Source organism: Salvelinus fontinalis, chromosome 6 (assembly GCF_029448725.1).
Source record: "Salvelinus fontinalis isolate EN_2023a chromosome 6, ASM2944872v1, whole genome shotgun sequence".
Taxonomy (NCBI): domain Eukaryota; kingdom Metazoa; phylum Chordata; class Actinopteri; order Salmoniformes; family Salmonidae; genus Salvelinus; species Salvelinus fontinalis.
In genome coordinates, this window is record NC_074670.1 from 70,080,223 (window position 1) to 70,141,170 (window position 60,948).

A 60,948-nucleotide genomic window follows, 5' to 3' on the forward strand; every position below is an offset into this window, starting at 1 on the left:
GCATTTGAAAGGAAACACTGAAGTTTGTGTAAATGTGATTGGAATGTCACAGAGAGGTTAAAGAGTTTTAGTATAGCCAATTTGTCACGCCCTGGCCTTAGAGAGCCTTTCTATTTCTCTATGTGGTTAGGTCAGGGTGTGATTTGGGTGGGCAATCTAGTTTTCCTTTTTCTTTGTTTGGCCTAGTATCTCTGATTGGGGATCATACTTAGGCAGCCTTTTTCCCACCTTATTTGTGGGTAGTTGCTTTTCTGCACTGCATGTAGCTTTACGTTCGTTTTGTATTTTGTTGTTTTTTCGGTGTCATTTTAAAAAAAAAGGAAAAATGTACGCCTACCACGCTGCACCTTGGTCTTATTCCATCAACGTACGTGACACAATTGGAATTTGTGGTCTGTATATTTTAACATTTCATTGAGGATACCATCAACACCATAGGCCTTTTTGGGTTGGAGTGTTTGTATTTTGTCCTGTAGTTCATTCAATGTTAAAGGAGAATCCAGTGTGTTCTGGTCATCTTTAATAGTTAATTCTAAGATTTGTATCCCCGGAAATTGTAGAATGGGAGACCATCTACCTTGCTTTGAGCACAGGTAGAACAGACCGGAACAAAGGATCTCACATACTCAATCATGTTGGGTCACCAGAATTTCTGCCTCAGGAACTCCAGTGTCCGATTAACCCCTGGATGCCCAGTTAATTTAGAGAAGTGTCCTCATTGTAGTAGTCGGGAACGGGCTGATCGCGGAACGTAAAGTCTGTCAGTGTCTCCCCCGCTGGTGTCAGGTCTCAATACTTCATATCACAGGGGCCACAATGCGGGAGCTGGGGATGATGGACTCCCTCTCCTCTTTAGAAACATTGTGTTGGCGGGGAGGGGGTCTGCTTTCTGATTCTTGGATCCTCGGCGATAGGCTAGTGTTAAAAAACAGCCTTGCGAGCGTTCACCCTCTTGCCTTCTTCAATGAGACCAAGTTCTAATTGTCCGTCCAGATCACAAAAGGATGAGGTGCCCCCACCAACCAGTGTCTCCACCCTTAAAGGGCCCGCTTAACTGCCAAAAGCTCCCAGTTGCCTACATCGTAGTTGAGTTCCGCTGATGAGAATCGATTGGAGAGAAAGGCGCATGGGTGCAGTTTCTTGTCCTCCTCGTTCTGTGAAAGGACCGCCCCTGCTCCGTCGTCCGAGGTGTTCACTTGTACCAAAAACGATTAGGATCAGGATGAACGAGGATGGGTCCAGCGGGAAAACATTCCTTGAGCTCCATGAATGCCCTGTCAGACTCAGGAGTCCAGCAAAAGCGGGTCTGCGGGTTAGGACCGAGAGAGGCGCTGTCAAAGTTGTGTTTAAAACACCTGTAAAAAATTGTCAAACCCAAAGAATCGCTGGACCTGCATGAGTGAGGTTGGACATAGTCATTCGGCGACCACGTCAACCTTTATGGGGTCCATTTGGATTCCTGCGGTAGAGATAATGTGACCTAGGAATGAAACTTGGGTATGTGGAACTCACACTTCTCTATCTTGACATATAGTTGGTTCTGCAGGAGGCGTCTCAGGACTTGGCGGACATGCAGTATGTGTTCCGGAAGGGTGTCATTGACCAATGCTTGAAAGACTGCCGGTGAGTTCGAAAACCGAAGGGCATGACTAAATACTCATAGTGACCACTAGGGGTGTTAACGGCAGGTTTTCACTCATCTCCCTCCTTGATTCTCACCAGATTGTAAGCATGGTGGAGGTCCAGTTTGGTGAAGAATTGGACCCCTTGGGCCAACTCCAAGGCAACGGACATCAGGGGTAGGGGGTAACAATTCTTGATCGTAATCCGGGTTCAGCTCTCTGTAATCCATAAAAAGCATGCAGGCCTCAATCCTTCTTACCTATGAGAAAGAAGCCTGTACCCGCTGGCGATGTAGAGGGGCGAATGAAACCTGCCTCCAGCGACTCCCGGATCTAATTGTCCATGGCTGCTGCTTCAGGAGTCGAGAGGGAATAAAGACAGCCCCGGGGAGGTGTAGAGCTGAGGAGGAGCTCTATGGCACAGTCGTATGGACAATGGGGGTGGAAGGGTGGCAGCTTGTCTCTTACTGAAGGCCTCCTGGAGGTCGAAGTATTCGTGAGGGAGAGTGGAGAAGTCTTGATCTTCAATGGATGCAGGAGGACACTGCAAGGCTCTTGGTGGGGGTCTTAGACATTCAGTATGGCAGTACTTACCCCAGTCTAGTAGGTGTCCTGTGGACCAGGAGAATATTGGGTTATGTAACGCTAGCCAGGGGTACCCTAGGATAAGGGGGTTCTCGGGAGCAGTGATCAAAAGAAAACTAAGAGTCTCTGAGTGGTTCACCCCAACCTGCAGTAGAATGGGCTTGGTCTGATATTCCACCTGACAGGAGCCAATGGGCCGTCCATCGAGGGCTTGTATCTGCAGAGGGATGGGACACTTCATGCAGGGGATTTGTAATTATGTGGCGAAGTCAGAGAGTCCACGAAGGCTTGGATCTGGGGCTGACGGTTATCCCGCAACCCTGTAAAGGTGCCGTTCTTTCTTTTTCCCTTGTGTATTTATGTATTGTTTTAGTGATTCATCGTAGTGAAAGCGTAGTATCAGGTTTTCTGGGTCTCTATGTTTTTGGTTGGATAGGTTTCTCAATTTCTTTCTTACGTTTTTGCATTCTTCATCAAACCATTTTTCATTGTTGTTAATTTTCTTCGGTTTTCTGTTTGAAATGTTTTGATTTGATATGGAAGCTGAGAGGTCAAATATATTGTTTAGGTTTTCTACTGACAAGTTTACTCCTTCACAATTACAGTGAAACAAATTGTCCAGGAAGTTGTCTAAAATGGACTGAATTTGTTGTTGCCGAATTGTTATTTGGTAGGTTTCCACACTACTTTCCTTCCATCTATAGCATGTCTTAATATTATTAATTCCTTTGTATTGGACGCCTCATGATTGAGTATTGCTCTGTTCAAGTAGACTGTGATTTTGCTATTATCTGAGAGACTCTGGGTTGAGGTCAGTGATAAAGTAGCCTACAGTACTACTGCCAAGGGATGAGCTATTGGTGTACCTGCAGTAGGGTGTCCCCTCGAAGCCTACTCTTACTCTCTGTGTGTGTTTCTAATGCATCCTCTCTTCCTCCCCCCTCTATGTCTCTCCCTCCACCCCTTATCCCCTCTTTCTCTCCAAACACCAACATTTTCAGTCTCTCGCTCTCTCTTGAATAAAACCCCCCAGAATATATTCATATTCAGAAGGCAGCTTCTGAACCATCACACCGGTGGAATGTAAATTGATTGGTTGTCGCTGGGCGGAATGGCAGAGGAGGGTGAAGGGGAAGAGAGGGTTGGGGTGGTGTGGCGGGTTCCATTGTGTGGTGGTTTTTTAAAGTCATGGCATTTTTAGATGATTATACTAATCCACCCCACCCAGGACCTCTCAGCCCCTCAGACCCCTTATCGCTCCTCCAACACACTCTGTCACTCATTAAAAGGCAATCACAGGCCACCAACTCTAACAAACCTTCAAGCTAAAGGGAAGATGGGGGGAGAGAGAGAGAGAGAGAGAGAGAGAGAGAGAGAGAGAGAGAGAGAGAGAGAGAGAGAGAGAGAGAGAGAGAGAGAGAGAGAGAGAGAGAGAGAGAGAGAAAAATTACAGTTGGTCATCCAGCGTTCCCTCTCTTCTGAACGTGACACGAGGAACAGAAATGTTTTCTCTAATCACTTCTGTTGGAAAACATGTTTAAGAATCTCTTGGTGGTTTTCGTTGTTTTGTTAATCTGTGTTAACAGACTGTCCTTTAAATGAAGGAGAGGGATTATAGGAAACGTATGGTTGGGGTTTAAGGCAGCTGGTTGCATGTTGATTGTTTTTACTAGGCTTCTGAAACTCACTTGCATTGCACTTTTGAAGTCTCAGCGATTCAGACAATTTCTAATCTGACTCACCCCGAGCCAAACACCTGAGAGCCAACCAATACCTCTTGATCTTGAAATCACACACACACTGAAGTCCTGGCGCTAGACACACACGCACCTCTGTCCCCCCTACCACCAGTCTACTCCTCTGCCTCCTCTGACTAACTCAGACTCCCCCAAACAGCACACTATTCCCTATATAGTGTACTACTTTTGACCAGAGCCCATATGCACTATATAGAAAATAAGGTGCCATTTGGGACTCAACTACAGATCAGATCCCCAATCAATCAATCAAATGTATTGATAAAGACCTTTTTACATCAGCCGATGTCACAAAGTGCTATACAGAAACCCAGCCTAAAACCCCAACCAGCAAGCAATGCAAATGTAGAAGCACGGTGGATAGGAGAAACTCCCTAGAAAGGAAGGAACCGAGGAAGAAACCTGGAGAGGAACAAGGCTTGAGATTATAACAGTACATGGCCAAGATGTTCAAACGTTCATAGATGACCAGCAGGGTCAAATAATAATCACAGTGGTTGTAGAGGGTGCAACAGGTCAGCACCTCATGAGTAAATGTCAGTTGGCTTTTCATAGCCGAGCATTCAGAGTTAGAAACAGCAGGTGCGGTAGAGAGAGAGAGTCAAAAACAGCAGGTCCTGTACAAGGTCAGGGCTCCATAGCCGCAGGCAGAACAGTTGAAACTGGAGCAACAGCACGACCAGGGGTACAGGGGACAGCAAGGAGTCATTAGGCCAGGTAGTCCTGAGGCATGGTCCCAGGGCTCAGGTCCTCCAGGAGGGAGAGAGAGGGAGAGAGTGAGAGAGAGAATTAGAGGGAGCATACTTAAATTCACACAGGACACGGAATAAGACAGGATAAATACTACAGCTATTACAGACTGGCCCTAGCCTCCTGACACAAACTATTGCAGCATAAATACTGGAGGCTGAGACAGGCCCCGTCCGACTATACTGTGGCGCCGTCCGACTAAATCCCCGGAGAGGGTCAACCAGGCAGGATATAACCCCACCCACTTTGCCAAAGCACAGCCTCCACACCACTAGAGGGATATCAACAGACCACCAACTTACTACCCTGAGACAAGGCTGAGTATATCCCACAAAGATCTCCTACACGGCACAAACCCGATGGGGTCGCCAAACCCGGACAGGAAGATCACGTCAGTGACTAAACCCACTCAAGTGACGCACCCATCCTAGGATTGGGATGGAAGAGCATCAGTAAGCCAGTCTTAGCCCCCGTAATAGGGTTAGAGGCAGAGAATCCCAGTGGAGAGATGGGAACCGGCCAGAGACAGCAAGGGTGGTTTGTCGCTCCAGTGCCTTTCCATTCACCTTCACACCCCTGGGGCAGACTACACTCAATCATAGGACCTACTGAAGAGATGAGTCTTCAATAAAGACTTAAAGGTCGAGACAGAGTCTACGTCTTTCACATCGATAGGCAGACCATTCCATAAAAATGGAGCTCTGTAGGAGAAAGCCCTGCCTCCAGCTGTTTGCTTAGAAATTCTAGGGACAATAAGGAGGCATGTGTCTTGTGACCGTAGCGTACGTGTAGGCATGTACGGCAGGACAAAATTGGAGAGATAGATAGGAACAAGCCCATGTAATGCTTTGTTGGTTAACAGTAAAAGCTTGAAAGCAGCCCTAGCCTTAACAGTAAGCCAGTGTAGAGAGGCTAGCACTGGAGTAATGTGATAAATATTTTGGGTTCTAGTCAAGATTCTAGCAGCCGTGTTTAGCACTAACTGAAGTTTATTTAGTGCTTTATCTGGGTAGCCGGAAAGTAGAGCATTGCAGTTGTAACTGGCGTCTAGTTCTTCCTCCTCCTCGGACGAGGAGAGGAGAGAAGGATCGGAGGACCAAAATGCAGCGGGTTGTGAATACATAATGAATTTATTGAAAGACGAAGACGAACACGAAAAACACTTGGAAAATTACAAAACAACGTAGACTGACCTAAAACATGAGAACTTAGATATAACATGAAGAACGCACGAACAGGTACAGACTACAACTAACGAACGAACAAACCGAGAGAGTCCCGTGTGGTGCAACATACACAGACACGGAAGACAATCACCCACAAACAAACAGTGTGAACAGCCAACCTATATATGGTTCTCAATCAGAGGAAAACGTCAAACACCTGTCCCTGATTGAGAACCATATAAGGCTAATTACAAGTGACCTAAACATAGAAACACAAAACATAGAATGCCCACCCCAACTCACGCCCTGACCATCTAAACACATACAAAAATAACATAAAACAGGTCAGGAACGTGACAGCAGTAGTCTAATCTAGATGTGACAAAAGCATGGATTAACTTTTCAGCATAATTTTTGGACAGAAAGATTCAGATTTTTGTAATGTTACGAAGATAGATTTTTTTTTTAAATAGTCTTGATGTTTGTCAAATGAGAGATCAGGGTCCAGAGTAACGCCGAGGTCCAGTATTATTTGAGACGACTGTACAGTCGTGGCCAAAAGTTTTGAGAATGACACAAATATTAATTTTCACAAAGTTTGCTGCTTCAGTGTCTTTAGATATTTTTGTCAGATGTTACTATGGAATACTGAAGTATAATTACAAGCATTTCATACGTGTCAAAGGCTTTTATTGACAATTACATGAAGTTGATGAAAGGAGTCAATATTTGCAGTGTTGACCCTTCTTTTTCAAGACCTCTGCAATCCGCCCTGGCATGCTGTCAATTAACTTCTTGGCCACATCCTGACTTATGGCAGCCCATTCTTGCATAATCAATGCTTGGAGTTTATCAGAATTTGTAGGTTTTTGTTTGTCCACCCGCCTCTTGAGGATTGACCACAAGTTCTCAATGGGATTAAGGTCTGGGGAGTTTCCTGGCCATGGACCCAAAATATCAATGTTTTGTTCCCCGAACCAATTAGTTATCACTTTTGCCTTATGGCAAGGTGCCCCATCATGCTGAAAAAGGCATTGTTCGTCACCAAACTGTTCCTGGATGGTTGGGAGAAGTTGCTCTCGGAGGATGTGTTGGTACCATTCTTTATTCATGGAAGTTCTTAGGCAAAATTGTAAGTGAGCCCACTCCCTTGGCTGAGATGCAACCCCACACATGAATGGTCTCAGGATGCTTTCCTGTTGGCATGACACAAAACTGATGGTAGCGCTCACCTTGTCTTCTTCGGACAAGCTTTTTTCTGGATGCTACAAACAATCGGAAAGGGGATTCATCAGAGAAAATAACTTTACCCCAGTCTTCAGTAGTCCAATCCCTGTACCTTTTGCAGAATATCAGTCTGTCCCTGATGTTTTTCCTGGAGAGAAGTGGCTTCTTTGCTGCACTTCTTGACACCAGGCCATCCTCCAAAAGTCTTCGCCTCACTGTGCATGCAGATGCACTCACACCTGCCTGCTGCCATTCCTGAGCAAGCTCTGTACTGGTGGTGCCCCGATCCCGCAGCTGAATCAACTTTAGGAGACGGTCCTGATGCTTGCTGGACTATCTTGGGCGACCTGAAGCCTTCTTCACAACAATTGAACCGCTCTCCTTGAAGTTCTTGATGATCCGATAAATGGTTGATTTAGGTGCAATCTTACTGGCAGCAATATCCTTGCCTGTGAAGCCCTTTTTGTGCAAAGCAATGATGACGGCACGTGTTTCCTTGCAGGTAACCATGTTTGACAGAGGAAGAACAATGATTCCAAGCACCACCCTCCTTTTGAAGCTTCCAGTCTGTTATTCGAACTCAAACAGCATGACAGAGTGATCTCCAGCCTTGTCCTTGTCAACACTCATACCTGTGTTAACGAGAGAATTACTGACATGATGTCAGCTGGTCTTTTTGTGGCAGGGCTGAAATGCAGTGTAAATGTTTTTTGGGGATTCAGTTCATTTGCATGGCAAATAGGGACTTTGCAATTAATAGCAATCTGATCACTCTTCATAACATTCTGGAGTATATGCAAATTGCCATCATACAAACTGAGGCAGTAGACGTTGCGAAAATTAATATTTGTGTCATTCTCAAAACTTTTGACCACGACTGTACAACCATCAAGATTAATTGTCAGATCCAACAGAATATCTCTTTGTTTCTTGGGACCTAGAACTAGCCTCTCTGTTTTTTCCAAGTTTAAAAGTAAAACATTTTCCACCATCCACTTCCTCATGTCTGAAACACAGGCTTCCAGGGAGGTTAATTGGGGCTTCACCATTTTTCTTCGAAAAGTACAGCTGTGTGTCATCCGCATAGCAGTGAAAGTTAACATTATGTTTCCGAATGACATCACCAAGAGGTAAAATATATAGTGAAAACAATAGTGGTCCTAAAACGGAACCTTGAGGAATGCTGAAACGTACAATTGATTTGTCAGAGGACAAGCCATCCACAGACACAAACTGAAATCTTTCCGAAAGATAATATCTAAACCTAGGCCATAACTTGTCCGTGTAGACCAATTTGGGTTTCCAATCTCTCCAAAAGAATGTGGTTATCGATAGTGTCAAAAGCAGCACTAAGGTCTAGTAGCACGAGGACAGATGCAGAGCCTCGGTCTGACGCCATTAAAAGGTAATTTACCACCTTCACGAGTGCAGTCTCAGTGCTAGGATGGGGTCTAAAACCAGACTGAAGCATTTTGTATACATTGTTTGTCTTCAGGAAGGCAGGGAGTTGTTGTGCAAAAGCTTATAGGCCAAAAGTTTTTTATATTTTCTGGGTCAAGGTTTGGCTTTCTCAAGATAGGCTTTATTACTGCCACTTTTAGTGAGTTTGGTACACATCCGGTGGATAGGGAGCCATTTATTATGTTCAACATAGGAGGGCCAAGCACAGGAAGCAGCTCCTTCAGTAGTTTAGTTGGAAAAGGGTTTGTTATGCAGCTTGAAGGTTTAGAGGCCATTACTATTTTCATGAATGTGTCAAGAGATATAGTACTAAAACACTTGAGTGTCTCCCTTGATCGAAGGTCCTGGCAGTGTTGTGCAGACTCAGGACAACTGAGCTTTGGAGAAATACACAGATTTAAAGAGGAGTCCCTAATTTGCTTTCTAATGATCATGATCTTTTCGTCAAATAAGTTCATGAATTTATTACTGCTAAAGTGAAAGCCATCCTCCCTTGGCGAATGCTGCTTTTTAGTTAGCTTTGCGACAGTATCAAAAACACATTTTGGATTGTTCTTATTCTCCTCAATTAAGTTGGAAAAATAGGATCATGTTTGATTTAACCGATTAATGTACTGTACTCTTTGCCTCAGTCTTTCTGCCTGTCTGTCTGTCAAGCTTAGGAAACGGTACAGTAAATGTATGGAAATGAAATGCATTAAAAAGATGGAGTTAGAGAGCAGTTATCATAGAGTGTGATTCAGAGGTCTCTGAGACCTCTCTCTTTTTTTCTCCCTCTCTCCTTCCCCCTCTCTCAATGTGTGTGTGTGTGTGGTCTTCAAGCGCTCACACTCTCACGTCAGAATTAGACGTCCATGTTTTTCATGGACATCAAATTTCAAAGTGTTTACTGTCAAGTTTAGGCATTAACTATGAATTCTTAGGTTAGGCATTAACTCTGAATGATTAAGGTAAGGGTTACATTTTGGGATAGGCTTAAAACAAAAATAAAATAAAAAACTTATATGACTGGATTCGAATATGCAACCTTTGCAGACAGATGCTTACGCCCATCCACCATCCCCATCCACAAAGCCATAGCAAAACTGAAACCTACTTGAAGGTAACAGAGCTCACTGTTGCCCCTAGTGGCCAGTTTCTATTTCATCTCCCAACATCCTCAGACATGGATGGATGTCGAATACTGACTTGTATCACGGGTGACCTGGCTGGTATGGTAGGCAGGCTCAGCGCTCAATGTGCCCATGGATGACAGAAATACTTCCCTATGTTCCCCAAATCCCCCACAGGGAGGAAAACAGACTGGACAGATTGTGTGTGTATTGTGTTTCAGGCCAGGCTGTGCTTACTGGCTTTGGTGTGTGTGTATGGTTAATTCCAAGGATTTTGAGAGCGTGTATTCTTCTAGTTCTGAAGAGTTACAAAGTGTGTGTGCGTCACGTTCTCAGGCTTTGAAGAGATTGTGTTTTGTGCAGCTTGTTCCAGAGTTCAAGAGAGCGTACTAGATTTGACTGTTATCATATGCCTCCTCTAGTGTACTGCAATGCTGGTAAAGCACACACACACACTCACACCGCCAGCTCCATCTCCACGACAACAGCGAGACAAAACAATGCTCAAAGAGAAAGACCACAGAGCTATGTGATAATGAAAGTGTCCACTCTGATAACAGGCAGGAAGAGAGACAGACAATCAGATTCAGGTATATTCAGGTATATATCAGGTATATTCGTCCTACTGTGTATTAATTGGAAATGTTTGTTTTTTGGGCACGTCCCAACTCTCCCCGAGACACAATCGGAGAGTGGAATCAAGACCAGAGTCTGCAATTATTAACAGCGACCCTGAAGCAATTAGGGTTAAAGACACATTGACATATTTTTCACCTCGTCAGCTCAGGGATTCAAACTAGCAACCTTCTGGTTACTGGCCCAACACTCTAACCGCTAGGATATCTGCCTTTGGTTAGATACCAGCAGGAGAAAAGTAGCCAATCACATACCAGGTATGAGAAAGGTAGCCAATCAGATACCAGTTAGGAGAGAGAGAGCCAATCAGATACCAATAGAAGAGAGATACCTACTCTTACACAACTATCAGAAGTCCTATCCATTCATCCAGACTAGGCAGGGAGGCTCACTGGGTCCACCCAAACAACCATCACTCAAATCTCTTTTACTCAAACCAAACATAAGCAAACACATATCACAAACCCATAGCTTGTTAACAGAGTATTCCAAAGCTACCACAACAAGGGTGAAAGAGAAATGGGGGAGGGATCTTGGGACCCAGGTCACAGAAGATCAATGGTCTGAAATAAATTAGCAATCCCAAAGAGTTTACATTAATACAAGATACAAGCTCTGTCAGTACAAATGTATTTATAGATCTTATCTAACACCTTTAAAAATGACTCCTCTCCACACTGCCCTCACTGTAAAGCAGAGACAGGAACTCTATAATTCCTGAAATGAGTCAGCGCTAAACATTAACAGTGGTGGCTGAAGATTGAAAATATCCTTCACAGGCAAGTACATTTTAACTCCCATGAGGACAATCCTTGATGATCTGTCCAATCTATATCTCACTTCTCAGAGAATAAAGAATTTCTTTAGCCAGAGTCAATGTCTGCGGCCCGGCGGAAATCTAATTGGCATAATAAAAAAATCCCCATCAAAATCCATCTTTTTAAGCTAGAGATATTTTTTTCATAAACTTGTACCCGCATCTGGGTTGGAATGTGGCAGAGCCACAGCGGTGTTTGTCAGACCAGGAGACATCACGAAAACGTCTGTAGCGTCTGAATGGCTTGGCCAACAAACTAAAATGTAAAGATGAGACTCTCATGAACACGATGGTGAGCCATCCATTTTGCTCAACAAATCCCACAAGTGTCACAGGACTCGTCTGAAGGTAAGCCTGTACCGGTACCGCTGATGAGCCAACTTCTGTCTGGAGAGTCCGAACTGTTTGGGCTACACACTAATATGACCCCTCTATGGAAAGATGAGACTTCTGTCTGTAGAGTCCGAACTGTTTGGGCTACACACTAATATGACCCCTCTATGGAAAGATGAGACTTCTGTCTGTAGAGTCCGAACTGTTTGGGCTACACACTAATATGACCCCTCTATGGAAAGATGAGACTTCTGTCTGTAGAGTCTGAACTGTTTGGGCTACACACTAATATGACCCCTCTATGGAAAGATGAGACTTCTGTCTGTAGAGTCTGAACTGTTTGGGCTACACACTAATATGACCCCTCTATGGAAAGATGAGGCTCTCTTTTTTTCTGAGATTTCTTGTATCTCTCAGATATAGGATAGACTTCAAAACATATTTCCTTTTGATTTCTGTTTTTCCTTGTATGAATCTGTTATTCAATGCGTTTCTATGGGCTGATAGCCCAGTAAGGCCAAATGCAGTGTTTAAAGGGGCAATGTGCAGTTGCTACATCAATTTTTGGACTAATAAATTAATGATATGTACCCATTGATTCTTGAGAAATATAATTTAGAAATACATCAGCTTAATCCAACTGTTGTACCCCCATCAGAACACCCCAAAATGCTTGTTTTACTCCAATGTTTGTAAACAAAGTAAATGTAAACAAACACCATATAGACTCAAAACATGGTTAAACTATAATTGTGATGTCATTGATGGTCAGTCCTTGCATCCATAGCTCTGTCTTTGAATTTGAGACCAGGCTCATCCCTTTGTTATTGTTTCAACTGCTGATTATTATTTTTTATGTATACGTACAGTGGTCCTAGAATTGAAAATAAAATAGCTAAGTGGCCTTGGTATGACCATCTCAAAACAATTCCATATGTTAGCTCAGTAGAAACCCAGCCCAGGCCCTTAGACCTTAAAGGGGTGGAACCATAAGGATCCTCCTACTATCACTCAATGGATTCATGAGGTCAGTTTTTGCATGCCACAAGAAAAAAATGACATATGACATGCAAGGTAGTCCCCAGTCCTTTCACAAGACCTGAGATCCCCGGTTAGAATACAGAGTCATTATAGAGACTTACTAGTCGGTACGGTACATGTGTAGTATGTGATCTGATGTAGCATCTAGAATGGTGTGTTTGTATATGTATTCAGGCATTATTGTATAATATAATTGTGTGATGCATCTATATGCTGTGTGTTGTTTTGTCTCATTGATTGTTTCGATTGTTGTGCTGGTAATGTTAAAAACAATAAATACAAGTCTTATCAAGTCACACCCACATAAATAGAATGACCAATTATTGTCTTGAATGGGGACGCCTGTTCTATTCATTCTATTTAAAGGGTCACACCAATGTCTGATACCTTCGGGTTAGGGTTATGTTTAGGGTTGAAGTTGAACTGGGGTGTGGACATGAAACTAGGGTTACGTTTAACCATTTCCCTGCCCATAACCTTAACCTTGTGCCAAACCCTTTTGTCTGGTTACTTCATGATTCAGACAGAATAACTTCCAGAGGAAAACTGAAGTAGACTCTTTCTATTCTCCCTTTGTTATAGGGTTTATTGTAATAACCAAGCCAAAGGCTCAACTGGAAACATTATCTGGGGAACAGGTAGGGGGGAATAGAGAAAGAGAGAGGGAAAGAGAGAGGGAAAGAGAGAAGGAAAGAGAGAGAAGGAAGTGAAGTGAAGAGCACTAGCAGCCATCTGTCGCTCAGCAGGAGTTCACTCAGCCAATCAGTGAGCTGATCAGATGACATCACATCCCCCGCAACGACACAGCTTCCTGTGTCACCCATCCTCCGTCTCACCACGGGGCGGTCCAACTGGCATAAAGACATTCTCTTTCTTTCCCTTCCCCAGGGACAGGTGTGTGACGGAGCTGTGGAGCTCCACCAAACACAAAGGGGACCAAAGTTTGAAGAGTTTTCCACCTCAGTAGAGTTTAAATTCCCCCCAGGGAACAAGTCATAAATCTTAGCTGTTAAAAAAGACGTTTCAAGTTTGTCACCCAATGCACAGCGTTTCCTAAAGAAGTTGTCAGAGTTTGTCGCAGCTTTTTTTCACCTGTCTGTGGAGAGGGAGAGGAGAGGGAGATACAGGAGAGGGAGGGAGAGGAGAGGGAGATACAGGAGAGAGGGAAGGAGAGGAGAGGGAGAGAAAGGAGAGAGGGAGAGGAGAGGGAGAGAAAGGAGAGGGAGGGAGGGAGAGGAAAAATATCATTGAATTCCTCTCGGGTCTCTCTGAGTCTCTGTAGTTCCCTGATTGCCTCCATCAGTGTGTCTGATTACTCTGTTCCCTGAGCTGTAGCAGAACGTGGTGTTTGATATGTTTACCCTCGCTCTCAGAGACACATATAGAGACATAGGGAGGGTGGGTGCTGGGTACTCCAGGGTTTATCACAGAGACCGAGGGATGGTGGGTGCTGTGCACACCAGGGGGTTTATCACAGTGTTGTAGGGATTATACAGCAGAGAAACAAGCCAGCTTTATCAGTGCTTTACCCTCACATATGCAAACACACACACGCATGCACAGACACACACTCAGCATCCTGTCAAATCATTCTAATCCCTAGCGCCGCATAAAAAAGGGCAAAGAGCGCCACAGAAAACACACAGATTTGTCAAATTGAGCTCGAGCTCTCTCCCATGGTCTCTCTCTCCCTCGGTCTCTCTCTAACCCCTCCCTTCATTCAGACCTCCGTACACATATCTTCCTGTATTAGCTTAGTACAAATTGTCTCTCAAAACATTTCACACTTCAAGGACAAAGTTTGTTCATTTTCTAATTGATAATCCTGCTCTCCACTTTGAGTTTCTCTCACCTATCAGCTCTCTGTTCCTATAGCAACTAAGTGGCACTCAGTGTGTGTGTGTGTGTGTGTGTGTGTGTGTGTGTGTGTGTGTGTGTGTGTGTGTGTGTGTGTGTGTGTGTGTGTGTGTGTGTGTGTGTTCGTGCTTGACTGACTCTTTAGGTGAAGAACAGACAGTGTCATCCCTTTTTCTCATTTCTGATTGGCACCAAGGAAATGAAATTCGTTTTTTTTTGCTTCTGATGATTGGTGGAATTTTGACACTTGCTATAGTCCTGCTATAATCACATGGTAATAGTTCTCTCTCATCTCCATCAGACACACACACAGATAACTGTGTGTTGCTCAATGTTAATTTATATTTAACTAGGGAAGTCAGTTAAGAACAAATTCTTATTTACAAAGACGGCCTAGGCCGGTATACATACATGCTTCTGTCTCAAACACACAACCTAGTATTGTTTTAATCAGCTTGCCTTCAGTTGTCTGTGAGGTACCCTGGGCTGGTACACTTCATGTAAAATGCAATGCAAGTAGTTTGATTTGGCTTCATGTTGACTCTCTTGAATAGAGCTCGACAGTTTGTAGTCCCAAAGCGGAAATAAGTTACATCTGGTTCGTTCAGCTATTCCTATGGGGAAAAAATATCGTTTTGGAATAAACACACTGGCTTAGAGCTTGTACGTTTTATTCTGAGGTAATGTCAGTCAGTTAACATGACTTTTATTAATTACGAAGCCTTTATGTGCCCTCTGTGATTGTTATTACTACATAAATGGTTAAAAATTAACAAAAAATGTTAGCTGAGGAAGATTATATCATAGAACAAAAATGTATGTATAAGATCTCCTAATCCTGTGTCTACCACAGACTTCATATTCAGCGTTTATCCAAAAACCCTACAAAAACTCCATTCATTTTCCCATAGACTTTGTCCAACAAACCATGGCGGAGTTAATGCCTACAAAAAGACGCCATTACTACTGCTCTCTATTCAACAACTGTTTTCTTCAACAGGGTAATAAGTTCTACTTCCTGTTCCATAGAAGAACTCCAGCTGTCCATCCATAGCTACACACTGACCCCTGGTGGAGGCTTTGGTCATTACATCTGTATACATTTTAGAGAGATTCTAACATAATAATAAATAATAATATTAAATGCCATTTAGCAGACGCTTTTATCCAAAGCGGATTATAGGCATGCCTGCATACATACATATTAACATATGGGTGGTCCCGGGAAAAGAACACACTAACCTGGCAAGCGCCACGCTCTACCAACTGAGCTACAGAGGATATACACTGAGTATGCAAAACATTAGGAAAGACCTTCCTGATATTGAGATGCACCCCCTTTTGCCATCAGAACAGCCTCAATTCGTCAGGGGGATGGATTTTACAAGCTGTCGAAAGCATTCCACAGGGATGCTGGTCCATGTTGACGCCAATACTTCCCACTGTTGTGTCAAGTTGGCTGGATGTCCTTTGGGTGGTGGACCATTCCTGATACACACGAGAAACTGTTGAGCATGAAAAAAGATCTTGTGAAGAATATAATAACTCTACCCCACTTCCTGATAGACCAGTAAATGTATGATTGACTTGATTTAAGCCATTGGCTCCTATCAGGAGCAAAGGCAATTGACCAAGGTCCTCACTCAGATCAAGGCAAGATTTTCCAGGTTACACCAGTTGATGCCACTCAACTATCTCTGCCTGGACGTCTCTACTCCAATGGTTTCTGGGTAACATATGATTGCCAATCATCAAAATGTCATTCAAACAAACAATTAATCAGTCAAATATATTTAAAAAAACATAACATACAATTTCATTTAAATAACTTTATAATATTAACGTTTGAAACATCATCATCCAGGGATATTTGAAGCAAATAAATCCATCAGGTATTTTATGGTTCATCATAGGTTGCCAGGCGGCTCGTACACAGCAGAACAGGGGTATATCAATATCAACGGTTTAGACAGACAGTGGTGTAGTAGGCTAGAATGGCTTCCTGGCCAATACCTTTCTCTACCATTTAATGTATATATCACATTCGATTGAGAACTACACTGGCCAGAGAACACTAAATGAACTGTGAAGTCTATGGTGATGACTAGTGTCCTTATGTGTCATAAAATCATTCCCAATCATTGGTTCTGATCCAATATCCACACTAGTGTACTAGCTACTTAGGATGAAGCAATCTAATATGGAAGCAGTACAGCACACCTGTTTGTGTGTACCAAAACAACTGAACATTCCTGTCTGTGTGTACCAAAACAACTGAACATTCCTGTCTGTGTACCAAAACAACTGAACATTCTTGTCTGTGTGTACCAAAACAACTGAACATTCTTGTTTGTGTGTACCAGAAAAACTGAACATTCCTGTCTATGTGTACCAAAACAACTGAACATCCCTGTCTGTGTGTACCAAAACAACTGAACATTCCTGTCTGTGTACCAAAACAAATGAACATTCCTGTCTGTGTGTACTAAAACAACTGAACATTCCTGTCTGTGTGTACCAAAACAACTGAACATTCCTGTCTGTGTACCAAAACAAATGAACATTCCTGTCTATGTGTACCAAAACAACTGAACATTCCTGTCTGTGTGTACCAAAACAACTGAACATTCATGTCTGTGTGTACTAAAACAACTGAACATTCCTGTCTGTGTGTACTAAAACAACTGAACATTCCTGTCTGTGTGTACCAAAACAACTGAACATTCCTGTCTGTGTGTACCAAAACAACTGAACATTCCTGTCTGTGTGTACTAAAACAACTGAACATTCCTGTCTGTGTGTACCAAAACAACTGAACATTCCTGTCTATGTGTACCAAAACAACTGAACATTCCTGTCTGTGTGTACCAAAACAACTGAACATTCCTGTCTATGTGTACCAAAACAACTGAACATTCCTGTCTGTGTACCAAAACAACTGAACATTCCTGTCTGTGTGTACTAAAACAACTGAACATTCCTGTCTGTGTGTACCAAAACAACTGAACATTCCTGTCTGTGTGTACCAAAACAACTGAACATTCCTGTCTATGTGTACCAAAACAACTGAACATTCCTGTCTGTGTGTACCAAAACAACTGAACATTCCTGTCTGTGTGTACCAAAACAACTGAACATTCCTGTCTGTGTGTACCAAAACAACTGAACATTCCTGTCTGTGTGTACCAAAACAACTGAACATTCCTGTCTGTGTGTACCAAAACAACTGAACATGCCTGTCTGTGTGTACCAAAACAACTGAACATTCCTGTCTGTGTGTACCAAAACAACTGAACATTCCTGTCTGTGTGTACCAAAACAACTGAACATTCCTGTCTGTGTGTACCAAAACAACTGAACATTCCTGTCTGTGTGTACCAAAACAACTGAACATTCCTGTCTGTGTGTACCAAAACAACTGAACATTCCTGTCTGTGTGTACCAAAACAACTGAACATTCCTGTCTGTGTGTACCAAAACAACTGAACATTCCTGTCTGTGTGTACCAAAACAACTGAACATTCCTGTCTGTGTGTACCAAAACAACTGAACATTCCTGTCTATGTGTACCAAAACAACTGAACATTCCTGTCTGTGTGTACCAAAACAACTGAACATTACTGTCTGTGTATACCAAAACAACTGAACATTCCTGTCTGTGTGTACCAAAACAACTGAACATTCAAAAGAAAGAAAAATGGGAAAGGAGAAAATCTTTTTTTATTTTTATGATGCGTAGTTGGACAAAATAACATTGATGCCACTGCTGAACATTAGAGAAAACAGGTCTAGCATATCTATTATACTGTGCAAGAATAGAAGTCTTCTTCTCCAATAATCAATCATACAGGAGAGGGGAGGCACCTCAATCAAGGACAAGTCAACTGTAGTCAATTTCCACCCAGTTGTTCATTTTAACAGTCAAGTCTGGTTCCTGAATAGACTGCCTGGTCCTGATCAAAGTCCTTCTTGTGGAATTAGCCAGGGGAATTCAAGACGGCCGAGGTGTAAAGTGATCAATGTTTTTGATTGGACCTCAAGTTTTTTGGGGTTTCCATCGGCAAACAATCAGCTAAAGACTAATATACACTTCTGTACATGTCTGACAGCCAGTGATCTGTAGTGATCCAGTCAAAATCTGCACTTTAGAGTAGGCCACATTGGACCTCATGATCGTTGCTTTATTGCGTGTATTCAGAAAGCTGGTGTGTAGGTCAGTACCTGTGGGTTCTAAGGTTCTGTGTGGGTAGTGAACTGTACATAGCCGGTCAGACCAGTGTTTCCCCTAGATTGGTTTTACTTAGATGACCCGTCGAAATCAGCTCCTAAAGCGGTTTTCAGGAGTGTCAGAATCAACCAGGTCCAACTGAACCAACTGAAGCCAAACTAACTAAAGGCAGGCCTTCATCAGCGATGTTAGAGGGAAACATGGGTCACCAGGTTAAATGTTAGGGGAGAAGTCAGAATAACCAGGGGCCGAGGCCCGGCCTGCCCCTGTGCCCAACCATTTGTCTGTCTGTCCTTTGGAGGGGTATCGAAATATCAGGCCTTTAAACGTGCCCCTCCAAAAACTAGCACACACGTCAGTCCAATCACTGAGGGTTATTATCTATCTATTATAGCTACACTAGTATATCTACTGTAGACTATAAACAGGCGAGTTACAATGCTGAGTCACCGGTCTGTGACGGTCTGTTAAAAACAATATGTGGTCAATCTAATGTGTCAGGTCGAAGCTAGTCTTTCACTGTCCAGCAGATATAACACATGGGGAATTAATTACAACGCTTAAGTTGCAGTTTGGTTGTAATCTTAATAAATATTTCATGACTGAATCCAACTAAATCTCTAAATAAAAACACACAATAACAGTATCTATGGCACAAATATTATAGTAGAAAAACACAGCCTGTGTATATTTTCAGCCTGTCTGTCAGTAAATCATTTTAAGATTTGCCGTTTCAACATTCCACGGAATATGGCACTAATAAACCCCAAAAAGAAACCAACAACGTTTGTCTATTCCCTTCTGCTCAAACACAAACTTCTGCCTCCTAGTGGCCAGGCACTGTAGTCACCAACACTAGTGGTGAGAGGGCCACACAGGTAGGGGGCGCTACAGGGGGCAGAGGGTGGTGTGAGCCCGAAGGCTAGGGAGGCAACTCCTGTCTGTCCTGCCTGTGGGTGTGAAAGCTACCAGACCTGGGTTAAAAGGAAATATTATTTGATTTATTTCCAAATACTTTGAACGATTGATTGAGCCTGATGGACATGGTGTGCACTTTTGGGACTATTCTATTGGTGCCATTGCGTTAGGCAAACTCAATAAAGTGCAACTCAGGCATTTGAAAGAAAACCCACACTGTTTGAACTCAGGAGTGGTAGCTTTTATATTACACAGGTAGTCTCTTCAATATACACACACACACCTCTACTGTCCAACAAAGCATCAACTTGTTTGTGTTGTCAGGGGGAGGACTGCTATCCAAAGACTGTTTACATACAGGAAGCTGCTGAGGGGAGAACGGCTCATAATAATGTCTGGAACGGAGCAAATTAAATGGCTTCAAACACCTGGAAACCATGTTTACTGTATTTGACACCATTCCACTGATTCTGCTCCAGGTATTACCACGAGCACATTATCACCAATTAAGGTGCCACCAGCCTCCTGTGCATACATATGCATGTGTACAGAACAACACACCTGTTTACACATGTGTAGAACAGCTAAGCTGTACCTGTCTTTTTCCACCTTATTTAACAAAGACCTGGGTCTGAATCCCAAATAGCACCCTATTCCCTATATAGTGCACTAGTTTTCACCACAGTCCTATTGCGGCCCTGATCAAAGGTAGTGCCCTATGAAGGGAGTAGGGTGCCATTTGGGATGGAACCCTGTTCAATACATCTTCACCAACACTAAAGAGAAGTCAGGCTATAGCAGCTTTAATTCACATTACTCAGAAATATGACGATTTTCACCCAGGCGGAGCCTTTTTATGTTTCAATGTTTCATAATAGAATATTATTGCAATAACACACTAATATTACATCCTATTCAATATTGGTAACAAGTCAGTAAAGATACAGTAATGGCAATAGTAATTATACTGTAATTATACTGTAATTCAAAATGGCTGGTCACTGTGTTTGTCACAATATAGTAGCTCACCAAGGTTTTAAAGAACCCCCAAAAAAGACAATATGATTATTATAAACTATACATAACTTTAACCCAAGCCTTATAATAGCATATTGTGTGTTACCCAGGAAATCAAGTTCAGCTCTGTAAGACTGAGCTATCTGTGTCACTTTTTTTGAATAGCTTTTCTTCAAGCACTTCACAGCCATAGGAATCAGATCATCTGATTCTGACATGGCTGGTTACGTCATGCATGCGGGTCGGTTGCCATGGCAGTGTTCTTTATGCTTGGCTGATATGGGAAACAGGAGTGAAAACAGTGACACCTAGTGGTTATCTGAGACATTGCCACCAGGTTTAGATCCCTTGGCATGAATGAGAACAGTTTGAGTTTAACCTTATACTGCAGGGGTGTCACACTTATTTTGCCCCGGGGGCTGCATTCGGTCTTCAACGAGGTCCGGAAGGCCGCAATGAAAATGTGTTAAATTTCTTTGCCGTCAAAATTTGCAAGAGATAGTCCAATATATCCATAGTTCGTGACTGTCTATCTTTAATTTGAGTGATTATTAGCGAGCTGGACACAAATAAGAAACGGTATAGTTTAAGGTATTTCAAGCTAGTTTCATCCAAAAAGCACCTTTCACCAGTGATTCAATATGGTATTTACCTACGATGTATCTATGAACAAACATATTATTTATGTAAGTGATAAAACAATCTCTTTCTGCTCTTGGCCAGGTAAAATGGGTTCAAGCTAGGACATATGGTCTCCATGGCGACAGGCTCTAAACCCAGTAACATCTTGCTGAAGATACAGGGGTGGGGAGTGGGCCTGACAGGTACTGTGTGTGGGATCTGTGTGTGAGTGATATATTAGTGTGTGTGTGATGTTTCACATTATCCAGTCTGTAGAGATGCTCCTCTCCTCTGTGTAGGGTACTGGATAAGCATCAGAAAGCCCAGTAAATCTGTATCCCTTTATCTCCTCCTCTTCTCTAGCTCTGAGAGAAGTACTCCAGAACCATGCGCAGGTGTCCCAGGCGGTCGTTGAGGGAGGGCAGGGACAGGACGGTGGTCTGGTAGGCAGGATCCAGCTGGAGAACTGACAACAACCACCAACACCACGCTGGACCGTTGTTGGAGGCCTGATGGAGAGAGACAGGGAGATAAAAATGAGAGAAGAGGAAGAGAGAGAGAGATGGGGAGATACAGGGGATTTTCGATACTAGATGAGTGCTGGTCTGGAAGTGGTAGGTGATAGGCAAGGTCCATGTGTGTCTGTGTGTGTGTACCTGTATGTTGTTATCCTTGTCAGGCATGGTTCCATACTGTCTGCTGATCTGTTCTCTGAGCCGTGTGTTGAGGCGTGTGTACCAGTCCTGGGCCTGCTCATACACACTGTCATGGAGGCTCTGCAACAGCTCCAACTCTGACCCCTCAGCCTAGAAACAAAAGGAGGAGATTCTCAATGCAAAATACAATTGATTCTCTTCAAACCTTTAACCCACTAAGGTCAATGTCAGAGCCCCTGTGGAAATCTAATTAGCATCATACAAAAATCCCCATAAAAATCTGTCAGTGTAAGCTAGATATCTCTTTTTTTGCACTGGATGCGTCTCAATCCACCACATCTGCCCATGTCGCACTTCCGCAGTGAAAGGTGACAGAGGTAGAGCGGTGTTTGTCAGACCATAAGACATCCCGAAAGTACGTAGAGTCCGAACGGTTTGGCCAAAAACTATTATGACCTCTGTAAGGAAAGATGAGACTCTCACGAACAGGTACAAGCTCTTGGACGCCCAGAGGCCTCACAAGACTCGTCTGAAGGTCCCCGTTACCAGTCAAAAACATGTAGGGAAATATCTATGGAGACTTAAGTGAAAAAATAAAATCCTGATCTTTCTTACATCTCTCAGAGATCGGATATACACTTTAGAACAAACATCCTTCAGTTTTTTTTTTTGGGGGGGGGCTCGGTTGTTCCATGTAGTGAATTTGTTATTCAATGCATTTGTATGGGCAAAAAGCTGTAAGGCCAAATACAGTGGGGCAAAAAAGTATTTAGTCAGCCACCAATTGTGCAAGTTCTCCCACTTAAAAAGATGAGAGAGGCCTGTAATTTTCATCATAGGTACACTTCAAATATGACAGACAAAATGAGAAAATTAATTCCAGAAAATCACATTGTATGGTGGAAAATAAGTATTTGGTCACCTACAAACCAGCAAGATTTCGAAGAAGTTACAGGTCTGTGAGAGCCAGAAATCTTGCTGGTTTGTAGGTGACCAAATACTTATTTTCCACCATACAATGTGATTTTCTGGAATTAATTTTCTCATTTTGTCTGTCATATTTGAAGTGTACCTATGATGAAAATTACAGGCCTCTCTCATCTTTTTAAGTGGGAGAACTTGCACAATTGGTGGCTGACTAAATACTTTGTTGCCCCACTGTACATATTTTTTTTTAATACAAATAGAAAAATTATCCTTGGTATGACTTTATTAAAACAATTCCATATAGCTTAGTAGAACCCCCTCTCCCGGTTTAGATTCTTATTACATAAAGAAAAACTCTCTCCTCTTTAGTCTTTCTTTGATTCATCCATTATTTTGTGTTTTACGTTGTACATGGAGGATATTTTATTTAATTCTTTCCAATGTGTCAAGCAATTATCTTTTTGTTTTGTCATGATTTGGTTGAGTCTAATTGTGTTGCTGTCCTGGGGCTCTGTGGGGTCTGTTTGTGAACAGAGCCCCAGGACCAGCTTGCTTAGGGGACTCTTCTCCACGTTCAGTTCTCTGTAGGTGATGGCTTTGTTATGGAAGGTTTGGGAATCATTTCATTTTAGGTTGTTGTAGAATTTAACGTCTCTTTTATGGAATTTGATAATTAGCGGGTATCGGCCCAATTCTGCTCTGCATGCATTATTTGATGTTTTACATTGTACACATAGGATATTTTTGCAGAATTCTGCATGCAGAGTCTCTATTTGGTGTTTGTCCCATTTTGTTAATTCTTGGTTGGTGAGCAGACCCCAGACCTCACAACCATAAACGGGCAATTGGGTTCAATAACCGATTCGAGTACTTTTAGCCAGATCCTAATTGGTATGTCGAATTTTATGTTCCTTTTGATGGCGTTGAAGGCCCTTCTTGCCTTGTCTCTCAGATTGTTCACAGCTTCGTGGAAGTTACCTGTGGCGCTGATGTTTAGGCCGAGGTATGCATAATTTTTTATGTGCTCTATGGCAATGGTGACTAGATGGAATTTGTATTTGTGGTCCTGGCAACTGGACCTTTTCTTGAACACCATTATTTTTGTCTTACTGAGATTTACTGTCAGGGCCCAGGTCTGACAGAATCTGTGGAGAAGATCTAGGTGCTGCTGTAGGCCCTCCTTGGTTGGTTACAGAAGCACCAGATCATCAGCAAACAGTAGACATTTGACTTCAGATTCTAGTAGGGTGAGGCCGGGTGCTGTAGACTGTTCTAATGCCCTCGCCAATTCGTTGATACATAAAATGGGAAAAAAACACATTGTAACAGCACACTTGTTGTTTGTGTACATGGATTTTATAATGCTGTATGTTTTTCCCCAACACCATTTGCCATCCATTTGTATAGCAGAACCTCATGCCAAATTGAGTCAAAAGCTTTTTTGAAATCAACAAAGCATGATTAGACTTTGTCTTTGTTATGTTTGTTAGTCGAACAAGGTGTGAATATGTGGTCTGTCGTACGGTGATTTGATAAAAAGACAATTTAGCATTTGGTCAGTATATTGTTTTCATTGAGGAAATGTGCAAGTCTGCTGTTAATGATAATGCAGAGTATTTTTCCAAGGTTTCTGTTGATGCATATCCCACGGAAGTTATTGGGATCAAATCTGTCTCCACTTTTGTGGACTGGGGTCATCAGTCCTTGTTTCCAAATATTGCGTAAGATGCCAGAGCTGAGGATGATGTTAAAGAGTTTAAGTAAAGCCAATTGGAATTTGTTGTCTGTATATTTTATCATTTCATTAAGGATACCATCAACACCACAGGCCTTTTGGGGTTGGAGGGTTTGTATTTTGTCCTGTGGTAATGTAATTGGAGAATCCAGTGGGTTCTGGTAGTCTTTAATATTTGATTCTAATATTTGCATTTGATCATGCATATGTTATAAGGCCAAAAAGATTGGAGAAGTGGTTTATCCAAACATCTCCATTTGGGATAGATGACTCATGCTGTTTTTTGATTAGTGTGTTCCAATTCTCCCAGAAGTGATTACATTCTATGGATTCTTCAATTATATTGAGCTGATTTCTGACATGCTGTCCCTTCTTTTTCCCTAGTGTATTTCTGTTGTTTTATTGATTCACCATAGCGAAGGCGTAGACTCAGGTTTTCTGGGTCTATGTTTTTGGTTGGATAGGTTTATCAATTCCTTTCTTAGGTTTTTGCAATCTTCATCAAACCATTTGCCATTGTTGTTCATTTTCTTAGCTTCTCTGCTTGACAATTTTGATTTGATAAAGAAGCTGAGAGGTCAAATATACTGTTTAGGTTTTCTACTGACAAGTTTACACCTTCACTTTTACAGTGAAACATTACGTCCAGGAAGTTGTCTGAAAGGGATTGAATTTGTTGTTACCTGACTGTTTTTGGGTAGCTTTCTACACTACATTCCTTCAATCTATAGTGTTTCTTACTATTATGCAGTTCCTTTGGCTTTGATGCCTCATGATTGAGTATTGCTCTGTTTAAGTAGACTGTGATTTCGTTGTGATCTGATAGGAGTGTCAGTGGGCTGACTGAACACTCTGAGAGACTCTGGGTTGAGGTCAGTGATAAAGTAATCTACAGTACTACTGCCAAAGGGTGCGCTGTAAGTTACCTACCATAGGATTCCCCTCGAAGCCATTGACTATGTACAGACCCAGCATGCGACAGAGGTGCAGGAGTTGTGACCCATTTTTGTTGGTTGTTTTGTCATAGTTGTGTCTAGGGGGGCAAATTTGAGAGGGAATGCTGTCGGATAATCTGTCATCGTTAAAGTATGGGGATTCTACTGGGGGGAATATAGCTAGCACACACGGACATTTTTCTCTGTTGAGAAATTCCTTATTATTAATTTCTAGCCAGATGTAAAATGTTCCAGTTTTGACTAATTTAATAGAGTGAGTTAGGTCTGCGCTTTACCAAATTAGCATACCCCCTGAGTCTCTTCCTTGTTTCACACCTGGTAGTTTGGTGGATGGGACTACCAGCTCCCTGTAACCTAGAGGGCAACCAGTGGGTCCGTCTCCTTTATACCATGTTTCTAGTAGGATGACAATGTCTGTATTTCCAATTTGTGAACAAAGCATGTTGAGCCTCTAGTGCATGCACACACACACACACACACACACACACACACATACACACACACACACACCTCTAAGATATGCCTGGTTGAGCACTGAACATTGCCTTTACAAACTGTTGCTTGGAAACAAGCCAAGTACCAGTAAAACACTCACTGAAGAACTAGATAATAAAATAGCATTTGTAACCTTCCCCAGGAGTGTTAAATTCAACCAAAACTCTGAATTCACAGTGGTCATCCAGGGCCAGGATTAGGTTAGAACAACCCGTGGTAACTTACCTTGTGGTCCTGCATGTATTCTATATCAGCAGTGTGGTATCTAGCTCTCTTCAGTGTGTGTGAGATTGTGTGTACCTTGTGGTCCTCCATGTACTCTATATCAGCGGTGTGGTATCCATCTCTCTGTCCTCTCTTCAGGATCCTGAAGCGACTTCCTCCCACACAGTCCACATAGGAGCGACCGTCAGGCAACACCTCTAGGCTATGAATCTCCAGCATACAGCCGTAGTCTGCAAATCTGGAGGACACACACAGACACAGACAGAGAGTTGTTGGAAGCAAGCTGAAAGGGTAATGTGAAAGACAATCAGATCCCCAGCACAGTGTGGCTCAGCGTAGTAATGTAAAAGGGGAAGAGAGTCAGATACACTCAGGGTTCATTTTTTATACCAGTATTTTCAGATTGTATACATCCACGACCCACCCTTTTCCATGTTCGTAGCTGCACATGCCAAACTTCCTGGTGCCCGTCTCCATACATCGTCTCATCATGAGGCGGTAACGAGGCTCGAAGATGTGGAGAGGACAGGGCACGCCCGGGTACGCCACCGTACACACAAAGATAGGGATGTCCTTAGTTAGACTGGGTGATGGAGGGAGAGAAACAGAGAGAGAGACAGAGAGGATGCAAAAAGAGAGGGAGGATACAGAGAGATAAATATATATTTAAATCAGGGTAACAGTGGTGTTAAGGAGGTGTGTATTTAATACACACACACAGTCAAAAGTTTGGACTCACCAACTCATTCAAGGGTTTTTCTTTATTTGTACTATTTTGTAAAATAATAGTGAAGACATCAAAACTATTAAATAACACAAATTCATGTAGTAACCCAAAAAGTGTTAAAGTAGCCACCCTTTGCCTTGATGAAAGCTTTGCACACTCTTGGCATTCTCTCAACCAGCTTCATGAGGTAGTCACCTGGAATGCATTTCAATTAACAGGTGTGCCCTGTTAAGTTATTTTGTGGAAATTCTTTCCTTCCTAATGCGTTTGAGCCAATCAGTTGTGTTGTGACAAGGTAGGGGTGGTATACAGAAGATAGACCTATTTGGTAAAAGACCAAGTCCATATTGTTGCAAGAACAGCTCAAATAAGCAAAAACAAACGACAGGCCATCATTACTTTAAGACATGAAGGTCAGTCAATGCGGAAAATTTCAATAACTTTTTGCAGTCGCAAAAACCATCAAGCTCCATGATGAAACTGGCTCTCATGATGACCGCCACAGGAAAGGAAGACCCAGAGTTACCTCTGCTGCAGAGGATAAGTTCATTAGAGTTACCAGCCTCAGAAATTGCAGCCCAAATAAATGCTTCACAGAGTTCAAGTAACAGACACATCTCAACATTAACTTTTCAGAGGAAACTGCGTGAATCGGGCCTTCATGGTCGAATTGCTGCAAATAAACCACTACTAAAGGACACCAATAAGAAGAAGAGACTTGCTTGGGCCAAAAAAAAACCACAAGCAATGGACATTAGACCGGTGTAAATTTGTCCAATGGTCTGACGAGTCTAAATTTGAGATTTCTGCTTCCAACCGCTATGTCGTTGTGAGACGCAAGGTAGGTGAAAGGATGTTCTCCACATGTGTGGTTCACACCGTGAAGCATGGAGGAGGAGGTGTGATGTGTGGGGTCGCTTTGCTGGTTATATATTTAGAATTCAAGGGACACTTAACCAGCAAGGCTAGCACAGCATTCTGCAGCGATATGCCATCCCATCTGGTTTGCACTTTGTGGGACTATCATATGTTTTTTGACAGGACAATGACCCAACACACCTCCAGGCTATGTATGGACTATTTGACCAAGAAGGATAGTGATGGAGTGCTGCATCAGATGACCTGGCCTCCACAATCACCCGACGTCAACCCAATTGAGATGGTTTGGGATGAGTTGGACCGCAGAGTGACGGAAAAGCAGCCAACAAGTGCTCAGCATATGTGGGAACTCCTTCAAGACTTTTGGAAAAGCATTCCAGGTGAAGCTGGTTGAGAGAATGACAAGAGTGTGCAAAGCTGTCATCAAGGCAAAGGGTGGTTACTTTGAAGAATATAAAATATATTTTGATTTGTTTAACACTTTTTTGGCTACCACATTATTCCATAGATGTTATTTCATAGTTTTGATGTCTTCACTGTTATAAAAATAAACCCTTGAATGAGTAGGTGTCCAAACTTTTGACTGCTAGTGTATGCATATTTTCAGTGTTGCTCTTGTCCAGCAGCTGGTGTTGTTGCCTTGTGCGGTGCTTTGCTAATAACCTCACGGTCACAACGTCTACTCTACTACTACTGTAGTACTGTATGAGTACTCTACTGTATGAGGAGCCCGATGCATGTTGCCATAGTTACCATTAAGTTTGCCAACTCGCCCCAAGCTCATTCTGGTGAGCATATGATAGCCCATCAACAATTTCACGTTTCAGTCTCTCATTTCATTCAGGCATTAAGAACTTCTACCAAAACAGTTCCAAAGCTCGTTTTACAGGTAAGGGCCAATTTTGGTAGCCTGGTTAAAGCAGACTGAATGCTGCACTCACAAAGATGAAACGTAGAGAAATCAGTTTGGGTGCCAGGTTACCGTTCTGGGAGACTCTAGAACAAACCGAGAGGGTTCGCAATCAACCTCCGTGTACCCCTGGTTACAGTGCGTCAGCGACAGGACTCACTTGGATAGTTCGGCCATCTCAGTCTCGTGGACCTGCTTCCTCTCATCCAGCTGCAGGGGGAAGAGGTGAGACATGATCTCCTGCAGCAGCACCGTGGGGTTGTACTTCCTGTTCTTAAAGTACTACACAGGAAAGACGAAGTGATTCCGCATTATTGGGAAGAAAAGTAACAAATAAGTGCATCCCAGTTAAAGCGATCTCCCTTGGGTTATAAACATGATAGCGACATTAAAACAGTACAAGCAGACCTTCCATTGCAATTGTTTCATTATGATGTTATATACAATGTGTTTCTGATTGAGTCCATGTACACAGACAAAGGCCCTAGTTACGTAGGCCCTGGTTATGTAGTAGTGTACACACAGTGCCTTGCAAAAGTATTCAGGCCGCTTGGATTTCTTTACATTTTATTGTGTTACAAAGTGGGATTCAAATGTATTTCATTGTAATTGTTTGTCAACAAACTGCACAAAATACTCTGTAATGTCAAAGTGGAAGAACAATTCAATTTTTCTAAAGATTAATAGAAATTAAATAACTAAAATATAGTTATTGCCTAAGTATTCAGCTCCCTAAGTCAATACATGCTAAAAACACCTTTGGCATTGATTACACAGGTGACTCTTCTTGGGTAAGTCTATAAGAGCTTTGCCCACCTGGATTGTGCAATATTTGACCATGATTCTTTAAAAGAAATCTTCAAGCTCTGTCAAGACGTTGAGGATCATGGCTACACAGCAATTCAAGTCTTGCCACAGATTTTGAAACAGATTTAAGTCAAAACTGTAACTTGGCCACTTAGGAACATTCACTGTCTTATTGGTAAGCAACTCCAGATTTGGCCTTGTGTTGTAGGTTATTGTCCTGCTGAAAGGTGAATTCCTCTGTCAGTCTCTGGTGTAAAGTAGACTGAAGCAGGTTTTCCTCTAGGATTTTGCCTGTGCTTAGCTCCATCCCGTTTCTTTTTATCCTGAAAAACTCCCAAGTATTTGCCAATGTCAAGCATACCCATATCATGATGCAGCCACCACCATGCTTGAAAATAAGGAGGCAGTTACTCAGTGATTTGTTGTGTTTTCCCATAAGGCTTTGCATTTAGGACAAAAAGTGTATTTTTTAGCAGTATTACTTTTGTACCTTACTGCATACAAGATTCATGTTTTGGAATATTTTATTCAGTATTTTTGTATTATTCTTTTCACTCTGTCATTTAGTTCTTTATTGTGGAGTCACTACAATGTTGTTGATCCATCCTTAGTTTTCTCCTATCATAGCCATTGGACTATAGCGGTTTTAAAATCACAATGGCCTCATGGTAACATCCCTGAGCAGTTTCCTTCCTGTGCTGCTGCTCAGTTCAGAAGGACAACAGTATCTTTGATGTGTCTGGGTGGTTTAATATACACTGCTCAAAAAAATAAAGGGAACACTTAAACAACACAATGTAACTCCAAGTCAATCACACTTCTGTGAAATCAAACTGTCCACTTAGGAAGCAACACTGATTGACAATACATTTCACATGCTGTTGTGCAAATGGAATAGACAACAGGTGGAAATTATAGGCAATTAGCAAGACACCCCCACTAAAGGAGTGGTTCTGCAGGTGGTGACCACAGACCACTTCTCAGTTCCTATGCTTCCTGGCTGATGTTTTGGTCACTTTTGAATGCTGGCGGTGCTTTCACTCTAGTGGTAGCATGAGACGGAGTCTACAACCCACACAAGTGGCTCAGGTAGTGCAGCTCATCCAGGATGGCACATCAATGCGAGCTGTGGCAAGAAGGTTTGCTGTCTGTCAGCGTAGTGTCCAGAGCATGGAGGCGCTACCAGGATCTGTGTTAGGGACCTTACAGAAGTAATTTAGGCTTGCCTAAACAAAGGGTCTGAATACTTATGCAATGACTATTTTAGTTTAGGTTTTATTTATCTTATACTAAAAAAACATCTTCCTCATTTACATTAGATAGTATTTTGTGTTAATTGTTGACAATAAATGTGAATACTGAATATTTTTGCAAAGCAATGTAGTTACGTAGGCCATAGTTATGTAGGCCATAGTTACGTAGGCCATAGTTACGTAGGCCATAGTTACCTCCTCTAGTGGTTGTTTGCAGAGGGGACAGCGGAGGTTGTGGTCTAGGCTTCTCTCGAGACAGGTCCTACAGAAGGTGTGTCCACAGGGCGTGGTCACTGGCTCATAGAACAACCTGTAGAGGTACAGCACTAAGATCAGAGTACAGCACAAGTTTATCAACAATTACACAGTACCACAAGACTCCACAGGATGTACCACTTATGGAAACTACTAACCTGATACAGAGGGGACATTCAAAGTCAGACACAGTGAGGACACTCAGAGATTCTCTTCTGTCCAGACTGCAGCCTCCTGAGGGAGACAACATAGACCCAATATCAACCATCTACATGTCTCTTCTCTCTTCCTCTGTGTGTGTGTGCGTGTGTGTGTTCTATGTACCCCTGCTGTGCCTCTCCTCCCTCCTCCTCATCATCATCTCCTCATCATTCTCGGCTGTAGGGAGGAAGGACACGGCCTGACAGAGACTGAGACAGCACTCAGTACTGGTCCCATGTTTCACCTTTGGCCCTGTCTCCAAGTCTGCTCTCCTGTCCCCGTCTGCACCCTCCACCTGAGGGTATCGGAAGCTTTTGTTGAGGCAGTGTGTGTGGCTGTGTGTGTGGCTGTGTGTGGGTTCCTCAGGGAAGAGGATTGTGATGGGGGGGCAGTGGCCTCTGAGGTACTCTGAGACCACCTGGAGGATCTGGGGCACCTCCTCTGGCACTGACATGCCCTCCGTCTCCAGGATCTGACCAGGAAAAACACACACACACAGATCAATCTATCCATCCATCCATGAACATTTAAAAACATTTTACTGCTACTTCATCATACACGTTCCATCATCATAAACTTATCCCACAACAAAATTCATCCTACAACATCAGACGTGGCTTTAATCAATCAATCCATCAACCATTCATTTAGAAACCCACAACTTGCTGAATATTTTAAATAACTAGGCGGAATATGTAAATGACTAGGCTGCACATGCAAATGACTAAGCTGCACATGCAAATGACTAGGCTCAACATGCAAATGACTAGGCTCAACATGCAAATGACTAGGCTGAACATGCAAATGACTAGGCTGAACATGCAAATGACTAGGCTGAACATGCAAATGACTAGGCTGCCTTCTGTGACATTGCATTTCTAAATCTTATCCAACCTCAGATAACCTGACACAGTTAGCCTATAACTGACCCTCTAACTGACCCTATAACCGGCCCTCTAACAGTAACCTAACTGTAAACGGCCATTTAGCAGTTATGTAGAAGTGTTTAGATTGCCTAATATTATCCTTTTCTAGCATAGATGACCCCTCGCCTTAGTTGACCTGACACACATAAGTGTTAGTAGATATTCTGACAGTGTTCCATAACATATCATAGCATTTACAATGCTAGCATATCCTTGAATAACCCCACCCAGTCAGTCATCCTTGTTCTTGGTATACTGTACATCAGGGGTGGATGTTATATGGCCCCCAAGCCAGATTCATCCCACGAGTCCATTCAATCCGGCCCGGGGGAGGTTTGAGGATTTTTTAAACTCCAGGACACTCTTGAACGTCTAAAACTAGGTAGAAAGCATGTAGAAACACTAATGGATCTATACATTTTCAAATAACCTTTTCTGGCCTGCAAATTGCTTTTGACAAGCAAATCTGAATTTCGAAATCCCGATGTGGCCCTCGGGCTGAAATCATTGCCCACCCCTGCTGTATACAAAATCAGCAAAAAAAGAAACGTCCCTTTTTCAGGACCCTGTCTTTCAAAGATACTTTGTAAAAATCCAAATAACTTCACAAATCTTCATTGTAAAGGGTTTAAACAGTGTTTCCCATGCTTGTTCAATGAACCTGTGGAACGGTCGTCAAGAGACTAACAGCTTACAGACGGTAGGCAATTAAGGTCACAGTTATGAAAACTTAGAACACTAAAGAGGCCTTTCTACTGACTCTGAAAAACACCAAAAGAAAGATGCCCAGGGTCCCTGCTCATCTGCGTGAACGGGCCTTAGGCATGCTGCAAGGAGGCATGAGGACTGCAGCTGTGGCCAGGGTAATAAATTACAATGTCCGTACTGTGAGACGGCTAAGACAGCGCTACAGGGAGACAGGACAGACAGCTGATTGTCCTCGCAGTGGCAGACCATGTGTAACAACACCTGCACAGGATCGGTACATCCGAACATCACACCTGCAGGACAGGTACAGGACGGCAACAACAACTGCCCGAGTTACACCAGGAATGCACAATCCCTCCATCAGTGATCAGACTGCCTGCAATAGGCTGAGAGAGGCTGGACTGAGGGCTTGTAGGCCTGTTGTAAGGCTGGTCCTCACCAGACATCACCGGCAACAATGTTGCCTATGGGCACAAACCCACCGTCGCTGGACCAGACAGAACTGGCAAAAAGTGCTCTTCACTGACGAGTCACAGTTCTGTCTCACCAGGGGTGATGGTCGGATTCGCGTTTATCGTTGAAGGAATGAGCGTTACACCGAGGCCTGTACTCTGGAGCGGGATCGATTAGGAGGTGGAGGGTCCGTCATGGTCTGGGGTGGTATGTCACAACATCATCGGACTGAGCTTGTTGTCATTGCAGGCAATCTCAATGCTGTGTGTTACAGGGAAGACATCCTCCTCCCTCATGTGGTACCCTTCCTGCAGGCTCATCCTGACATGACCCTCCAGCATGACAATGCCACCAGCCATACTGCTCGTTCTGTGTGTGATTTCCTGTAAGACAGGAATGTCAGTGTTCTGCCATGACCAGCGAAGAGCCCGGATCTCAATCCCATTGAGCACGTCTGGGACCTGTTGGATCGGAGAGTGAGGGCTAGGGCCATTCCCCCTAGAAATGTCCAGGAACTTGCAGGTGCCTTGGTGGAAGAGTGGGGTAACATCTCACAGCAAGAACTGGCTAATCTGGTGCAGTCCATGAGGAGGAGATGCACTGCAGTACTTAATGCAGCTGGTGGCCACACCAGATACTGACCGTTACTTTTGATTTTGACCCCCCTTTGTTCATGGACACATTATTCCATTTCTGTTAGTCACATGTCTGTGGAACTTGTTCAGTTTGTCTCAGTTGTTGAATCTTGTTAGTTTCATTCAAATATTTACACATGTTAAGTTTGCTGAAAATAAACGCAGTTGACAGCGAGGACGTTTCTTTTTTTGCTGAGTTTAGTATACAGTACGTGTTGAGATTGTCTAACACTGTTCCAAGGCATTCCATTCTTTAAAGCATTCCTAGAAGCAGCAACTGCCACCGTTCCTAGAACCTTAACTGACCCCATACAGTCATTTAGCCAGGCAGTCACTGACACACTAAGCTAGTGAGACTGAATGAGCCAGTGAAGTTAAGTCAGGCAGACAGTCAATGAGTGGAAAACAGTCAGTCAGTGAGACTAACTGGAACAGTGAAACGGGGTAAGGGAAAAATAGTCAGTAAGTAACTGGACCAGTGATTGGTAAACAGTCAGTAAATGAGCCAGTCAGTAAATAAGCCAGTCTGTTGTAAACAGTTAGTAAATGAGCCAGTCAGTGTTGGCTATAGCTACTGACCTTTTTAATCTGGCTCATGGCAGGAGTGAAGTCGGCCTGTAGCTTGAGACAGTGGTGAAACTGGATCAGGGCTTCAGACTGACGACCCATCTCCAGTAACACATTACCTTTACGAAAGAAACCCTGGAGAGTACAGACAAGAGGGAGAATAATGGATGAGAGAGAGACTTAGTTATATAGAGAGACAGAGAGACCCAAAGAAATCAGAAATATAGACATCATCATCCTACAAGAAACATGGTAGAGGAGATGGACCCACTGGTTGCCCTCTAGGTTACAGAGAGCTGGTAGACCCATACACAAAACAACCAGGTGTGAAACAAGCAGGGGATATGCTAATTTGGTATAGAGTAGACCTAACTCACTCAATTAATTTAATCAAAACAGGAACATTTATATTTGGCTAGAAATTCAAAAGGAAATGATCTGAACAGAGAAAAATGGCACCCTGTGTGCTACTTATATCCCCCCACTAGAATCCCCATACTTTAATGAAGACAGCTTCTCCATCCTGGAGGAGTAAATCAGTGATTTCCAGGCCCAGGTATATGTACTAGTTTGTGGTGACCTAAATACCAGAACTGGACAAGAACCTGACATCCTCAGCACACAGTGGAACAAACACCTACCTGGAGGTGACAGCATTCCCTCCTGCATATGCCCCCCTAGGCAAAACTACGACAACACAACCAACAAAAACGGGTCACAACTCCTACATCTCTGTCGCACGCTGGGTATGTACATAATCAATGGTAAGCTTCAAGGGTACTCCTACGGTAGGTACACCTATATAGCTCATCTCTTGGCAGTAGTACTGTAGAATACTTTATCACCGATCTCAACCCAGAGTCTCTCAGAGCGTTCAGTCAGCCCACTGACACAACTATCAGATCACAGCAAAATCAGTCGACTCTACTTGAACAGAGCAATACTCAAATCATGAGGCATCCAAGACAAAGGAACTGAATAATATTAGGAAATGCTATAGATGGAAGGAAAGTAGTGTGGAAACCTACCAAAAAACAATTAAGCAACAACAAATTCAATCCCTTTTAGACAACTTCCTGGACAAAACGTTCCACTGTAATAGTGAAGGTGTAAACTTGGCAGTAGAAAATCTTAACAGTATATTTGACCTCTCAGCTTCCCTATCAAATCTAAACATTTCAAACAGAAAACTAAAAACAATAACACACTTGATGAAGAATGCAAAAACCTAAGAAAGAAATGGACAAACCTATCCAACCAAAAACATAGAGACCCAGAAAACCTGAGCCTACGCCTTCACTATAAATCACTAAAACAATACAGAAATACACTACGGAAAAAGAAGGAACAGCACGTCAGAAATCAGCAATGTAATTGAAGAATCCAAAGACTAACCATTTTTGTGAAAATTGGAAAACACTATACAAACTACAAAACAAAGAGTTATCTATCCAAAACGGAGAAATATGGGTAAACCACTTCTCCAATCGTTTTGGCCTTATAACAAAAACATATACATGATCAAATACGAATCTTAGAATCAACTATTAAAGACTACCAAAACACACTGGATTCTCCAATTACATTGAATGAACTACAGAGAAAAATACAAACCCTCCAACTCAAAAATGCCTGTGGTGTTGATGGTATCAAAAATGAAATGATAAAATATACAAACCACAAATTTCAATTAGCTATACTTAAACTCTTTAACATCATCCTTAGCTCTGGCATCTTACCCAATATTTGGAAACATGGACTGATCACCCCAATCAACAAAAGTGGAGACAGATTTGATCCCAATAACTACCGTGGGATATGCATCAACAGAAACCTTGGAAAAATCCTCTGCATTATCATTAACAGCAGACTTGTACATTTCCTCAGCAAAAACATTGTACTGAGCAAATTTCAAATTGGCTTTTTACTAAATTACCATACGAAAAACCACATATTCACCTTGCACACTCTAATTGACAAACAAACAAAACAAAGGCAAAGTCTTCTCATGCTTTGTTGATTTCAAAAAAGCTTTGGACTCGATTTGACATGAGGGTCTGCTATACAAATTGATGGAAAATGGTGTTGGGGAAAAACATACAACATTATAAAATCAACGTACACAAACAACAAGTTTGCTGTTAAAATTGGCAAAAAAAACATTCCTTTCCACAGGGCCGTGGGGTGAGACAGGGATGCAGCTTAAGCCCCACCCATATATATATGAATTGGCGAGGGCACTAGAACAGTCTGCAGCACCCGGCCTCAACCTACTAGAATCTGAAATCAAATGTCTACTGTTTGCTGATGATCTGGTGCTTCTGTCCCCAACCAAGGAGGGCCTACAGCAGAACCTAGATCTTCTGCACAGATTCTGTCATACCGGGCCCTGACACTAACTCTCAGTAAGACAAAAATAATTGTGTTCCAAAAAAGGTCCAGTTGCCAGGACCACGAATACAAATTCCATCTAGACAGTTGCCCTAGAGCACTGTGATAGAAAAACTATGATATCAATAGTTAACGATTATATACTTAACAAATAGTAAGACATTTCTGTTCTGTTAAATGCTGTGTTTCTGTAAAGGGATGGTTTCAACTCTAACTTCCTGCAGTTAGACTGGGCATATGGTCAAATAAATGGGTTATGCTAGAGATAGCTTGAACTGACAATGACTTGAAAAAACATAAAGCCGGCATTCTATAGACAAGATAGCCTGCAAGAGTTTAGAACAATCCCTTACAATCCCTTATTGTCTCATCTTCATCCTGGCATCTGGGAAAACTAAGCCGGGTTGAGGGTAAAACAACATCCCGTGCAGATAACCAGGAGATGGACCAAGGTGGCTTATGGGAGGGATAGAACCAGCCCAGACTAAGCATGTAACGATCGACGTAATCCTCCTCCTCGGACGAGGGGGAGAGGCGAGAAGGATCAGACCAATATGCAGAGTGGTTAGTGATCATATTTAATGAAAATAGACTGAACACTTCAACATACAAAACAACAAACGTGACAAACCGCAAACAGTCCCGTGTGGTACTAACACAGACAGGCGATACAACCACCCACAAAAACCACGTGAATCACCGGCTGCCTAAGTATGATTCTCAATCAGGGACAACGATTGACAGCTGTCTCTGATTGAGAATCATACCCGGCCGAACACAAACATACCAACATAGAACAAACACATCGACAACCCACCCCAACTCACGCCCTGACCAACTAAAATAATACAAGAGAAAGGAAAAACAGGTCAGGAACGTGACAAAGCATTTTTAGGTCCTATACAAGATCTGTTTTTTTCATTATCAGTTAAGCTCTCGGCAACACACACTTTAGAGTGTGGGGTCGACGGTTTCATTACTGCAATCATTAATCAATATTGAATAAAGATGATTGTTTGAAGAAATTACAAAGTCTCTCACTTGATTCGAATATTCCATGACAACAACAACAAAAAACTGCACATACCTTGGCCTAAACATCAGCGCCACAGCTTTGTTATGGAAGGTTATCACCTACAGAGAGATGAACCTGGAGAAGAGCCCCTTAAGTTAGCTGGTCCTGGGGCTCTGCTCACAAACACAAACAGACCCTTACAGGGCCCCAGGACAGCAACACAATTAGACCCAAGCAAATCATGAGAAAACAAAAAGATAATTACTTGACACATTGGAAAGAATTTACAAAACAGAGCAAAATAGAATGCCATTTTGCCCATAACAGAGAGTATACAGTGGCAGAATACCTGACCACTGTGACTGACCCCAATTTAAGGTTAAGGAAATATTTGACTATGTACAGACCCAGTGAGAATAGCCTTGCTATTGAGAAACTAACCACTAGGCTACCTGGGGCGAGCGTTGGGCCAGTAACCGAAAGGTTGCTAGATCGAATCCCCGAGCTGACAAAGTAAAAATCTGTTGTTCTGCACCTGAACAAGACACCTAACCCACTAAGCCATCATTGTAAATAAGGATTTGCTCTTAACTGACTTGCCTAGTTAAATATAAATAAAATAAAAAGAGCCTGTCAAAGGCAGTCCTGGCTCTAATGAGAATACAGGCTATGTGCACACTGCCCATAAAATTAGGTGGAACCTGTGCTGCACTTCCTAACCTAGTATGACCATAATAGAGACATATATTTCCCCTCATTACACAGACTTACAAAGAATTAAAAAAATAATCAAATTTTGATAAACTCCCTTATCTATTGGGTGAAAAACCACAGTGTGCCATCACAGCACCTGTTGCCACAAGAAAAGTGAAGAACAAACACCATTGTTAATACAACCTATATTTAAAGTTAATTTATTTTCCCTTTTGTACTCGAACGTTTTGCACATCATTACAACATTTTATGAAATAAACAAACATATGACATTTGAAATGTCTTTATTCTTTTGGAACTTGTGTGTGTAATGTTTACTGTTCATTTCACTTTTGTTCATTATCTATTTCACTTGCTTTGGAAATGTAAACATATGTTTCCCATGCCAATAAAGTCCCTTAAATGAAATGGTAGAGAGAGAGAGAGAGAGAGAGAGAGAGAGGGGTAGAGAGATAGGAGTGGAAGAAAGACTGGAATGGAAGAGAGAGAGAGAGAGAGGTAGAGAGAGAGGAATGGAAGAGAGAGAGAGAGGTAGAGCGAGAGGAGTGGAAGAAAGAGAGGAATGGAAGAGAGAGAGAGAGAGAGAGAGAGAGAGAGAGAGAGAGGTAGAGAGAGAGGAATGGAAGAGAGAAAGAGAGAGAGAGGTAGAGAGAGAGGAATGGAAGAGAGAGAGAGGTAGAGAGAGAGGAATGGAAGAGAGAGAGAGAGGGAGGTAGAGAGAGAGGAATGGAAGAGAGAGAGAGAGGGAGGTAGAGAGGAATGGAAGAGAGAGAGAGAGGGAGGTAGAGAGGAATGGAAGAGAGAGAGAGAGAGAGAGAGAGAGAGAGAGAGAGAGAGAGAGAGAGAGAGAGAGAGAGAGAGAGAGAGAGAGAGAGAGGAATGAAAGAGAGAGAGAGAGAGAGAGAGAGAGGAATGGAAGAGAGAGAGGTATGGAAGAGAGAAAGAGAGAGGTAGAGAGAGAGGAATGGAAGAGAGAAAGAGAGAGAGTGAGAGGTAGAGAGAGAGGAATGGAAGAGAGAAAGAGAGAGATAGAGAGGTAGAGAGAGAGGAATGGAAGAGAGAAAGAGAGAGATAGAGAGGTAGAGAGAGAGGAATGGAAGAGAGAAAGAGAGAGATAGAGAGGTAGAGAGAGAGGAATGGAAGAGAGAAAGAGAGAGAGCGGTAGAGAAAGAGAGAGAGGTAGAGAGAAAGGAATGGAAGAGAGTGAGCGAGAGAAGTAGAGAGAGAGGAATGGAAGAGAGAGAGAGAGGTAGAGAGAGAGGAATCGAAGAGAGAGAGAGTGAGTTAGAGAGAGAGGAATGGAAGACAGAGAGAGAGAAATGGAAGAGAGAGAAAGAGAGGTAGAGAGAGAGGAGTGGAAGAGAGAGAGAAACAGACTAGAGAAAGAAAGAAGAGTGCAACAGCCAAGTCGACATTCACCTAAATCAGGGAATGAGGACCTGAATAACTGAACATGGGTCAGTGCACTTTCCTCCTGGTGGTTCAGTGCCACAGTCTGCTTTTGTCCCCCCCCCAACACTAACACACCAGCTACACTTAATCAAATGTCTTGATGTTTAGTTGATTAGCTCAGGGTTTCCCAAACTCGGTCCTGGGGCCCCCCTTGGGTGCACATTTCATTTTTTACCCTAGCACTGCACAGCTGATTCAAAAAACCAACTCATCATCAAGTTTTGATTCAATTAATCAGCTGTGTGGTGCTAGGGTAAAAAATAAGCAGGACCGAGTTTGGGAAACCCTGGATTAGCCGATTTAGGTGAGAATAGAAAGTAGACCAACATCAGAAGTAAATAACACTGAGCTATATTTTGGCTTGTTTCTGCACATAGACGTTATGTCCTATACAATAGCCTTACGTGACAACAATGCGTAGCTGTCATAGCACTCACCCACGCAGTAGTGTCCAATGATTCAGTTACATGATGACATAAGTAACCGTTTGCATAATGTGCCCCAAATGACATAACATACTGTACACTTCTACAGACACACCCATCAGCAGCAGCCACAGAGAAAACAACCAGGACACACAAAACTAGAATGGTGTCCAAAATGGCACCCTAATTAGTGCAGTACTTTAGACCAGGGCCCATAGGGGTCTGCTTAAACGTAGCGCACTATAAAGAGGATATTAGGGTGCCATTTCAGAAGCACACTAGGAAGTACACTAGGAAACAGAAAATATGCCATCAAATCTAAATCAGTCTGATTTGGCACAACTCCTTATAAGGTTACGTGGTGGTGAGGGTAGGTAACAACATCTCCACCCCGCTGATCGTCAACACTGGGGCCCCGCAAGGGTGCGTTCTGAGCCCTCTCCTGTACTCCCTGTTCACCCACGACTGCGTGGCCATGCACGCCTCCAACTCAATCATCAAGTTTGCAGACGACACTACAGTGGTAGGCTTGATTACCAACAACGACGAGACGGCCTACAGGGAGGAGGTGAGGGCCCTCGGTGTGTGGTGTCAGGAAAACAACCTCTCACTCAACGTCAACAAAACTAAGGAGATGATCGTGGACTTCAGGAAACAGCAGAGGGAGCACTCCCCTATCCACAGACGGGACAGTAGTGGAGAGGGTAGAAAGTTAAGTTCCTCAGCGTACACATCACGGACAAACTGAATTGGTCCACCCACACAGACAGCGTGGTGAAGAAGGCGCAGCAGCGCCTCTTCAACCTGAGGAGGCTGAAGAAATTCGGCTTGTCACCAAAGGCACTCACAAACTTTTACAGATGCACAATCGAGAGCATCATGTTGGGCTGTATCACCGCCTGGTACGGCAACTGCTCCGCCCACAACCGTAAGGCTCTCCAGAGGGTAGTGAGGTCTGCACAATGCATCACCGGGGGCAAACTACCTGCCCTCCAGGACACCTACAGCACCCGATGTCACAGGAAGGCCATAAAGATCATCAAGGACAACAACCATCCGAGCCACTGCCTGTTCACCCCGCTATCATCCAGAAGGCGAGGTCAGTACAGGTGCATCAAAGCAGGGACCGAGACTGAAAAACAGCTTCTATCTCAAAGCCATCAGACTGTTAAACAACCACCACTAACATTGAGTGGCTGCTGCCATACATGTAAAAAATGTATCACTAGCCACTTTAAACAATGCCACTTAATATAATGTTTACATACCCTACATTACTCATATGTATATACTGTACTCGATACCATCTACTGCATCTTGCCTATGCCGTTCTGTACCATTACTCATTCATATATCTTTATGTACATATTCTTCATCCCTTTACACTTGTGTGTATTTTTTTTATTTTACCTTTATTTAACCAGGTAGGCTAGTTGAGAACAAGTTCTCATTTGCAACTGCGACCTGGCCAAGATAAAGCATAGCAGTGTGAACAGACAACAACACAGAGTTACACATGGAGTAAACAATAAACAAGTCAATAACATGGTAGAAAAAAGAGAATCTATATACAATGTGTGCAAAAGGCATGAGGTAGGCAATAAATCGAGTAATTACAATTTAGCTGTTGTGAAATTGTTAGGTTAGATTACTCATTGGTTATTACTGCTTTGTCAGAACTAGAAGCACAAGCATTTCGCTACACTCGCATTAACATCTGCTAACCATGTGTATGTGACAAATAACATTTGATTTGGTGACCTATTATGACAACAACTGATCTGAAAACACGGTAGACTACTGAGATGCACCCATAGATGACAGATCATTAAAGGGGAATAAACAGTGATATTAAATGAAAACATAGAAGCTGCAGCAGGCGTATAGACACCTTGGCAGGCCCGATTCAGTTCCACCAGAAGATACTGCAACCTCGGTCCAAACCCCTCCTCTCGCCTGGTACGGTCTGACATAGCACTCTAATAACATGGTGTTTCTTACCTCTGTCCAGTTGGGGTGGACGCAGCAGAGGTCTTCCAGGTCCCTCAGGGCATCAGAGAAAAGTCTCAGTCCCATATTGGCTTCCGCTCTCCACACCTTCAGACTCACATCATCAGGAGCTGGGCGAGGGAGGGAGTGTGAGGGAAGAGAGAGTTCGATATAATTAACAGTGATCACTATCAGTGATTGTAGTATGACAGCTTCCCAGTCAGAATTGGTTTCGTTCGATTTGCCCTTGCACCTGCAATGCATAGGGAATATTAGATAACACTGGACATATGCCAAAAACCTGAAGTGACATGAGCTCAACCTATCTCCATTCTTGCTACAAATTGCACATCTGATCTCATACCCTCACCTTCCCTCCTCCCCCAAGACCAGGTGTGCTACCTAGTAGCCTGCAGAGTATTAATAGAATGTGAATCAAAACAATGGCACAGCAGGGTTGCATTAACACCAGAACTGCCATGCATAGTCCTGTGTGGTGCGTAGAAACGGTTATTTATGCAGTGTTTGGTGCACTGACACCCCCAGTATGACAAACCAGACAGAAAGCAGTTAAACTACTAGTGGGTGGAGGAGAAAGACTCAGAATCGTCACAGACGTATTACTCTTATAGGAAGTTGTTTCATTCTTTGTTGATCCACATTGAATGTAACGACAGACCATTAGTATGAGCCTAAACTATGAAACGTAACTCACTCACACCTCTGCATGTCTGTTGTCTGTTACACATTACTACCAATCTAATCTCAGCACCCAGAAACAAATCAGCTGCTGGATAAGGCTGTCACGAGAGTCACGACTCAAAACAGGGGAAAACCAGCAATGACAAAAATACACCACAAGAAAGACAAGGAAATGGTGCCCATTACCTCAGAAGTAACCCTGGTCACCTTCCTAAACACTGCTGTGCTTCTCTGGGGGAGTGTCACGTGTGAGGACTACTGGCATTACTGACCAGCCATAGCAAAGAGGAACATTAATGAAGACTCACCAACCAATGCTTATAACACAGCCACTTGAGTGTGGTGCGTGCATGCACGTGCGTCACCCACTCACAACAGATTACATTTAGTTTAGTTTATTAATTCGACCATTTCAAAAAACAAGCACACATAAAACTTAAAAGCCATACATGCACATGAATAAAATCATTGAGGATAACACACAATAACGTCTGGGACTTATTTCCATTGTGGTCCTCACAATGTCACTGGACATTGTGTACATTGATTTTATAATGTTGTATGTTTTTCCCCCAAAACAGCTTTCCATCAATTTGTATAGCAGACCTTCATGCCAAGTTGAGTCAATTTGAGTCTCCCCCCCCCCCCCCCCCACACACATATTTTTGGGAGGGAGACAGGGATGCAGCCTTGAGCCCCACCCTCTTCAACATATACACTGAGTGTACACAACATTAGGAACACCTTCACCCTCATAACAGCCTCAATTCGCCAGGGGGATTGATTTACAAGGTGTCAAAAGCGTTCCACAGGGATGCTGGTCCATTTTGACTCCAATGCTTCCCACAGTTGTGTGAATATGTCTGGATGTACTCTGGATGGTGGACCATTCTTGACCTGTCTTCTCCCCTTCATCTACACCGATTAAAGTGGAATTAAGGTGGCATCCATAAGGGATCATAGCTTTTACCTGGATTCACCTGGTCATTCATTCATTCATACATAAATGATGTAGCACAGCTGCCCCTGTGCACAAAGCGAGGTCCATACAGAAATGGTTTGTTGAGATCAATGTGGAAGAACTTGACTGGCTTGCACAGAGCCCTGACCTCAACCCCATCAAACACCTTTGGGATGAATTGGAACGCCGACTGCGAGCCAGACCTAATCGCCCAACATCAGTGCCCGACCTCACTAATGCTCTTGTGGCTGAATGGAAATAAGTCCCAGCAGCAATGTTCCAATATCTAGTGGAAAGCCTTCCCAGAAGAGCGGAGACTTTTATAGCAGCAAAAGGGGGACCAACTCCATATTAATGCCCATGATTTTGGAATGAGATGTTTTACGAGCAGGGGTCCACATACACTGCATGACCAAAAGTATGTAAGCTCAGGGTGACAACCTCAGTTTCTTTAGGTAATGTTGGACCACTGAGACTGCAGTACTGCCTCCCACCATGTGGCTCTTATGTGACCAGGCTATGGGCTACAAGAGGGAGTGCATGCCAGGCAGTGGCAATCTTGGTGGGACAAACTCAACAAAAATAAATGTTAATACATGCCAGCAAAGCCACTACATAACACAACACTAAACAAAAGTACTGAGCTTTTAGCTTGCAAACTGATACTTGACACGTAAATGTTAAAGCAGCATGCAAAACAAGCACACAAAAAATATATTATAAAAAATAAATAAAAATAAACAGGTGGGGCTCAATGCCCTGAATGACGGCTCGCCACTGATGCCAGGTCACTACACCACTAGTATATTATAGGAGTTCCAACAGTATTTTATTTAACCAGGAAAAGACCGTTGAGGTTAGAAGCCTCTTTTGCAAGGGGGGGCTGATTGTGTAATCTATATTGCACTGAAGACAAAATCATTTCATTTAAACACATTAACATATAGGAATGAACGTCAAGTGCGTTTTTATGTGTCAGCATGATCATTTTATTTCATACTTCTTGGCTGGAGTTTTTTCGGGCAAATAGCTGTTAATGGTACATTTACGTAATTAGGGTCGTGTGGGGCTTTTATAAGTGGGTGGATTCCATTTTACACAGCGAACATACACATTTGATCATAGGCCTGTCCTGCAGTTTACTCGAGGGTTGCATAAGGAGATGTCTTCCCCAAACGTACTCAAGTTCACATATTATTTTTAGGAACCTACCTAGTCGTATCCCTTCATCCGCGATGCGTAAAGCTTCTGTGAACTCGCTGGTTTTGAGTTTCTCCAGAATATGACACTTTATCCTCGTCTCTTCTGGGCAGCACTTCTCAATGACACTGAAGAGTAGGATGTTGTTCTTGATGTTTTTGGCTTCTCTCTGTTTAAATATTTCCTTGCAGGCTGGACACCTGGATGACAAGTAGTTCCCCAGGCAGCTCCGGCAGAACGTGTGACCACAGGACATGGTGGCCGGTTCACACATGAGGAACAGGCAGATTGGGCACTCAAGTAGATCCATGATGGCACAGTTGCGGGGTTATGTCACCACCGCCGGTCCGTGAGCAGTTTATGAGTCCCTATCTAATCACCATCTAAGCAACGACAGACACTCTTCTCCAATTAGCATGACCTGACTGCTGGACTCTTTCTGATTTAGTAAACAAAGGCTCGCGGAACCCAAGATCCAACCATAAAGACCTTATAGTGTAATTCCAACTGACAAAACCCTTCCGATTCATTCACATGCGTTTTCCATTGTTAAGCATAAAGTATTTGGTTTGGAACAACACCACGTAACGTCTTCTCTTTCCTGGCATCATGATGAACAGAAGGTCCGATCGTCTCTGTAATTCGCGTCTGGTTGTCTTCAACTCCGAGATCCATCAACACTAGACCAATATTGGGTCAGAATTTGAACAAAGATTCCTTGAATGTTTCGGCCCCAGTCTTACTGTAAAAGCACAGCCCGGAGAAGTAGGCTTGCTGCTCTGATGCGCATTGTATGGATAGAGCTCGAAAAAGCCCAAGCCACTCAGTGTAAGGTTATTACCTTACATAAATAAAGATCATGTGACGGGAACGCTGGGTATGCTATTGGTGGAAATACCGGAGTCCCACCCTGTTGTGAAACCGATTTCATAACACGCTTTTACTCCGACTGCCAGTGGTTTTTATATTTCTCAAAATCATAAAACGCGCACCGACAAGTTACTAATCTCCAAACGCTATTATAATGATCTGGGCCGTTCGAGTCATCTAAATACAGGGAATCTGCCGCCTGCAGAAACATGTGACAGAAAAACGTGAAACGTTTTTTTTCCTGGCGTCTCTTCATTCAGCCTCATTAACTGCCTTTAAAAAAAACAGCTGATATGGCTGACTTAAACAAATGTGACTTAACTTAAACAAATGTGGTTTCTACTGACAGTTGAGATGTACAAACTATGACATAAGGGGACGACAAGCGGGTAAGAGGCCATCCGTAATTTCCATTAAGACATTAAGGTAAGAGATAGGACGGACGTGGACAATATAACTATTTGTTCAGCAATTTTGAAATGTACAGCAACATAATTCAGAACATTGGACATTCTTACAGTATTCTCCCTGTAAGTCTGAACCATAAGATAAATAAAGGGGGCATACTCGGACGCTGGCCTTCTAGGCAGAGTTCCTCTGTCCAGTGTCTGTGTTCTTTTGACCATCTTAATCTTTTATTGGCCAGTCTGAGATATGGCTTTTTCTTTGCAACTCTGCCTAGAAAGCCAACATCCTGGAGTCGCCTCTTCACTGTTGACGTTGAGGCTGGTGTTTTGCGGCTACTATTTAATGAAGCTGCCAGTTGAGGACTGGTGAGTCGTCTGTTTCTCAAACTAGACACTAATGTACTTGTCCTCTTCCTCAGTTGTGCACCGGGGCCTCCCACTCCGCTTTCTATCCTGGTTAGAGTCAGTTTGCGCTGTTCTGTGAAGGGCGTAGTACACAGCATTGTATGAGATCTTAAGTTTCTTGGCAATTTCTCGCATGGAATAGCCTTCAGTTCTCAGAACAAGAATAGACTGATGAATTTCAGAAGAAAGTGCTTTGTTTCTGGCCATTTTGAGCCTGTAATCAAACCCACAAATGCTGATGCTCCAGATACTCAACTAGTCTAAAAGGCCAGTTTTATTGCTTATTTAATTAGCACAACAGTTTTCAGCTGTGCTAACATAATTGTAAAAGGGTTTTCTAATGATCAATTATTCTTTTAAAATGATACATTTGGATTAGCTAACACAGTGTGCTATTGGAACACAGGAGTAATGGTTGATGATAATGGGTCTCTGTACGCCTATGCAGATATTTCATTAAAAATCGTCAGTTTCCAACTACAATAGTCATTTACAACATTAACAATGTCTACACTGTATTTGATGTTATTTTAATGGACAAAAAATGTGCTCTTCTTTCAAAAACAAGGACATTTCTAAGTGACCCCAAACTTTTGAACGGTAGTGCACCTATATTGATTTATTTATATATATATATATATATATATATATATATATATATATATATATATATACAGTACCAGTCAAACGTTTGGACACACCTACTGATTCTAGGGTTTTTCTTTATTGTGACTATTTTCTACATTGTAGAATAATAGTGAAAACATCAAAACTATTAAATAAAATTTATGGAATCATGTAGTAACCAAAAAAGTGTTACACACATCTAAATATATTGTATATTCTTCAAAGTAGCCACTCTTTGCCTTGATGACAGCTTTGCACACTCTTGGTATTGTCTCAACCAGCTTCACCTGGAATGGTTTTCCAAAAGTCTTGAAGGAGTTCCCACATATGCTGAGCACTTGTTGACTACTTTTCTTTCTCTCTGCGGTCCAATTCACCCCAAACCATCTCAATTGGGTTGAGGTTGGGTGATTGTGGAAACCAGGTCATCTGATGCAGCAATCCATCACTCTCCTTCTTGGTCAAATAGCCCTTACACAAGCTGGAGATGTATTTGGTCATTGTGCTGTTGAAAAACATATGATAGTCCCACTAAGCGCAAACCAGATGGGATGTTGTATAGCTGCAGAATGCTGTGTTATCAATGTTGGTTAAGTGTGCCTTGAATTCAGTGTCACAAGCAAAGCACACACCCACACCATCACACCTCCACCTCCATGCTCCACGGTGGGAACAACACATGCAGAGTTTATCCATTCACCTAATCTGCGTCGCACAAAGACACGGCGGTTGGAACCAAAAATCTCACATTTGGACTTATCTGACCAAAATACATATTTCCACCAGTCTAATGTCCATTGCTCGTGTTTCTTGGTCCAAGCAAGTCTCTTCTTATTATTGGTGTCCTTTAGTAGTGGTTTCTTTGCAACAATTTGACCATGAAGACCTGATTCACACAGTCACCTCTGAACAGTTAATGTTAAGATGTGTCTGTTACTTGAACTCTGTGAAGCATTTATTTGGGCTGCAATCTGAGGTGCAGTTAACTCTAATGAACTTGTCCTATGCAGCAGAGGTAACTCTGGGTCATTTCCTGTGGTGGTCCTCATGAGAGCCAGTTTCATTATAGCGCTTGGTGGTTTTTGCGACTGCACTTGAAGAAACTTTCAAAGTTCTTGAAATTTGCCAGATTGACTGACCTTCATGTCTTAAAGTAATGATGGACTGATGTTTCTCTTTGGTTATTTGAGCTGTTCTTGCCATAATATGGAATCGGTCTTTTACCAAATAGGTCTATCTTCTGTATACCACCCCTACCTTGTCACAACACAACTGATTGGCTCAAACACATTAGGAAGGAAATAAATTCCACAAATGAACTTTTAACAGGGCACACCTGTTAATTGAAATGCATTCCGGGTGACTACCTCATGAAGCTGGTTGAGAAAATGCCAAAAGTGTGCAAAGCTGTCATCAAGGCAAAGGGTGTCTACTTTGACGAATCTCAACTTTAAAATATATTTTGATTTGTTTAATAACACTGTTTTGGTTACTACATGATTCCATGTGTTATTTCATAGTTTTGATGTCCTCACTATTATTCTACAATGCAGAAAATAGTAAAAAATAAAGAAAAATCCTTGAATGAGTAGGTGTGCCCAAATCTTTGCAAAAAACAGGTTTAAAAAAATAAATAAATAAATAAATTAAGTTTTTAGACCCTTTATTCAATACTTTGTTGAAGCACCTTTGACAAGGATTACAGCATTGAGTCTTCTTGGGTATGACTCTACAAACTTGGTACACCTGCATTTGGGGAGTTTCTCCCATTCTTCTCTGCAGATCCTCTCAAGCTCTGTTAGGTTGGATGGCGAGCGTTGCTGCACAGCTATTTTCAGGTCTCTCCAAACATGTTCAATCGGTTTCAAGTCTGGGCTCTGGCAGGTTCACTCAAGGACATTCAGAGACTTGTCCCGAAGCCACTCCTGCGTTTTCTTAGCTGTATGCTTAGGGTCATTTTTCTGTTGGAAGGTTTACCTGGCACCACGCCGTCACAGTGCCTAACTCCTCTCTGTAGGCCATCTCAACGTTACTGGTAATCAGGCCTACTACTGTCGTGTCGTCAGCGAACTTGATGGAGATGGAACTGTGAGGCCATGCAGTCGTGGGCATACAGGAGGGGGCTGAGGACACACCTTTGTTTGGTCCCCAGGGTGAGGATAAGTGTGGAGGAGGTAACGTTACCTACCTTCACCACCTGGCCCAGATGTAGGGGAGAGCTGGGACGAGTGGAAAGCTGGGACAAAAAAATGAACGAGGCGAAAGTAATTAAGTCTTCAATTGGCCACACGGTGCATTATGGCCTATTCTGGGACAAGGTGAAATCTCCTTTAAGTAGTGAATGGGAGTTATTTGGGCGCTAGCTCAAAAACCCAACGTTAGCATGAACCAGAAGTACATTACAAATCTTTTCCAGATTTGAGATAAATCACATGATCTCTGTGATAGAGATCATGTGATTTATATAGATATAGATATATAGGCCAGGCAGCAGGCTGTTAGCCAACCTGCCAGCTTAGTGGAGTCTGCCACTAGCATAGTCAGTGTAGTCAGCTCAGCCATCCCCATTGAGACTGTGTCTGTGCCTCGACCTAGGTTGGGCAAAACTAAACATGGCGGTGTTCGCCTTAGCAATCTCATTAGGATAAAGACCTCCTCCATTCCTGCCATTATTGAAAGGGATCGTGATACCTCACATCTCAAAATAGGGTTACTTAATGTTAGATCCCTCACTTCAAAGGCAGTTATAGTCAATTAACTAATCACTGATCATAATCTTGATGTGATTGGCCTGACTGAAACATGGCTTAAGCCTGATGAATTTACTGTGTTAAATGAGGCCTCACCTCCTGGTTATACTAGTGACCATATCCCCCGTGCATCCCGCAAAGGCGGAGGTGTTGCTAACATTTACGATAGCAAATTTCAATTTACACAAAAAAAAAGACGTTTTCGTCTTTTGAGCTTCTAGTCATAAAATCTATGCAGCCTACTCAATCACTTTTTATAGCTACTGTTTACAGGCCTCCTGGGCCATATACAGCGTTCCTCTCTGAGTTCCCTGAATTCCTATCGGACCTTGTAGTCATAGCAGATCATATTCTAATTTTTGGTGATTTTAATATTCATATGGAGAAGTCCACAGACCCACTCCAAAAGTCTTTCGGAGCCATCATCGACTCAGTGGGTTTTGTCCAACATGTCTCTGGACCTACTCACTGCCACAGTCATACTCTGGACCTAGTTTTGTCCCATGGAATAAATGTTGTAGATCTTAATGTTTTTCCTCATAATCCTGGACTATCGGACCACCATTTTATTACGTTTGCAATCGCAACAAATAATCTGCTCAGACCCCAACCAAGGAGCATCAAAAGTCGTGCTATAAATTCTCAGACAACACAAAAATTCCTTGATGCCCTTCCAGACTCCTTCTGTCTACCCAAGGACGTCAGAGGACAAAAATCAGTTAACCACCTAACTGAGGAACTCAATTTAACCTTGCGCAATACCCTAGATGCAGTTGCACCCCTAAAAACGAAAAACATTTGTCATAAGAAACTAGCTCCCTGGTATACAAAAAATACCCGAGCTCTGAAGCAAGCTTCCAGAAAATTGGAACGGAAATGGCGCCACACCAAACTGGAAGTCTTCCGACTAGCTTGGAAAGACAGTACCGTGCAGTATCGAAGAGCCCTCACTGCTGCTCGATCATCCTACTTTTCCAACTTAATTGAGGAAAATAAGAACAATCCAAAATGTGTTTTTGATACTGTTGCAAAGCTAACTAAAAAGCAGCATTCCCCAAGAGAGGATGGCTTTCACTTCAGCAGTAATAAATTCATGAACTTATTTGAGGAAAAGATCATGATCATTAGAAAGCAAATTACGGACTCCTCTTTAAATCTGCGTATTCCTCCAGGGCTTAGCTGTTCTGGATCTGCACAGCTCTGCCAGGGCCTGGGATCGGGAGAGACACTTAAGTGTTTTAGTACTATATCTCTTGACACAATGATGAAAATAATCATGGCCTCTAAACCTTCACGCTGAATACTGGATCCAATCCAACTAAACTACTGAAAGAGCTGCTTCATGTGCTTGGCCCTCCTATGTTGAACATAATAAACGGCTCTCTATCCACCGGATGTGTACCAAACTCACTAAAAGTGGCAGTAATAAAGCCTCTCTTGAAAAAGCCAAACCTTGACCCGGAAAATATAAAAAAACTACCGGCCTATATCGAATCTTCCATTCCTCTCAAAAATTTTAGAAAAAGCTGTTGCGCAGCAACTCACTGCCTTCCTGATGACAAACAATGTATACGAAATGCTTCAGTCTGGTTTTAGACCCCATCATAGCACTGAGACTGCACTTGTGAAGGTGGTAAATGACCTTTAAATGGCGTCAGACCGAGGCTCTGCATCTGTCCTCGTGCTACTAGACCTTAGTGCTGCCTTTGACACCATCGATCACCACATTCTTTTGGAGAGACTGGAAACCCAAATTGGTCTACACGGACAAGTTCTGGCCTGGTTTAGATCTTATCTGTCGGAAAGATATCAGTTTGTCTCTGTGAATGGTTTGTCCTCTGACAAATCAACTGTACATTTCGGTGTTCCTCAAGGTTCCGTTTTAGGACCACTATTGTTTTCACTATATATTTTACCTCTTGGGGATGTTATTCGAAAACATAATGTTAACTTTCACTGCTATGCGGATGACACACAGCTGTACATTTCAATGAAACATGGTGAAGCCCCAAAATTGCCCTCGCTAGAAGCCTGTGTTTCAGACATAAGGAAGTGGATGGCTGAAAACTTTCTACTTTTAAACTCGGACAAAACAGAGATGCTTGTTCTAGGTCCCAAGAAACAAAGAGATCTTCTGTTACATCTGACACTTAATCTTGATGGTTTTAAAGTCGTCTCAAATAAAACTGTGAAGGACCTCGGCGTTACTCTTGACCCTGATCTCTCTTTTGACGAACAAATCAAGACTGTTTCAAGGACAGCTTTTTTCCATCTACGTAACATTGCAAAAATCAGAAATATTCTGTCCAAAAATGATGCAGAAAAATGAATCCATGCATTTGTTACTTCTAGGTTAGACTACTGCAATGCTCTACTTTCCGGCTACCCGGATAAAGCACTAAATAAACTTCAGTTAGTGCTAAATACGGCTGCTAGAATCCTGACTAGAACCAAGAAATTTGATCATATTACTCCAGTGCTAGCTTCCCTACACTGGCTTCCTGTTAAGGCAAGGGCTGATTTCAAGGTTTTACTGCTAACTTACAAAGCATTACATGGGCTTGCTCCTACCTATCTTTCCGAGTTGGTCATGCCGTACATACCACACGTACGCTACGGTCACAAGACGCAGGCCTCCTAATTGTCCCTAGAATTTCTAAGCAAACAGCTGGAGGCAGGGCTTTCTCCTATAGATCTTCATTTTTATGGAACGGTCCGCCTACCCATGTGAGAGACGCAGACTCGGTCTCAACCTTTAAGTCTTTACTGAAGACTTATCTCTTCAGTAGGTCATATGATTGAGTGTAGTCTGGCCCAGGAGTGTGAAGGTGAACGGAAAGGCTCTGGAGCAACGAACCGCCCTTGCTGTCTCTGCCTGGCCGGTTCCCCTCTCTCCACTGGGATTCTCTGCCTCTAACCCTATTACAGGGGCTGAGTCACTGGCTTACTGGTGCTCTTTCATGCCGTCCCTAGGAGGGGTGCGTCACTTGAGTGGGTTGAGTTACTGACGTGATCTTCCTGTCTGGGTTGGCGCCCCCCCTTCGTTTGTGCTGTGGTGGAGATCTTTGTGGGCTATACTCGGCCTTGTCTCAGGATTGTAAGTTGGTGGTTGAAGATATCCCTCTAGTGGTGCGGGGGCTGTGCTTTGGCAAAGTGGGTGGGGTTATATCCTTCCGGTTTGGCCCTGTCCGGGGGTATCATCGGAATGGGCCACAGTGTCTCCTGACCCCTTCTGTCTCTAGTTTATGTGTCGGGGGGCTAGGGTCAGTTGGTTATATCTGGAGTACTTCTCCTGTCTTATCCAGTGTCGTGTGTGAATTTAAGTATGCTCTCTCTAATTATCTCCTTCTCTCTTTCTCTCTCGGAGAACCTGAGCCCTAGGACCATACGTCAGGACTACCGGGCATGATGACTCCTTGCTGTCCCCAGTCCACCTGGCCTTGCTGCTATTCCAGTTTCAACTGTTCTGCCTGCGGTTATGGAACCCCTACCTGTCCCAGACCTGCTGCTTTCAACTCTTAATGATCGGCTATGAAAAGCCAACTGACATTTATTCCTGATTATTATTTGACCATGCTTGTCACTTATGAACATTTTGAACATCTTGGCCATGTTCTGTTATAATCTCCACCCGGCACAGCCAGAAGAGGACTGGACTTCCGACTTTAGTGCATTCAAGACAACTGTAAACTTGGGAAAAAACAAGCTCCGACTGGGAAAAATTATTTTGACTTTGTGGCTGTGGTAACTAGTGGACACCCCCATCTTCTCCCACTGTCAGCCATTGGGCTTCCTCTCATCACCACATTTGGTGGTGAATGGAAATGCCAACCCTAAACTTCAGATTTATACATCCAATGGAACATCTGGCTCATTGTTCTGTCTGTGTTAACGAGGCAACACTCCCATCTTAACTCCTCCTCCACATTTACTGGATTGGTTGAACAGTGCAGAAGAGAACCTCCCCTGACAGGTTTTTTTCTTCTTTTCAAGACGTCTGTGCCAGGGTTTGTCACAAATCACCACAGCCACAAAGCCAAAATTGGGCTATTGTCAAAATTCATGAAAAATACAATTGGTTTTGGTCTTAATTTAAGGTAACGGTTAGTAATAAGGTTAGCAGTGTGGTTAAGGTTAGGTTGAAAACCTGGGATGCTGCTGAGGGGAGGACGGCTCATAATAAAAGACGGAACAGCGCAAATGGAATGGCATGTATTTGATACTATTCTACTGATAGCGCTCCAGCCATTACCATGAGCCCGTCCTCCCCAATTAAGGTGCCACCAACCTCCTGTGATTTAAAATCACATTTAATAAGAGAAATTGTAGAAATAGGCACGGTTTATGACTTTGCAGCTGTGACAAGCCAACGACCTGTGCGGTTGCCAGAGGATCTTTTGTTTCTTTTACGCCTGCTAGGTTAGGTTAGGTTAGTTCATGCACTGTCTTCACCCAATCTGGATTTGTTCAAATAATCAATGACAAAAACCCAAAACAGGAACAACTGCTGCTTGTAATCACATAATTCTATGTGAGCCTTGACATGTTCTCACCGTTTCATCTGTCCATGAGTGATGGTTTTAAGAAAAAAAGTATTTACTAAAATAAACTGAAATAAAATAACAAATAATTAAGGCGCAACAATAAAATAATAGTAGCAAGCCTACATACAGGGGGTACCGGTAGTCAATGTGCGGGGGCACCGGTTCCATGTAGTTGTTCAGCTAGCTCCCCCTCCTCGTCCTACAGTAGTCTAAATAAAGCTGTAAACTCTCTAACCTTTCCCCCTTTGTTCTCCATGGCACAGGTAACACAGTATGTATGTAAGGGTTAGCCTAATTAGGGTTTAATCCCTGGTCCATCACAATACCTTTCCAAGATACGGGATACGGGTTGTGTTTTAAATGGCACCCTATATATTTTGATTTAACTTTTATTTAACTAGGCAAGTCAGTCAAGAACAAATACTTATTTACAATGACGGCCTACCCCTGCCAAACCCTGACCCGGATGACGCTAGGCCAATTGTGCGCCGCCCTATGGGAATCCCAATCACAGCCGGTTGTGATACAGCCTGGAATCAAACCAGGGTCTGTAATGACACCTCTAGCACTGAGATGCAGTGCCTTAGACTGTTGCGCCACTAGAGAGCTATTCCCTATATGTGACACTACATTTGACCAAGGCTCTGCACTATGTAGGGAATATGGGATCTGGTCAAAAGTAGTGCACTATGCCATTTGGGATGCAACAAAAAGGATTGGAACCATCCCTACAACATGCAAGTAGGTAGGCCAATAAGGCCATTTATTTAAAGACCGACACATCTAAACATAGTCAATCTGATGATAGGACACCCAGCCATTAGCCCAGATCCGCCGTAGCCAACTCTCCTCCTGGAAAGCTGAGCTAGCCTACTTGGTGTGCAGGTTTTTGCTCCAGACCAGTGCTAACACATCTGATTTAGCTCATCAATTGGGTTCCTCAGTGCCTTGATTAGCTGAATCATTGAATCAGGTGTGTTAAAGTAATGTCGGAACAACAGCCTTCCCACCTAGCATCTACAGACCCACATAATGCATCACCTATGTCTTTCATAGGCGGTCTATGATTCATAATCATTCTGTCACTATAGCAACCACTTGAAAATGTAGGCCTCTCGTGACTTGAGTAGGAGTTTGATATCTGGGGCAGTAGTGTTGTTTTGATTGCTCTGCACAAAGACAGGGCAGACTGGTTAGGTAATGTATTGTGCTTTCTGCTTCTGTTGAAATAAAGCATTCCTGATGTGACTACAGACTTCAGAGATAGTAGTATCTAGGCTACATTAAATACAGAAAAACAAGGCAATTATGTTTCACAACAAGTTCAATAACAAAACATGTTTTCTTAACACAGGAATGGAAATTCAGATTCACATTTCACGGGCAGCGGTATATCTGTCCTCATTGATCCAAAACGAACTCCACATCAATTCAATGCTTGTATGTATGCCGTAATAAGGAAATTAGAATCCTCCTAGGGGTTCAGTGTACCTGTCTAGATATGTGACTAATGTACTTACATACTCAAACCAGTGGAGGCTGTTGGGAGGAGCTATAGGAGGACGGGCTCATTGTAATGGCTGGAATGGAATCAATGGAACGTTATCAAACACATCAACCAAATGGAAACCACGTTTGACTCCATTCCATTCCAGCTATTACAGTGAGCATGTCCTCCTATATCTCATCCCACCAGCCTCCTCTGACTCAAACCTTATCTTACACAACAAAGGCTTGCCTGCAGTACTAGCTCAGCCCATGTTCTATAAGGCTTCAATTTCTTTGTCTGTCACCACCAATGAGCAATCTCACCTTACTGCATGTTTTAGTAGTTACATAGCACAGACCTAGTCACACACTATGTAAATGATCCCAATAACTGAATGGGTAAATCCCCATTTCAGGAACAGTGCCTTCTTTAGGGTACAGGGCATTGTGTTGCCAAAAAGTTGGTGATTTACCCACTAAATTGTTGGGAGCATTTCCATAGTGAGACTATTTCTATACAGTTTACTCTGGGTCAGTCTGCAACATCTACTAAAATGTTTGGGTGTGTGCCAGCTCATGCTGTTCACTAGGCTAGGGGAAACTTCCTCCCGGAGTGTGTCTGTATGTCACTACACACTAACCTCTCTGTCTCTCCGTCTCTCTCTAGCCAAACAGTGACAGAGACTGAGGTAGTGTAGCGTGCCTCTGACTGGGACATTAGCTCACATTGCTACAAGTATGCAAGCTGCTACACACACAGCTTCACAGACTAAGCCCTTCCCGTCTAACAAAGACTGTTGCAGTGGCTGCATCACTGACATTCAATCACATTAGGTTATGACATGTGAATAGAGTTCAGGTTTGATCATAGTGCAAGATCTTTTCAGCATTCTTGGACTACATCGTGTAATGCAGTGAATCAGCTGCTAAACATATAGACAGTTTGATCGTTCACACACGGACTCATCTAAGGTATGAAATATAATTTAAAGTAGAAAACAGTGGTTTCTAGCCAGGACTCAGTTTGAAGACAACCTGAAAGGAATCAGCAGGACCCACTAGTGGTATAATACAACCATTCTTAGATTAACAGAGAAAAGGGTGGTAAGCCTAATTGTCTAATTCAACCATGATAGTGAAAATGAATCATATAAAATATAATTAATCAATTGTTACAGGACTTGGAAATTGCTTTATTAACTTATCAAATTATGAATTTTAAGAGCATCCAAATGTTAATGATAGCCCAAAAAAATTCTGAACTCAAGGTGTGTTTTCATAGTCCGTGAAAAATACTATAAAACAGCTGACAGCGGATGTGATCAGAACTAGATTAAGCATACAACACAATTAAACAGAAACCAATAATAGCAATGAAACAAACATACCAAAACAAGAGAAACCTATATTCAGCATGGTGAATCATTTTGATTCTGAACATATAGAAATATAATGAAGAGGACTCGATTCACAACAGACAATCTGTTTTACAGAACACATTTCTATCTGAATGTTCATCATTGCAGCCTTCTGTAGAGACCCCAGCCCTAAATACAAAACTCAGGCGATCTCGTCGATAATACTACACATTGCTGCATCCTTGTCCCATACTCTGTCCTTCTTAGCAGCACCACCCATGCTTTTGTCCTGTTGTGGCCCAACAGCCATACAGCTAGACCCAGCCTCCTCCACTTCCATGGGCTCAGTCTTTAGCCTGGCGGTCAACCCCAACGCTCCACCACCCCTCACCCCATCCCCTGCCCCACTCGAGCCCTCAGTCTGGAGCAGGTCATCAGGCAGGGAGGCCAGGCACCCCTGGATCATCTCCATGACCCTCTCCAGATGTTTCTGGAACCTCTCTGCAGTCTCCAGGCGCTGTCTCTTCTGCACTTCCATCATCACCCTCAAGGTCTCTCTGGCCTGGTGCGGACGGTACTCATTGATCAGATGGTGCATGTGGACAAACAATAGCTTCAGGTCCTCCAGCTTCTCCTCTCTCTTTATACTGCCAGGGCTCTTGATCAGGATGTCTAGGAGATCCAGGAAATTCACCAGGATGGACATGTTGAGCTTCTTGAGCTCCCGTTTGTGGTGGAACTGCATGGGGTGGAGCCGCTCGATGCCCTGGCTCTCCAGCGGTCGGATGATCAGGTCGTCGCACTGGAACTGGTTGCCGAACATCATGTAGGTGTCTCGGATGGGAGGAGGGGGTTTGGGGGCGAGCCCCTTGCGGATGTTCTCGTCCGTGTACTCCTTGATGTACTGCATGGGAGGGGGAGGTAGGGCACTCACCTGCTGTGGTTCACCCATGGTGGAGGCCTGGATAGAGGAAGATGAGATGACATATTTATTATAGCCTCCCACATTACTTCATCATCCCACTTTGCCTTTTTAGTTGTCTTGTCATTGGCTATTATCCTGCTGATTTACAAAGAGCATGGTTTACCTCTCTATATAGACTGTATTATCAAAGATACTTATAACTAGGACAATTTATAGGGTTTCCCCTATTAATCTGGTAATAGTTGCTAGCTTTGTGAGATACCCACCTTGTCACGCATGCGCGTCTAGCTGGCTAGCTAATTAGCGTAACTAGAAGTGTGTAACGTTACGTAGGACAGCTTGACTACGTTGTCTAAAGCTAACCTGCTGAGCAAGTGGGACTAATGCGCTAGCTACAAGCCTACAAACGGATTGTGAACAATCTAGCTAGCTACATTATTTTCAGTTGATTCAGTATCTAGCGAGCTAACGTTAGTTAGCTAACATGAGAGCTTGGCAGACTTGGAAGTAATTTCACAGCAAGGAATGAGACAAAACATACCTTTCTATCGCGTCATCAATGACTGTATTTAATATAGACTGAATTCGCCACCACAACTAACGTTTATTGCTGTTCACAAGAAATGTGTTTGCGCGACTTCTCTTCTCGTTTCCCTTTCATGCCCCTGTCATTCCATCCCATTGGTTGGATTTTTGTTTGACATGATTTGTTGGCAGTGCGGATTGGCCAGTTTCTCGTCAGTAATGCACGATTTGATTGGTTTTCACAGACTGGCCGCTTCATTTGATGTATTTTGGCAAGTTTCTTTAAATGTTTCATCCAACACACTCGTACAATGTAAAGGTTTGTAACAAAGTGGCGTAAGAGAGGTCGAAAGTACGATGTTCAATCTGGCATAAATGAATGTCTCATTGTGATGGTCATCATACAGGTAACTGCCATAATAAAGGAAACACCAACATAAAGTGTCTTATGGTCCAATGCAGCGATAATGCCCGATAAACCGGTGTTTGGAGGATATATTGGCACGGGTGTTTGTCTCGGGCCGGCAAACCCTGACGATATATCCTCCAAACACCGGCTTCGAGGGCATTATCACTTTTATACAACCGGTTACCAACATATTCAAATACTGATTTAGATATTTTAATTAAACACGCTATTTTATAAATGTATTCTTACAATTTCATCCTTCAACAAGATATAGTCCCGACACAAATCTAGGGTTTCTACCCAAGCCGGCTGGTCGTTCTATCTATCGGTTCGGTTGCCTGAGAATCAAACCGGTCGTTGCGTCTTTTTTTTCGGTATATATGGATGCGACCCAGTCATTCGTTCTAAATGTTCGATTGCCATAACAATGAGCTAATGATGCGGGGTTTCACCTGGCCAAGGTTGCCAGGTCCAGTTCAAATATCTATCCCAATGACCACTCAAAACTACAGAAAAGTCCTGAAACTAGCCTACTTTTTCACAGTAAAAGAGAAGTTGCCATATTTATACAATAAATCCTTTCCCCATAACCTTATCGAGCCAATTAAGAAGGAATGTCGTAGTAACTTGTAACGACGTTAGAAGCACAATTCTTCAAAATACTAACTATTTGGAGCTATGACATGACCTAAAAAGGAATTGGAATATATCCTAGAGAAAAGATAATTCGCCCTTATAAACTCCCCAGATGAGGGGTATGATATATGGCCTGGATACAGCCATGAGCTGTGGTATATTGGCCATATACCACAAACCCCGGGTGCTTTATTGCTATTATAAACTGGTTACCAAAGTAAAATCGAACAGTAAAACATATATATATCATACCCCTGGTATATGGTCTGTTCTAAACTGGGTGGTTCGAGCCCTGAATGCTGATTGGCTGACAGCCGTGGTATATCAGACTGTATACCACGGGTATAACAAAGCATTTATTCTTACTGCTCTAATTATGTTGATAACCAGTTTATAATTGTAAATAAATCCCCTTTGCACATGTGCATGACTACTGTATAGATAAATCCGACAGGAGAGTTGGAGTGATGAAAGTTGGTCAGAGGATGTCGAAATCTCACACTTGGACAGCATAAAAAACTAATGTTAGGCAATTTTCTGGCAATTGTGCTGTTATTATTTGACAGATGTTAAGACTACAACCCGTTATAAATGGCCCATTTGCGAGATTGACTTGTCATTTCAATAGGCATAGGCTAGACTAAAATCTGGGTTTACGATTGTAATTCAACTTTGCCATGCAGGTAGCCTAT

At 42.8% G+C, this 60,948-nt stretch overlaps 2 protein-coding genes and 1 long non-coding RNA gene across 4 annotated transcripts; 1 reads left to right on the forward strand and 2 right to left on the reverse strand.

The window, feature by feature from the left end:
- Positions 1-18,062: 18,062 nt before the first annotated feature.
- On the reverse strand, positions 18,063-46,212 carry LOC129858395 (LON peptidase N-terminal domain and RING finger protein 1-like). 2 transcript variants are annotated; one of them, XM_055927584.1, is made up of 11 exons: positions 45,325-46,212; positions 42,462-42,580; positions 34,476-34,598; positions 31,298-31,646; positions 31,132-31,207; positions 30,914-31,028; positions 28,819-28,868; positions 26,567-26,725; positions 26,218-26,380; positions 21,805-21,954; positions 18,063-21,657 (listed from the first exon to the last, which is right to left on the reverse strand). In XM_055927584.1, the coding sequence occupies exons 1-11, from the start codon at positions 45,620-45,622 to the stop codon at positions 21,508-21,510; spliced, it is 1,752 nt and encodes a 583-aa protein (XP_055783559.1). In that variant the 5' UTR covers positions 45,623-46,212; the 3' UTR covers positions 18,063-21,507. The 2 variants fall into 2 exon arrangements, with proteins under 2 accessions (XP_055783559.1, XP_055783558.1); XM_055927583.1 differs by having other exon boundaries at positions 28,819-28,940; positions 45,325-46,208.
- A 3-nt stretch (positions 46,213-46,215) lies between these two features.
- LOC129858397 (uncharacterized) lies at positions 46,216-56,163 on the forward strand. The gene is made up of 2 exons (XR_008760019.1): positions 46,216-46,608; positions 53,739-56,163. It is a non-coding gene; the product is annotated as an uncharacterized LOC129858397 (long non-coding RNA).
- A 75-nt stretch (positions 56,164-56,238) lies between these two features.
- On the reverse strand, positions 56,239-59,380 carry LOC129858396 (mediator of RNA polymerase II transcription subunit 7-like). The gene is made up of 2 exons (XM_055927585.1): positions 59,228-59,380; positions 56,239-58,722 (listed from the first exon to the last, which is right to left on the reverse strand). Exon 2 carries the CDS (start codon positions 58,711-58,713, stop codon positions 57,964-57,966), a length of 750 nt encoding a protein of 249 aa, XP_055783560.1. The 5' UTR covers positions 58,714-58,722; positions 59,228-59,380; the 3' UTR covers positions 56,239-57,963.
- Positions 59,381-60,948: the final 1,568 nt, after the last annotated feature.

Excerpts from the sequence above, each read along its gene's own strand:
- LOC129858396 (XM_055927585.1), bottom strand. The coding sequence starts at position 58,713 with ATGGGTGAACCACAGCAGGTGAGTGCCCTACCTCCCCCTCCCATGCAG.
- LOC129858395 (XM_055927583.1), bottom strand. The coding sequence starts at position 45,622 with ATGGATCTACTTGAGTGCCCAATCTGCCTGTTCCTCATGTGTGAACCG. Across the intron at positions 31,208-31,297 it reads GGAGGAGAGGCACAGCAGGG|GAGGCTGCAGTCTGGACAGA; the intron begins GTACATAGAACA and ends TGTCTCCCTCAG. Across the intron at positions 26,726-28,818 it reads GAGATGGCCGAACTATCCAA|TCTAACTAAGGACATCCCTA; the intron begins GTGAGTCCTGTC and ends TCCATCACCCAG.